At 42.9% G+C, this 72,089-nt stretch overlaps 3 protein-coding genes and 2 pseudogenes across 3 annotated transcripts; 2 read left to right on the forward strand and 3 right to left on the reverse strand.

The window, feature by feature from the left end:
- Window positions 1–2,228: 2,228 nt before the first annotated feature.
- Window positions 2,229–3,678, reverse strand: LOC136329096 (olfactory receptor 2A12-like). Its single transcript, XM_066265042.1, has 2 exons — window positions 3,619–3,678; window positions 2,229–3,184 (listed from the first exon to the last, which is right to left on the reverse strand). The coding sequence occupies exon 2, from the start codon at window positions 3,174–3,176 to the stop codon at window positions 2,229–2,231; it is 948 nt and encodes a 315-aa protein (XP_066121139.1). The 5' UTR covers window positions 3,177–3,184; window positions 3,619–3,678.
- Window positions 3,679–18,370: 14,692 nt separating this feature from the next.
- On the forward strand, window positions 18,371–22,512 carry LOC136329097 (glyceraldehyde-3-phosphate dehydrogenase-like; annotated as a pseudogene).
- A 5,638-nt stretch (window positions 22,513–28,150) lies between these two features.
- On the reverse strand, window positions 28,151–29,098 carry LOC136330047 (olfactory receptor 2A12-like). The gene has a single exon (XM_066266557.1). It carries the CDS (start codon window positions 29,096–29,098, stop codon window positions 28,151–28,153), a length of 948 nt encoding a protein of 315 aa, XP_066122654.1.
- A 16,026-nt stretch (window positions 29,099–45,124) lies between these two features.
- Window positions 45,125–53,128, forward strand: LOC136329098 (glyceraldehyde-3-phosphate dehydrogenase-like; annotated as a pseudogene).
- Window positions 53,129–59,339: 6,211 nt separating this feature from the next.
- Window positions 59,340–60,287, reverse strand: LOC136330048 (olfactory receptor 2A12-like). The gene has a single exon (XM_066266559.1). The coding sequence runs from the start codon at window positions 60,285–60,287 to the stop codon at window positions 59,340–59,342; it is 948 nt and encodes a 315-aa protein (XP_066122656.1).
- Between the last annotated feature and the right edge of the window lie 11,802 nt (window positions 60,288–72,089).

The following is a 72,089-nucleotide window of genomic DNA, read 5'->3' on the forward strand; positions in this document are numbered from 1 at the left end:
CCGCCACTACGAGTTGATGCTTCTCATCAATCTCCCTTTCTGCCTGTCTGTCTCTGTATCCATCTCTTTTTCACTCTTCTCTCTCTCTCAAAAAAGGGAGGGTATTATTTATTTTCATTCCTAGTCTGTGAGTTTCTGATATTCTTATCTCCAAAGACTTTTTCTCCCACCTCCTTTCTTATCACCTCAAGTCACACTCACCACGAAGTCTACCATTCTTAAGCTACATCATTCTTTTAATAAGGACCAAGTGTTCCCACTGAACTTAGTACAAACAATTATATCCTAGGGCTCCTCACACCTATACCTTGCCTACCCCTCAATGCTATCTTTATCTCCACTGCTCACTGTATTGTGATCACATGACATTTCTTCTATCTCTGCATGCAAAACACAGTCCTTTCTAGACTGGGAGCCTTTGTGGCTGGTGTCCCCTTGCCTGAAAAGTCCTTCTCCTGGTTATTTGCAAGGATGACTCCTACTCAGCCTCAGGTATCAGCCAAATCTTAATCTCTCACAAGGCTTTAGCTGTTAACTCTTAAGTAGGTTTTCCTTTTCCATATTACTTAATTGAAGAACTTTATTTTCTGATAGTTTTGTCCCTTTATTTTTTAGTAATTAATCTTAATTTTTATTTTGAGCTATTACTCCAATGATGGAAGAAACAATATTAATTTATTGGGGTTTCTTCCTCTGTCTCTTTAACTTGAACCTCTGAAGAGTTTACAAAGTGCTGAAGGGCACAGTGGTGAACAGGAGTCGGGTGGGTGTAACCTGGTCCTCTCTGTCTGCACCCACTGAGAAAACGGCACGCTTATGAGGTCAGCAGTCCCCACAGATTCCTGTGGCATATCATTTGTTTGTGGATTATACATTAACGACTGCATATGTCTCCATCTCTCTCTTGGTTTCCACAAGGTCTATTACTGCCTGTGGCCTAATAGACGCTCAAGAACTATTGGAACTGAATGGACCCATCCTCATGATCTCAGGGCCACAATGAAGCACAGAAGAAATGAGAGCTTTCTCCTGATAACTCTGAGGCTCTGTGTCAGGATTCTTAGAGAGCCTCATATGTCATTCAGATCCCTTGAAAGAATCAGAGTTACGGTCATGTGTGGTGCCCACTATGGTTCACAGATGGGCAGTGCACATGCAGCAACTCATTCTTCTGTGGTTCCCTTCTTCATTGCATGGTTCACAGAGGAGTCACAGTTTACTGCATTTGAGTTGCATGCACCGAACCTCAGGGATATAGAATTTTAGACACATTAAATTTAGGGTGTTCACATTATATACGAGTGAAGTAAGATCCAGATAAAGGAACTGAATGGTCCAAAGTCACAAGACAAGTTAGCAAGCTTGAGACTAAACCCCTGGGTGCTCGATGTTCTGTGTCCTTCCACAGCACAATGCAGAGGATACCGTGCTTGCACAATGAACCACATTGGATCCATGCACCAACTCAGCTCTGTGGGCTGCATTGGCTCCATATACCATTGGCTTTATAGTCAATGTTCTCTACAGATATTTATTGTTTATCTGTTTATTTGATTGCCTACATTACCTTGGTCCTCTTCTGTGTTTATAAACCATGTCACTCACAGCCCCCATGTTTAATGTTGGTTATACATGTATTTTATTGGTTTTAATGCCATTTTGGTGAATTATGTTATTATTCCCAGTAATTGCTTCTCTCACTGTGGAGGGTTTTACACTTGTCCCCATTGCCAAATAATTTACATTACTTTTCTGTGTGAAGAATATGCTATCTGCTTTTTTGCCAACAGACTTGATCATTTAACTTGCTTTGGCCAGTGAGCAGTGAATAAAAAGAGGTATTTCACATCTGGGCTGAAGTGTTAAGAGTCATCATATATTTCAACCTTTGTTTCTTCCTGGCATATGAACAGCATGTTCCAGATAGGGCTTCCTCCCTCTGGGTGAATCCGAGAATTCACTGGCAGAGGCAATAGTTCACTAATAACTCACATAAAACATGAACAGTAAATGAACATTTGTGAGCCTCTAAGATTAGAGAATTGACACTGTACCAAAATATAGCAAGTTGATCAAGACAGCCATGTTGGTTCCATGTACCACAGTTGTTCCACTGAAAAAATATTATGTTGGATAAAATGCACAGGGTTGGTTACATCTTTATAGATGTTATTTGTCTCTTTCCTCATCAATGGGCATTATACCCCAGGGCCATCCTGGTTTCCAGTTCACTGGGCCACACTGCTCCACCCCATCACTTTGAGAAAAGCCCCTTTGATGTCCTTGTTCCTCAGACTGTAGACCACAGGGTTGAGCAGGGCAGTGAAGACATTGTAAAAGAGAGAGATCTGCTTGTCTCGCTCTGGGGAATAGTTAGAGTTGGGCCTCATGTAGATATAGGAGGATGGCCCATAGAAGAATGAGACCACAGTGAGGTGGGAAGCACAGGTGGAGAAAGCCTTGCAGCGGCCCTTTGTGGACTTGATCTTGAGAATGGCTTGGGCAATACGGACATAGGAGGCAGAAATGAGAGAAAGTGGAGCAACAGCCAAGAAGACACTGATCACCAGGTCCACGATCTCAATGAGGTGGGTATCCACGCAAGCCAAGCTTCTTACCGAGAGGCCATCACAGACATAATGGTTGATCACGTTAGGCCCACAGTATGGCAGCTGCATGGTGAAGAATGTATGGATCAGAGAAAGGAAGAAACCACAGGCCCAGGTCCCAGCTGCCAGCCGTGTGCACAGGCCCCAGTTGAGAATGACTGTATAACGCAGTGGGTAACAGATGGCTATGTATCGGTCATAAGCCATGACTACAAATAAAATGCACTCAGTCAGGGCCAGGGCGCTAAACATGTACATCTGCAACCAACAGCCAGCAAAGGAGATGGTCTGAGAATGAGCGAGAAGATGCACCAACATCTGTGGCACAGTGGTGGTGACGTAGCCCATGTCCAGCAGGGAGAGGATACAGAGGAAGAAGTACATGGGAGTGTGAAGACGCTTGTCCAGGCAGATCAGGGTGACAATGAGCCCATTGCCCAGGACTGAGCTCAGGTAGAGCAGAAGGAAGACAATGAAGAGGATCCTGTTGGACGTGGGGTCACGGGAGAAGCCAAGCAGGATGAATTCAGACACCCAAGTTTGGTTCTCCACTGGAGGCATCCACATGGTGGGGACTACAAGAGAATTTCACTCATTTAAAAGTTATGGAAAGTGTGGTAGTCTAGGAAAAGTACCTGCCCTGGAGACAGATAGGCTAGGATTAAAATTCTGGCCCCGCTACTCATCTGCCTTCATGAGCAAGTCACTTAACACTTCTGAGCCTCAGTCTCCTCATCTGTAAAATACGACCAATCTCTCAGCATTTTCATAAAGAGTAGAGGCAGTGTATATAAACCATGTAGCCTTTAAACGATGAACAACAGTAAACTGCTCATATACTATCTCTCCAGTCTTACTTCACACCCTACAGTGCGCAAACAAGTCACTCTTAAGTCTCGCAATAATCATTTGACATCACATCAGTTACAGCCCCTAAACCTTTAGAGGTGGAAGTTCCTGTCTGCCGTAGAGACCCTTTGTCTGAAAGTGCTACAAGCACTCTCCTTACCCTATAAATTTCTTCTTTGCCAGTTGACAATGTGAAGCTTTGTCAAAAGATGGAGCTAGGTGAACACTGTGATTTAATAGCAGGAGGAAGTTACTTCAAACAGAAAACACTTAAGTTAAATATAAAATAAGAGGAAAGATGGTAAATGTGAACTTTAATATGTAGTTGATTACTTTAAATGCAAATAGTCTAAATATTTTAATAGAAAACACATTTTCAAACTGCTTTAAAAATCTTACGTACTGTTTATAAGAAACACACCTTATCATTTTGCAATATATAAATATATCTAATCTACATGTCGTACACCTTAAACTGACACAATGTGGTATCTCAGTAAAGGTGAGGAAAAAGAAAACACCTCAATATAAGGACATAAACACACTAGGAAGGATGAAGGGAAGAAACATGCCATGCCAATACTAATTAAAAGAAACGCTGTAATTTAATAAAACATTTGTCAAAATTGATCCGCTTCTGCGTCATAAATATAAGCAAAAAAAGATAAAGAATAGTCCCTGGCCAGTTGGCTCAGCAGTAGAGCACTGGCCGACATGTGGTTGTCCACGGTCCGATATCTGGTCAGGGCACACAGGAGAAGCGACCATCTGCTTCTCCACCCCCCTCTACCTCTCTCTCTCTCTTTCTCTCTCTTCTCCTGCAGCCATGGCTTGATTAGAGCAAGTTGGCCCTGGGCTCTGAGAATGGCTCCATGGCCTCACTACATGAACTAAAATAGCTCCATTGCTGAGCACAGAGCAACAGCCCCCGATGGGCAAACCATCACCAGATAGAGAGCTTGCCTGATGGGTTCCAGTCAGGGAGCATTCAGGAGTCTGTCTCTCTGCTTCTCCGCTTCTTACTTAAAAGATATAAACAAACAAAAAACAAATTTAATGAGTAGAAATTATTTCAACTATATTATCTAATTTCCATAAAATTGGCTAGAAATCAATTTAAAAATAGATGTAATGAAGAAGTACTCAACACTTTTGAAATTAACATACACTATTAAATAATGATTTGGACAAAAAAATCAAAATGAAAAGTAGTATATATGAACTTCATCATTCACTTATGATGAAGATAAAGCATTATCAGTGCTTAAAGAAAAATTTACTGTATATCCTTCCTTCATGATGGAAATCAATATTAGAATAGAAGAATAATTAAAGGTTAATTAGATAACCTCTCATCTCAAAAAGCTAGAATAATAACTACAAATCAAATAAAAAAAGAAGCTGACAGGATGAGAAAATAAAGATAAGAGCAGAAAATAATGAAATCAAAAACAAATTTGCAATGGAGAAAATGAACAAAGCCGAAAATTCATACTTTGAAATAATTAATGTATAAGTCCTTAGCAAAACTGATATAAAGTGAAATAAAACACAAAATATCAACATCAGGGGAGAAAACGGAACATTACTATATATCCTACAGTAATTTAAAAAGATAATTTTTAAAATTACAAACAACTTTATACCATAAACTTGGCAATTGCATGAAATAAACAAATGCCTTAAAAAACACTTAAATTACCAAAATTGACAAAGAAAGAATAAAGGGCACAAGTGTCTGCTGTCTTTCTAAATATTGAATCTATAAATGTTTTTTGAGTCTATAGTTTAAAACATTCCTAGCTTTAAAACTCCAGGGTCAAATAGCTTAACTGGTTAATCTTTTCAACATAAAAGAGAATAACACCAACTATAACAAACTTCCAAAGACTAGAAAAAGAGTAAAAATATTTTAGTTTATTTTATGAGACTAGTATAAATCAATACCAAAAAATAACAAATACATTACAAGAAAGAAAACTCGTTATCTAATCTGTCTTATGAGCATTGTTGCAAATCTCCCAAAACATATCTAGCAAATTTAATTTGGCAACATTAAAAAGATAATACATCACAATGAAGTTGTGTTTATCATAAGAATGCAAGCTTGCCTTAGCGATTAATAAGCTAACAGTGTAATTAATTCATCTTATTAATAGAATTAACCAAAGAAAAAGGATATGATTAACTTAATAGATACAGAAAAAACATTTGGTAAATATCAATAATCAATTAAAATTAGAAATAAACTGTGTATTAAACTAGAAATAGAATGGTTCTCATGAATGTGATAAATATTATCTTCAATAAAAGAAGGAAGAACCTAAAGTAAATGTACTGGATGGCGAAATAGTAACTAGCTCCCTGACATAGGAAGTGAAATATTTCTAATAACCATTACCCTGGTGATCGTAGCCACTGAAATAAGTCAAGAGATATAAACAAAAGACCAAAATATCAGAAAACAATCAATAAAACTGTCACTGTCTGCAGACCACATGATTGTGTAGGTAGCAAATCCAAAAGAAATCAGAGGCAAACTGAAATAAGCAAAATCACAAAAACTCACTGGATTTCTCTATACCAGCAACTAGAAAATAATTGACAAGACCATTTTTTAAAAATCAAACATGTAGTAATAAATCTAATAAGTATGTGTAGAAAAACATTTCTTAGAGAAATTAAGGGAGACCTAAGTAAGTGGAGGATGTTCCATGTTTAGGGGTTGGATAATTCAACATCAAAAAGATGTAAAGTTGATTTATAGATTCAGTGCAATCCTAGTAAAAACTCCAGCAGTTCTTCTTTTTCTACAGAAATTGACAACTTGGTTCTAAAATTACATGGATGACTTCTCAGAAATTAAGACTTACTGTAAAGCTACAATAATTAAGCAGGCATGAAATTAGCACAAGAATAAAAAAATTGATTAATTGATCAGAATAAAACCCAGAATAGAACCATGAATATACAGTCACCAGATTTATGACAAGTGGATCCCATGATGCAATGGGGAAAGGATGGCCTTGTCAACAAATTCTCTGGATCATGTGGATATTTACACAGAAAAATATGTTTTGACTCCTACCTCACATGATACACAAATATCAATTATAGATGTATTGTAGATTTAAATGGTAAAGGTAAAACATAATTTTCAGAATCAAATGTAGAAAAATATCACTTTTGAATAAACAGAGATTTCTTAAATAGGACACAAAAAGCACTTACAATATAAAAAAAAATGTTAAGCCAGATTACATTAAAAGGAAGAATTTAAGAGATGTATCAGAAGAAATAAAGAACTACAAATTAACAAATAGAAGGTACTCAATAGAATAATGGGCAAAAGATTTAAAAAGACACTTCACCAGAAAGATTATCTACACAGCCATTAATCAGGTGAGATAATACTCAACATCATTAGTCACCCAGGAATTGCAAACTAAGAGCTCCCTGTACACCACCACACACCCACCAGAATGGCTTAAATGAAAATTCCCTAGCGTGGGCAAGAGTGACAGAAATTCCTTCTGCTGCTAACAGGAAAGCAAATCTGCAGTCCCTCGAGATAACGTTTAGCGGTGTCCCCTACAGGTGACGTATGCTTACCACCTTTACAACAATTCTATTTCTCTCTCCCCACATACTTATATGCACACATGTTTGTTTAAGAAAAGTCATGAACAAAAGTTTTCAAAATACTAATCAAAGTAGGCAAAAATAGGGAATTACCCAAATATCAATCAACAGTTTAATAATAAAAACACTGCTGTGTGTTCATTTTAGAGGCTACCTTTGGTGTCGGCACAGACACAAAGGAGACTTCAAGCCATTATCAGTCCACACTGTCCCTGCCTCCACCGCTTCTCCTGACCAACCTACCACCTGTGTGTCCCTGGGTCCATCCCTCCCTCCGCCCTGGAGCAGAAGCCCATCATCTCTCCCCTTCATTCCTGCACCAGCCCCTCCCGGGTCTCCTGCCCCTGGACTCTTCTCCGTCAATGCATTCTCCATAAGGAGAATTGTTCAAAATGCAACAAGTGGTTCTTCAAAACACAGCACTGGTTCTGCCTGTCCCCTGCTTTATACCCTTGAAGGGGTCACAAGCCTCATCATTCTAGATTTAAAAGATGTAAAAAGACACTTCAACAAAGAGGCTATCTAAATTGACATGACAAGTGAAACAATGCTCAGTATCACAAGGGCCATGAGGACACGAATTCCTTTGAGAAGGATTACAAGGACATCATCTGAATACGGTAGAAGGAGAGGAATACAAGATACCATTCCAGCATGTCAGACCTGATGATGACTGTCTTTTTCATGTATACCAGCAAGATTTTCTCACCCTATGTCAGAGTTAAAGGCATTGAGAAGAGTCTCAAAGACTTTTCTAAATGATCAGCCCCTGCAGACTTCTTCAGCCTCAGCACCCAGCTCTCTCCCCAAAGCATGTCTCCCATGCAAACACATTCTCCAGACAAGTATGCCCAGTGTCCTGTATGTGCCATCTTTGCTACACCATCAGGCCTTTGCCTAGGTCTGTAGCAGAAAAGAGAACCACCTCCTGCATCCCCTCTGCCCAGAGGCGAATTATGATGGGTTGAGGCCCCGGGCGCAGAAGAAAACACTGGGCCTCTTACATTAAAAAAAGTGTAGGCCTGACCTGTGGTGGCGCAGTGGGATAAAGCGTCGACCTGGAACACTGAGGTCGCTGGTTCAAAACCTTGGGCTTGCCTGGTCAAGGCACATATGGGAGTCGATGCTTCCTGCTTCTCCCCCTTCTCTCTCTCTCACTCCTCTCTCTCTAAAAATCAATAAATAAAATTTTTTTTAAAAAGTGTAAAGTTGGGGTTTTGCGGGGCCTTTCAGAATTTGGGGCTCAGGGTGCACTTGTTGCACCCACCATTAAATCTGCCTCTGCCTCTGCCCTCACACACTCCATCCTATGTCTTACCCTTACTCCCACATCAGGACTCAGCGCAGGTGTCACCCCTGACCGACCCCACCTTCTCCCACCCCCTAACCTCAGTGAGATGCTCCTCTATTCCTAGCAGGCTCCTCCGCTTACTGGCAGGTTTCAATCGTAGTCATCCTAGAGGGTTCTGATATAAAGTTCCAGATCTAATATCTCAGGAAACCTTATCCCTTTTCTCTTAACTTAATTCCCACCAATTGAGTTAGAATATCTGTACTAAAGTATGGGTATATGGCTGAGTTTTTAACCTCTCTTTTTAATAATAATAATAGCTAATGTTTCATGAAACATTTCTATGTGCCAGGCATTGTGTTAGCTCATCCTCCTAAAGGTTAATAAAGGTACTAAGTACAGATAAAAACAGGCACAGAGAGTAAGTGATTGCTTCAAAATTACACGGCTGGGAGGTGGACCAGGGGTGTGACCCAGGTAGTCTGGCTTCTGAGCCAACTCTTAATCATTATCTTCACTGGCTTCCAGCACACAGGGCCCAAGTGGGGAGGGTGAAGAATGCCAACTTCCCCGTCGGCTCATCTGTTTGAGCTTCTTGGCATTTGGCACTAAATAATATAAATTCATGGCCTCTGGCATGCGGCCTTGGGACAACACAGTATCAGACCCACCTACAACTAGTGACAGCCACACACTGTTTCTCACGATAAGGTTTCCTCCATCTGCTCCCATCACTTGGATGTGAGACACCATCAGTGGCACTGAAAGCAGAGGAAATTGATGGAAAGAGACTTGGTAAATTATCACCATTCTGGAGTTAATCTTTGTCAAAACCTCCCTCTAAGCCAAGTTATTTCTATTTAACCAGGGACTTCTTTAGTAAAATAAATAAATAAATAAATAAATAAATAAATAGGTAGATAAATAAATAATTAAGTCTTTCAATAGTCTGTCTATCCTGCATTCTTCTTAATTTACCCCGGCCTCTCGAGAGCACAGGGAGAGGGACTAACCATAGTAACCCCGTCACTGTCGAGGCTTCTCCCACAGTGACCATCATTGTCCTGCCATAGAGAGCATTAAACTCAGGAAATTTGTATTAATTATTTCTCTGTTCCTAGCACCCAGAACATGTTTTGACACGGAGAAACAATTGACAAATATTTATTAAATGAATAAATGAAAGAAAGAAGCAGGTCTAGGAAGAAGGAAGGAACAGGAGGGACGGAGCATGAGCTGAGGAAAGAGCACAGGGAGTGAAGGAAAGGGCTGCAGGGGTATTGGGGGTGGACAGAGAGAGGACACACGGGACCTGGCTATTTCTGACCTCTGACCCCACAGATGACGGGATCCTGCCCACACACCAGCTCAGTGACCGTCTCACCCCTCAGGTATCCACAGAAACAAGTCACAACAATGTCACAGAAAGGCTGTCACTAGAGCTTAAGGAAAGGGGACTGAACAGGAAGCCCCAGGGTAACTGGCCACCCCCCAACCCCCCAGACAGTGTTCCAGTCTCCAGAAGAGTCTTACATTTCTGTGAGGTCAGAAGAGAGGCTCCTGTCTTCTGTCCATGATGCAGCTCCCTGGATGCAGCCAGGCCAGCCCGGGATCCTGAAGGCCTTGCCTGTTGGGTCCTGTAGCCAGACAGAGGGCACCTCCACCATCTCAACTCCTCTCAGTGGCCAAGTGGCTGAGGCTTTATGGTCCTTCCTCTTCATCAAGTTTTCTCAGGAGACCTGGGGAAGGGCCATCCCTGTCCCCTGACACCCCTGTCCTGTCTCTGGAGGTGATGCCAACATGAACTTACCTGAATGTTGTCAACAAGAACCCTACAAGGAACAGGCTCTTGGGGACGGAGCAGGAACAAACACCATCCAGGTGATGGAAAGGGTACTGGTCTCTTCTTTCCCTTTTCCAGCCTCGTAGGGGATGCAACCTGCCCAGTGGAAAGCATTTGGCACCTGCTCACTTGTTAGAAATGCTGAGAACCCATGACTTCATTCTGCATGGAAGAACTGCTCAGGACAAAAACTGTTGTCAAAAGAGAGTGAGAGAGGGAGTCAAGGGAGACTCAGCTCCTGAGTCCCAGGCCCCCAGAGCGTTTATGGACCAGAGCAGAAAGGTAACAGGATTACAGGGGAGGGAGATCAGATGATAAGAGGAATAACAAGCATAAAGGGAGGGCAATCTATAAACCTCTAAGCTAGTTTTCCTAAAGCCTGTCACATGCATTCCTTTCTGTTTGCACAAAGCTCGCTGCCTCACACAGCTTCTTGGTGCTTGCATCCTCCAAGAAACCTATTCATCACCATTCTCACTCAGGGCTTTTTAACTAAAGTTCCTAAATCCAGGTTATAGAGGGTCCAAGATTAGATGGGTGATTCCCTACATACCTGGTCCTGGCAAGCAGCATCTGGGAGGACATAGAATCAACCCCATGTTACATACAAGGAAGTTGAGGCCCCGTGCAATGAGGAAGCTACCCAAAGTTCACTTCTTCTAAGTGCAGAGCCAGGATTTGAATCAGGACCTATCAAGTTCTAATGCATGTTCTCTTAAACTTGCTGTAATTGTACCTCAGTTTTCACCTCTGTAAAATGATAAAGTAACCCTTAAGAACCCTAACCTGGAATTGCTGGGAGAGTTAAAAGAAATACTGTGTTGAAATCCTGGCACAATCCTGGCTGTACCCTTCGTGACTGAGAGTTCCTGTCCCTGCCTTCTGTCTGGGCTGTGGTTCCCCATCTATTCAGACAGAGAAGGTTGGGCTCTGAGGTCCCTCCTACTCAGCCACAGGTCACCAGAACCAATTGCTGACTTTTCAGAAATGTTGTGAGGTTAAACAAGATCATTATTAATGTTAAATTATATGAACTACAATGAAATAAATTACACTACAATCAAAGCTCAACAGACCCTAAAGCTATTGAAATAAACCAGGCTGGCCTGACCACTTAGTTCATCAGATAGTACATCATCTAGGGATGCTGAAGTCGCAGGTTCAATCCCTGGTCAGGACATATATGAGAAGCAACCAATGAGTGCACAACTAAATGGATCGACTGAGTGGGAGGAGTTGATGCTTCTCTCTCTATCTTTCACTCTCTCAAATCAATGGAGAAATTAAAAAAAAATAGGATTCCGCTTAAAAAAATAATGAAGCAGAAGGAAACCACACAGAGAAACACAAATACTGTATGATCTCATTCGTGGAATCTAAAAAGATCACACTCATAGAAACAGAGAGAAGGAGGGTGCAGGGGCTGAGGAGTGGGGGAAATGGGGAGATGTTGGGCAAAGGGTAGAAATGTTTGGTTACAAAATGAAGGAGTTCTGGGTCTAATGCACAGCATGGTGACCATAGTTACTGATACTTGAAAGTTGCTGTGAGAGTAGAGCTTTAATGTTCTCACCATCACAACAACAAAATGATAATCATGTGAGGGAAAGAATGCATTAACTCACCATATTGTGGCATACTTTTTACATACATGATGAATCAAATAGTCACATTGTACACCTTCCACAAAGGCACTGTTATATCAATTATATCTCAGTAATTTGAGTGAGGGTAGAAAAATCAAATTTTGAAATAAAAAAACCCAAAGATTAAAAACAAAAGCTCAAAGTTCTTAACTTCCTAATTATTCTACTACTAGAGTGTAGGTATCTATTATCTGTGTTCTAGAATCCCTGTACCTACTTCATTAGTATGGAAGCAATACTCCATAATCGTGAGCTTCTGTGCATCACTTCCCATCTGCGAGTTCAGTGACACCATGTTGTTAGTTTGAAATTGGGCATGGTGGATGGATTTACACCACAGAAATCGGCAAGCAGTGTTTATCAGACCTCCCACTTTTCTCTTCAGAGTGATTGTTGGACATTTTCCAGCACATCTCTGTTTCCATCCTGAGTCCTACGAATCTAGAAACTCCTGGACAACTCAATGCAAGAGACATTCACCTCCACTATTGGCAACACTTGGTGAAGCCCTGAATGAGCAGCCCTCGTCCACGAGAGTCATAGCCCAGCTGCTCAGTCCTTCCAGTCTGCCCTTGACAGAGGCTCCCAGACAGCCTGAAGTAACCCCAGATCTTTGTTCTTTTTTCCCGGGACCTCACAAACCTCCGCAGGGCCAGCCAAGTTTGAGGCCACCACTGCACACCAGGTAGCAGACCATCTCTGCCTTCTGTCTGTTCAGGGAGCAGAAACACCACCCAGGACCTACTGGCTCTCACCTTTAAGGACAAAGGCCAAGGACACACAGAGTCTATTTTTCACAGGCACCACTTAAGCCTGGGAAGCAGGGATTTCACACATGAGGAAAGAGTATCAGAAAGAGTAAGGGCCTCACCCAAGGTCAGTGACTGATAAGTGAGAAGCCCCAATTCAAACTAAGTGCATCGCTACCCCACGTGGTTTTGTCTTCTGAGGTTAGCTTCAGTGTCGATGTCTCTAAAATAAGGAAGACTCTTATTTCTCTCTCAGTGTATGAGGCAGATCTAGAGATGCCACATGGGGATGTGAGCCCGATGCTTAGCACAGAATAAGCTGTTGATGAAGGTCAGTATCCTCCTTTGTCTACTTCCTGATCTCCCCTCTCCCACTCTCCTCTCCTGAAATCATACCTGGCAGAAAGGGTACAGACTCCCTCCTTCTGGCTTCTGTGGAGTTTCATCCACTATGTGTCCCTGAACTTTTCCTAGGTAAGGAGCACCAGAAAGGTCCATCTGGTTCCTCATGGGAGGTAAGGAGGGAGGAATGTGATCCCAGGTCTCCCTCAGCCCTTCCTCACACTGAGCCACACTCTCAGAGGACCACCCTGTGGGCATTCTCCCCTGTACCTCACTACCCTTCCCCCCTCACATACACAGTTCCACCAGGCCAGACAGATAGGGCCCGAGGTCCAGGGGCAGGAGGGAGTTGGGGACCAGAACCTAAGACAGATGAAAATATGTCTCATCAATCATTTTCCTCATAACCATAATGGAATGAGAACCATGTCTTGCCCTGAGCCACAGCCCTGACTCTTCTCACATGTCACTGACCCTCACTCAGCCCTGAAGAGGTGGAGCAGGCAGGGATCCACCTCCCCACTGGATGCAGGAGAAAACTGTGGTCCTGGGAGGAACAGGGACTTGCCCACGTTCAGAAGCAATCTAGAATCACAGACAGAATGACATTCTACCACTTTGATTTTCTCAGTGACAGACTTACTTGAAGACTGTCAAGCATGGTTCTACCCTGCATTTCCAAAACACAAAATGTGACCAGGAACTGCTGAGGAATTTGGTCAAGAGCTTGCAAGTAGACAATGGTGGGCCAGCAGCAGATCTCTGGCACTTGCTCCTTAAAATGGGGCTGTGTCCACAGCACCATGTTCATCAGTGGTTAACTCTAACTAATGATGACCTCTAAACTCTAACTGAAATCCCCTCTACTGTCCAGAGGCCAGGTCGTGATAAATAAAGATTTGAGGCCCGTCCTGAGGGTAAATGAGGGAGATGTGGAGTCTCTGGCTGCTAAATCTGAGCCAGGTTGGCCCACAGGCCTCAAGGAGAAGAAGGGGGGCTCAGGAGAAGGAAATGCCAGGGTGGCCCGCAGTTCTAACATGCCCAAACTCTCTAATTGGCCCCAGGCTGAGAACACCTCTGTGATGGATCCTGTGGGAACTAGCTCTCATTTGCTATGACAGTGCCCAGAAAGTTCTCTGCATCTCTGTCTGGGGAGTGAGCACAAGGAATAGCAAGAGGTGGTGATGACACTAATGATCAAGATCATCTTAACATTAACACTCCTTTGGGACAGCTCACAGAACTTTACGGTGCACAGAGCACTTTCACATGTGTTTTCATCCATGGTCTTTCCTGCACTCTGAGGAGGCAGGTATCATGGTCCCCATTTTATAGATAATGATAGATATTTACTGAGCTCTTGTCATGGATCAATTCCTGAGGGATCATTGATACTGGTTTGTTCATTTCTCTGCTCTCAGAGTCAGAAGGGGTCTTCAGGGTCAACATGTGACCCAACAGAAGGCCTTCCAGCTGGCTATGGAGGGCCCTGTAGCAGGAGCAGGGCACTGGGACACTTCTTCTTACAAACTACTTGTACCTTCAGGACACCCAGAGTCTAATTCCATACACACACTTCCATCTGATGATGGAATGCAACTGTCAGGCCAAGTCCACGACTTGGTAAGTCAGAAAACATCAGGTTCATGACGGGAGTTCAGGTCACATGGTAACATGGTGATTCCTGATTAAGCGTTCAATCTCTGCTAAGGCCCAATAGAGAGAAAGTCAAAGGCTGCTTTCCCAAAGGGGAGCAGTTATCCTCAGTGGATGCAAGGCTGTGCTCCGAAGCCGTAGGTGTGCTGGGATTTACAACACGGGACGTCAGGCTCCGGACAGCACCTGTGTCCGCTGCTCACACTCCACGTGTCCTCAGATCTGCTGGGTCACATGGTCCAAATGGAAGAGCAACAGGCATGGCCGCTTGGACCCACTACAGAACCTTCTCTTGTTCTGACGGACCTTCACTCACACGAGCGGCTTTGCAGGTCACTAAGTAAACGCAGCAGGGTGGCACACCCACATGAGGAATGTGGTGCCTCCAAATCTCAAGCAGGCCAACCAGGCATCGTGCCTCTCTTTGTTGGTGGCAGGAGAAGCCAAATGCAACAACCTGTCCTTCACCTCAAAAAGGGGATCTCACACATCCCACAGCACTGGACCCAGTGCCTGAGGATGTGTCCATTTGCTCAGGCATTGAAACCAATGCAAACACAGCTGCAATGGAAGTGCCTACTTTGTTAAATCTGTGATAATCCAGTGTCATTCCCCAAGGCCACCTGTTTCTGCATAGGCCTCACAGGTGAGTGAAATGGGATGTAGTGAAATCATCGCCCCTTCAAGTCCTCGATGGTGGCACTAAGCTGCAATCCTGACAGGAATGTAGTAGTGTTTCTGCTTTATGATTCTTATAGTTCAGGGCCATTCTAATGACTTCTATTTTGCCTTTCCTTGAACACCTCTAAGAATGTTGTCACCCAAACCACAGCCCAACCTCGTATGTTCTTCCCTGGATGGTCCAGGGACATTTCTTTCTTGATCGGCAGCAGGGGAAGGAAAGGGAATCTTTGATAATGAATCAGTCCTGCTGGATTGCAGTGAATGTCTTCACCTTGAAATTCAGTCTCCAGTGACCTTTAAATGAAGGGGATATTGGGGGGAAAGCATTTAGGAGCTCTGAAAGTATCCCTCCCAAGTCCTTCCACCCCCCACCACCACCTTGCTTCCACCCTCTTCAAAGAAAGGGTCATCCTGAGAACCCAGGAGTCCTATTTCTGGATATTTGGCTATAATCTAAAATTGCTTCCCTTTCTTACCTTTTGCAGCTGAAACAAAGTCTGAAATTTTCAACCGCAGCCACCAGGTGTCCTTTTATGACTTTTACTTCACCAAGGTGAGTGAGTGAGACAAAGAAATCCCAGGATCGTGATGGAGGGGTGCTGTGTTCAGCTTACCTCCCAGGGGCTGCCCGTTACCTACCAGGACCCTCTCTTCCCACTGGCAAAGCCTCTACCTCCCTGGAGTCAAATCTCACCGCTGGCCTGGCCAGAGCCCCTTTCTACATACTGGGCCCTCCATCTGGCGCTTCCTCCTCCCACAGGCTAACCTGCTGAAGGAAGGGAGGCTGAGCCCAGGGGCAGTAGAGATGGTCAGGGATAGGCAAAGAGGATGCTGAGCTCTGTAAGTCATTCCTAGAGTCCCTGTGATCTGACCTCACCTTCTCCAAAAGCGATTAGTAAAGCTGATCCAGATCAGGACTGAAGTCTGCCCCTCCCCCAACACTCAGAGCAGAAAGGGAACTTTGACTACTGAGCACTGACTGTGTGTCAGGCATGGTCCTAAGCACTTTCCAAGAATTATCACATTTCATCTTATGACCACCTGGAGGGTAGGGACAACTATTCACCTAGAAGGTGGTGCTACTATTCAGAACCACTGTACCAGTGAGACTTCTGAGGCCCAGAGAAATTATGTAACAGCCAAATTCCCACAACTAGGCCAAGGGCTGGAGCCAGATTCCAAACTCAGGTCTGTAGGAGTCTCTTGGGATGCAGAATTGCATGGTGGCTGAATCCACTGTAAAAAACTCCCTCTCTTTCTGGGTGTCAGTGTTCCAAACTATAGAATTCAATGATAATCTTTCCCCCACAAAGATCAGGTAAGATGATATACTGAAAGTATGTATATGAAGCTGGTTCCCCCCTTTCAGACCAGGAACACTGTGGGCAATGGGCAACCTGGCCTCATGTACCACCCTTACCTGTTCCCTCTCCTCACTCCTGCAGCTTTACCAAATTCGTGGGTGGCTTCAACCAGTTCCTCAATGCCCTCAGGGCCAGCTTGAGCCGGGCACCATCCATCTGGGCTTCCAGGTGGAGGTGGTAGTGAAGGCTGGGCCTGAGGTCCAGATGTCCTACTGGGTGGGCAAGTCCATCTCCGTACTGCACAACCTCACAGTGGACTTTCTTATCATGTCCACTCAGACAAGGCCACTCACCTCATTACCCTTATGCCCCCATTCCCCACAGACACAGTAGACATGCTCTGGTTGGGTGGTCCTGGTCTGTAACCAGCTCTTCTGGAAGGGGGATGGCATCTGGGGCGGGGTCTGCATCACTGACTGGCTGTCATGCAAGTCTCCTCCCCCAGCCACAGGCTTCCCACTGGCGAGGGCGCCCTGCTGGCCTCCTACACTCTGGATGGTGATTCCTTCTTCCTTTCCAGGAAGCACAGCCGGGTGGTGGATATCGTCCCGGAGGACCTGGCAGCTGTACACCAGATAATGAAACTAACTCTGAAAGGTAGAGATGGACGGTAGCTCTCTGAGTCTAATCAGGAGAGAAAAACCACTCAGTACTTTATAGAGGTGAAGTTTAATATAATTAAGTGTTAACTACAATAAGACAGTAACCATCAGATAAAAAGAAACTAGATGTGGTACCCAAAGACCATACATGGTGCCATAGCCAAGATAGGGTGACCTGGGAGAGGTTCAGATCTCACTGGAGAAGGTGCAGCTCATGTACGGGATTACAGAAGAGTTCACTGGTTTAGCAGAGCCAGATTTGGTCTGGAGTGACACACTGTAGGCCACCTTCCATAGTCAGGCAGGTGGCTGCCCGGGGGCGGTGGGGAAGGGGGGGTCTGGTTTCCATGATGAGAGGACAGTCAGACTGAGATTGCAAGGTCATTGTGCATTCTGGGCCACCTGAGCCCCAGACTGGAAAATGCAGACAATCTCCTTTGACCTGCAATGTCCCCACAGTACCTACCCCCTGAGAAAGCTGAACGTCATGCTCACATTAAAGGAGAAACACTTAAGGCAACTGTGTTATTACTGAGCATATATTCAAAGCTGCATTGAGAACTGAGGTAATAAATGAATAACTGATATTGTCTAGCCTTTTGTCTGCTCAGCACTCTTCTGTATCCCCTATGAACATGCACACTCACTTACAACAAACAGGACAACTCTATATTTCTACACTGTAAGACACATCTCTCCTTACAATCGAAGATCATGAAGTTCATTAACTATTCCTCAAATTCACCGAATCCATCTCACTGAATATTCTGTTACCTTACAGCATTATAATGTGATCTTCCAATAACAATGCATTAAATAATTTTAAAATGGTGATAAGAAACAAGAATAGAATGATTTTGTATGAATAAACATGTGTATCACAAGCACAGAGTTCCTCTGTCTCCCTCTTTGTTATCTCAGCTTCAGCACCATAATCAGCAGCTGCCCCTCCCAGCAGCCTCATCCTGAGACTCTCCCTGGGACACCACCGCCCCTGCAGCTCTCTGGAAGGGTGATTCTTGGCTCTCTGCTCCTCCTGTTTGACAGACAGCCACTTCTTCCTGTGCAGTACCAGCCACAACCCCGAGAAACAATGCTAGAGGTTAGAGTGAATGGATTTGGCCATATTTAGCTCCTGGTCACCAAGGCTGCTTTTAACTCTGGCAAAGTAGATATTGCCACCATCAATGATCCCTTCATTGACCTCAAATACATGGTCTACATGTTCAGTATGATTCTATTTGTGGCAACTTCAAAGGCACAGTCAAGGTTGAGAAGAGGGAGCTTGTCATCAAAGGAAAGTCCATCGCTGTCTTCCAGGACAGAGGTCCCACCAACATCAAGTGGGGTGGTGCTGGTGCTGATTATGCTGAGGAGTCCCCTGTGTCTTCACTACCTTGGGGAAGGCTGGGGTGACTTGAAGAGTGGAGCCAGGAAGGTCATCATTGTAAGGTCGGTTGGCAATTAAGGAAGGCCACATGAGGAACCAGGTCCGGAAACTTTGACTGGAACCACCCACACCCATGTCTGCCAAAAGAAACCACCCAGGAGCACTTGGAAGAAGAACGACTGTCTGTCAGACAATGAAATTTCACCATGTCATATCAACCTGCCACCACCACACCAATGCTATAAATTACCCCCGGGTGAGGGAAGCTGTGTGACTCCTCTGGCCCGTTTTGTGGACCAGAGAACCTCACCTGGGATGCACTCTAATTAAAGCTTTTGCTAGTCCCCATTTGGTGGCTACACCCTTTTTTCTTCCTCGGTGGAAAATACCTTATATTTTGTGCTGAAACCAGGGAGGAGTTTGAAGGCCATGGGGGTCGCTCCTCTCCCCATCCCTTCCAAGGAGCGAGGCAGTTGGTTGCAGGTGGCAGATTGGATTGCGTTCCTGCCAGGAGGGGCTGTTGTTTTGCTAATGGCTGATTGAAAAATGAAAGGGGCAGGCTCCTCTCACAGCTCCCAGCACATGTTCCCCTTCTGGCACCTGAAATCCCAGACACCCTGATCAATTCCCTTATATTGACCTAATAGTGTAAAGCACTGTGGCCAAGAAGAGGGTTAGCATCTTTTTGCCAGCTGGGTAGTTACAAAATAATGAGTGCATTATTACCATTCCTTATTTTTCTCAGTAAATCAGTGGTTCATAGAGGATGTAGTTTACAATCTTCTTATTGTAAATTGTACTAAAATTGTACTAATGAAAAGGCATATATAATTGTATAGCCTGCCAAATTCAAAGACTTCCTTTTTGTACCAAGGATCCCTTGTTGTGTAAAAAGTATTTTCCATGTTAGAAATGTATTTGTTATTTCAAGAATCCATTGTTAATTTTCCTTTTTATTTGCTATTTCATAGCCCTGTGATGTTGAAATCTTGGTTTAAATATTAGAAAATAACTTAAATCCTTTTTTTCCCAAATAACCTATAGAATTAGAAAACTCAGAATTCGCTTTATCGGGAAAGTCTCAAGCCCTAACAGGACTATTAGAATCTGTATTGTACATATGCTGCCACACTTAAGTCAATAGAGACCACCACTAGAAAATGTTTCTGGTTGCCTAACTTAAGTGAGATTCTAACACCCAAGCAAGTAAGGAAATTGTGCACACTTTCCACCAATTTTTGTTAGCCAGAATCAAAGCAGATTCAACTTAGCCTTTGCATAGCAATCAGCTCTAGAAATTAGAAAGGAGATGTATTGTAAGATAGCATCATCAGCTGCTAAGAATGGATAAATAAATAAAACTAAGCATTTTGGAAGGATCATTGCTCCTCCCTCAATCACGTAATTCTGGCCCCTAATATTGCTGGTCAGTCAAAGACGGCTAAGATTCCTGAAAGCAGGGACAACCTAAGACAGGCACAGCTGAAGAGGGGCCATCAGGAGAAGGCTTAAGGACTAACAAAGGTGAGGCTCAAACCCTCACCCCAACAATGCAGGAGTGTACTCCCCTGAAATAGTGGCCTTCATCCACTGTCCAGGGCACCAAAACAGGGGGGCTCCACCCCCGCTTCCCCACTCATCAACTGAGGGGCACTTATCAGGCCAAGATTGGCAAATCGACTTCACTTTTATAACCCCTCACCAAAAAACTCCATTATCTCTTAACTTTTGTTGATATCTTTTCAGGGTGGATAGAAGCCTTTCCCACCTCTTGAGAGACAGCAGGCACCATTGCCTCCATTCTCATTGAAAACATCATCCCACAGTTTGGACTGCTGACTACCATCCAGTCAGACAACAGCCCGGCCTTCACTGCCCAAATAATCCAGCAGGTTGCCACCTCTCTCAACATTACCTGAAGACTCCACATACCCTATCATCCTCAATCATTGGGATAGGTGGAAAGGGCCCATGGCATCCTGAAGGGTCAACTAAACTTTCCATCGAAACCGGACTCTTCTGGCCAAACCTCCTCCCCCTGGCACTCACCAGAATCAGAGCAACCCAGCGAAACCCCACTAGACTCAGCCCCTTTGAGCAGGTTTATGGTAGATCATTCCTAATCAATCACAACTTACCTGTCAACCCCCCTCCTCTTGCCACATACTTCCCCTTTCTGTCTTTACTTTACCATCTTCTCAGAGAATATGCGGACCGGAACCTTCCTCCCATAAGGAGTCCAGATGAAGCGCACCCAGCGGTCCCCCTCCAGCCAGGAGACAGGGTTCTTCTGAGGGAACTCCAGCCCGGCTTCCTACAGCCCAGGTGGATGGGACCCCATACGGACCGCTGGCAGTCAGAACCACTGGGCCCCACCCGTCTTTGGCTCACCAAATGTTTGGGCCCTGCAGATCCTCCTGTTACTCCATTCTTCCCACCGGGACCCTGCCGCCAGAGTGAATTAAAGCAGGAGCAATGCTGTTACTGTATCAATGAGACTGGCCTAATGGAAGAAAACATCAATGTCCTCAACTGTCTGCAAGAGAAACTGCACAAGGACCTCTTTTCCTACAACCTGCTTAACTCATGGTGGCAGTCACCCGTCCTCACCTGGGCTGCCCCTATCCTAGGTCCTCTTATGACTATCAGCATATTACTCATGTTTGCTCCTCTTTTTCTTAGATTCTTACAGGGCCGCACCCGCAAGGTTTCTCGAGTCACAGTCAACCAGATGCTGCTGCACCCATATATGTGACTCCCCTCAGAGCCACCACTTTCCGACCTCCCTTCCCCACGATGCCCCTAACCAGCAGGAAGTAGCCAGACAAACAGCGGCTCCCCTATCTAACATAACAGGTCGGAATGTGAGGTCGGTTGGCAATGGGGGAAGGTCACATGAGGAACCAGGTCCAGGGACTTTGGCTAGAACCACCCACACCCATGCTTGCCAACAGAAACTACCCAGGAGCACTTTGAAGAAGAAATACTGTCAGACAAAGAAATTTTGCCATGTCATATCAACTCACCATCACCATACCAATGCTATAAGTTACCCTGCGCAGGGGAGGCTGCGCGACTTCTCTGGCCCTTGTTTTGTGGACCAGAGAACCTCGCCCGGGATGTGCTCTAAATAAAACTTTTGCTAGTCCACACTTGGTGGTATGCCCTTCTTCTTCCTCAGCGGAAAATACCTTATAATCATCTCTGCCCCTTCTCAGATGCCTCCATGTTTGTGATGGATGTGAACTTTGACAAGGTTGAAAACTCCTTAAAGATTGTCATCAATGCTTTCTGTACCACAAACTGTTTGGTCTCTATGACCAAGGTCATCCATGACAACTTGGCATCCCATAAGGACTCACGACCATGGTCCATGCCATCACTGCCACCCAGAAGACTGTGGCCAACCCCTCCGGAAAGCTGTGGCATGATGGCCAAGGTGCTGCCCAGAACATCATCCCTGCTTCTTCTGGTGCTGCCAAGGCTCTGAGCAAGGTCATACATAACCTGAATGGGAAGTTCGCTGACATAGCCTTTCCTGTCCCCACCTTCAGTGTGTTGGTTGTGGATTTGACCTGCCTCCTGGAGAAAGCTACTAAATACAATAACATTAAAGAGGTACTAAAACAATCATCAGAGGGCTCCCTCAGGGCATTCTGGGATACAGAGATGATCAGGTTTTCTCTTGCAACTTTACCAGTGACACCCACTCCTCCACCTTCGATGTTGGGGCTGGCATTGCCCTCAATGACCACTTTGTCAAGCTCATTTTGTGATAGAACAATGAATTTGGCTAAAGCAACAAGGTGGTAATCCTTGTGGCCCACATGACCTCTAAGAAATAAGAGCCCCCTAGACCACCACTATGAGTAAGAGGAAAAGAGGCTCTCAGCTGCTGGGGAATCCTTACCTCAAATTGATCCTCCAACCCACTGAGAATCTCCTGACCATCACAGTTTCCATCACAGACCCCCTAAAGAAGGGGAGTGGCTTAAGGGTCCCTATATTTTATGAACCATCAATAAATTTACTGTACCCAGTCAATAAATAAATAAATATAAATAAAATGAGCGAGTGATCATCTGTTTTCTTGTTTTGTCTTTATTATTTTAACAATTCTTTATTTTAATTAAAATTGATGTATTAATTTCAGGTGTACAACCCAGTGACCAGACATTTATATAACTGATTAAGTAATCACTCCAATAAATCTAGCACCATAATAGTTTTTACAATGTTATTGATTGTACTTTTTAGGCTGTATTTTTATTCCCATGACTATTTTGCAGTTACAAGCTTGTACTTCTTAAGAACCTCCACCCTTTTCACCCATTCTCCCAAATCCCTCCCATCTAGCAGTTGTCAAAATGTTCTATGTATCTATGGTCTGTTTCTGTTCAGCTTGTTCATTTATTTTCTTCCTTAGGTTTACATATAAACAAAATTATCTGACATTTGTCTTTCTTTGTCTGACTTATTTCACTCAGCACAATACACTCTAGGTCCATCCATGTTGCTGAAAATGGCAAGATTTCATTCTTTAAAGGGTGAATCTCTATTCTCATTCCTGGCCTATGAGTTGCTGACATTCTCACCCTAATGACCTTTTCTCCAACCTCATATCACACTCATAGTGGAGTCAACCATTCCTAAAGCTGGATCACTCTCTAAATAAGAACGAAGTATAAACACTGCACATAGTATAGTATAAACACATATTGTATAGGGCTCTATAGGACGACTCTTTGCCAACCTCTCCATGCTATCTCTATCTCCCCTGCTCACTGTATTATGACCACATGACCTTTCTTTCATCTCTGCATGCAATATACAGTCCTTTCTAGACTAGGAAGCTTGGTGGCTCGTGTCCCTTGTCTGAAATGCCTTCCTCCTGGTTATTTGCAGGGGTGACTCCTTCTCATCCTCAGCCTTCACAATCCCTCACAAGGCTTTACCTGTCAACTCTTGTCCAGTAGGTTTCCCTTTTCCATTGCTTTTTATTGCAAAACCTGTTTATTTCTGAGAGTTTTGCCCCTTTATTTTTCAATAATTATACTTATTTCTATTTTGAGCTTTCATTCTACTAGTGGAAGAAACAATATTACGCTCCTTGGGATTTCTCTCTGTCTCTCTGACTTGAACCTCTGCAGAGCTTGCAAAGTGCTGCAGGGCACAGTGGTGAACAGGAATTGGGTGGGTGTAACCTGGTCCTCTGCATCTGGCATACACTGAGAGAATGGCACTCCTATGAGGTCATTGGTCCCCACAGATTACTGTGTCATCTTCTTTGGTTATAAATTATACTTTCATGACTGTATATGTTATCCATGGTCTATTTCTCTTAGTTTCCACAGGGTCTGATACTGTCTGGGCCATAATGGATGCTCGAGAACTATTGGAACTGAATAAACTCATCGCCAGGATCTCAGGGCCACCAGTGAGGCCTGGAAGAAAGCAGGATGTTCCCACTAACCCTGAGGCTTCGTGTCAGGATTCTTAGAGAGCCTCATAAGTCATTCAGATCCCTTGAAAGAGTCAGAATCACAGTCATGTGTGCTGCCCACTATGGTTCACAGATGGGCAGTGCACATGCAGCAACTCATTCTTCTGTGGTTCCCTTCTTCATCATATAGTTCACAAAGGAGTCACAGTTACTGCATTTGAGTTGCATGCACTGAACTTTCTAGGATATAGAATTTTACACATCAAATTAGGGTGTTCATATTATAGATGAGTGAAGTAAGATCCAGATAAAGGAACTGAATTGTCCAAAGTCACAAGACAAATTAGCAAGCTTGAGACTAGAACCCTGGTCCCTTGATGTTCTGTGTCCTTCCACGGCACAATGCAGAGGATACCGCGTTTGCTCCATGAACCACATTGGCTCCACCCACTAAGTCAGCTCTATGAGTTGCACTGGCTCCATATACCATTGGCTTTATAGTCTATGTTTTCCACAGATATTTATTGTTCATACGTCACTTTGATTGCTTACCTTACTTTTGCCTTTTACTGTGTCCAAGTCCCATGTCACTCACAGTTCTCATGTTTCATGTTAGTTATACATGTATTGTATTGGTTCCAGTGCCGTTGTGATGGGTTATGTTACATTCCTCATTACTTGCTGCCCTCACTGTAGAGGGTTATACTTTCATCTCCATTGCAAAATGACTTACTTTGAATTGTTGTAGGAAGAAAATGTTTCCTACCCTTTTCCCATCAAGCTTGATTGTTTAACTTCCTTTGGCCGGTGAAATGTGAGCAGAGAGATGTGTTTTATATCTGAACTGAAGCTCTAAAGGTCATCATGCATATCAGCCTTTCTTCCCTTTTCTCTGTCATAAGAATGGCATATTCTAGCCCTGGCCGGATGGCTCTGTTGGTTAGAGCATCATCTAGAAGCACAGAGGTCGCCAGTTTGATTGCAGTCAGGGCACATACAGGAACAGATTGATGTTCCTGTCTTTCTCTCTACTTCCTCTCTCACTGAAATCAATAAATAAGAATTAAAAAAGAAAAAAGAATGGCATATTCCAGAGAGGGCCTCCTTTAGGTTGTATAAAAGATTTCAAGAGCAGGAGGCTGTATTCCACCTACACCTGGCATGAAACATGAACAGTAAATGAACTTTTCGAAGTCCTGTTATTATGGAGTTGTCACTGTACCACAATGTAGCAAGTTGACCAGGACAGCCATGTTGGTTCCATGTACCACGTTTGTTCCACTGATCAAGTACTCTGTTGGTTCAATTGCATAATGTTGGTTGCATACATTACACTGGGGAACAACTTTTTTTTTTCATTTTCTGTTGCATGAAGTTTTAAAACTGTTTCTATATATTTCTGCCTCACTGATTCCAAATCTGAAATTCTTTGTTTTGGGGGGTTTTTGTGCATGCTCTTGTTATTATGCAGATTTAATTTCTTTTTGTTACAGTTAATGGCATGCATTGGTTTTTATATTGGAGTTTAAGGGCAATGACTCTTAGATTGAACATAACCACAAGGCAATTAATGTTTTAAAAACTTCTCTTTTACATAACTGTAGTTGTTTTTAAATGTAAAAAATTATTATCTGATAAAAACACCCTCTTATTTTGTTTTAAGATTAAATCATGGCTTCTTTGAGTAGGCATAAATGTAAGAATAGTCCTGACACCTTCTGTTCTATATGTGGCTGTTACACACTTCAACGTCAAAGGCGCAGTATTTCATCATTTGTTACACGTGCATATATTGCCTATTTTCAAGTTCCCCTTGGTGATCATATTGTGTGTCACAATTGTGAGGAAATGCTTCATGACTGGACAAAAGGAAAACACAAAGGAATGCCTTTTGGTATTCCCATGGTGTGGCGTGAACCTAAGGACCACATCAGTGACTGTTATTTCTGTCTGATCCATACCAAGGGCATCGGCAAGAAAAAACGGCATACAATCGCATATTCTAATTTCTTCAGTAATACGACCTATTCCACGCTCTGAGACACTCCTGGCTCCAGTTTTCAATGGTTTTATTTCTTCTAAGGACAAAGATAGTGAACATGGTGATCAAGTGTATTTTGATAAGATCCATGAAAAAATGGTTGTAGAATCTGAAGGGTCTTCTTCTGATGCCAAGCAGTTCATTAACCCCTCAGCAGTTTAGCCAACCCGAATTGAATGACTTAGTAAGAATGACATAAAAATTGTCCTCGACTTTCTGAAGTATGAGGAGCATAACTGGATCATTTGTGTGAATCTTAAAATGGTAAATTTCCTGCTAGGACAACAGAATGTTTCGCGAAGTATCCTTTCTTTCTTGTTTGTGGGACAGCCAAGGTTGGGAGAAACACTGGACACAGAAGGAGTGGCCAAAACCTGAAGCTCTGGAAGTAGGGATGAAAAATATTGTGAATGAAACTGTAGTTAATGGAGACAGGATCATTTTCCCCCACTTCACATCAAACCTGGCTTAATGAAGCAATTTGTTCAGGCTTTGAATAGAGAAAGTGAATGTTTTCAAAATATTATTGCTGCTTTTTCTGCTTTGTCTTTCAAGAATATAAAAGCAGGTGTATTCAATGAACCTCAAATTCGAACCATCATACGTGACGAAGAATTTGCCAGGAAGATGAATAAGGAGGATAAAGCAGCATGGCAGTCTTTTGTGGCAGTTACAAAGAACTTCCTTGGCAACAAAAAAGCAGAAAAGTATGAACTTCTGGTTCAAAGGATGCTGTTGGCTTTCCGTGACATTAGATGCAACATGAAAGTTAAAATTCACTTCCTCGCCTGACCAGGCGGTGGCGCAGTGGATAGATCATCAAACTGGGATGCAGAAGGACCCAGGTTCGAGACCCCGAGGTCGCCAGCTTGAGTGTGGGCTCATCTGGTTTGAGCAAGACTCACCAGCCCAAAGTCGCTGGCTCGAGCAAGGGGTCACTCAGTCTGCTGTAGCCCCGGTGGTCAAGGCACATATGAGAAATCAATCAATAAACAACCAAGGAATCACAATGAAGAATTGATGCTTCTCATCTCTCTTTCTTCCTGTCTGTCTGTCCCTATCTGTCCCTCTCTCTGACTCTGCAAAAAAAAAAAAAAAGATTCACTTCCTTGAACAGTCACCTTGATAAGTTTCCCATAATCTTGGAGATGTTAATGATGGCAGACTACTACTGGAGCATCAAATGAGATTGTCCTTAACAAGTACACAAATGCAAGAGCTACAAACACAAATTTTTACCTGAATAGAATTTAAATAAGTTTTGCACAAATTTTATGATTAAAACAAGTGTTTTAATATGTTCTATTTCAAAATTGTAGACAAATTCTAATGCAATCATATCTTTTAGTGTATAAGTATATTTACTGCATTATACAAATTATTATATTTTCAAAAAGATGATACCCAAGAAGACATTCTACTTCATTATGTTACTAAATGTTGAAAATTTTACGCCTGCCCAGGCAGTGACGCAGTGGATAGAGCTTTGGATTGGGATGTGGAGGACCCAGGTTCAAGACCCCAAGGTCGCCAGCTTGAGCACAGGTTCATCTGGTTTGAGCAAAGCTCACCAGCTTGTCCCAAGGTCTATGGCTTGAGCAAGGGGTCACTCATTCTGCTGTAGCCCCCGGTCAAGGCACATAAGAGAAAGCAATCAATGAACAACTAAGGTATTGCAATGAAAAACTGATAATTGATGCTTCTCATCTCTCTCCGTTCCTGTCAGTCTGTCCCTATCTATCCCTCTCTGACTCTCTCTGTCTCTGGAAACAATAAGAAAAAAGAAAATTTTATAATAAGATGAAAACATAAAATCTTGAATTGCAAAAAAACTATAGCTTACAGAGAAAAACTAATGTCAGATTTGAGATCAGCACACTCAAATTAGGTAAGAAGAAGTCTTTTTTGGATGCAACAAAATTTTTGTTCCCCACTGTTATAGATGTTGTCCTTTTTCTCATCAATTCACATTATACCTCAAGCCTTTCCTGTTCCCAGTTCACCAAGTCACCCTACTCCACCTCATCACTTTGAGAAAAGCCCCTTGGATGTCCTTGTTTCTCAGACTGTAGACCACAGGATTGAGCAGGGCAGTGAAGACATTGTAAAAGAGTGAGATCTGCTTGTCTCGCTCAGGGGAATAGTTAGAGTTGGGCCTCATGTAGATATAGGAGGCTGGAGCATAGAAGAACGAGGCCACAGTGAGGTGGGAAGCACAGGTGGAGAAAGCCTTGCAGCGGCCCTTTGTGGACTTGATCTTGAGAATGGCCTGGGTAATACGAACATAGGAGGCCAAAATGATGGAAATTGGGGCAACAACCATGAACACACTGATCACCAGGTCCATAATCTCAATGAGGTGGGTATCCATGCAGGCCAAGCTTCTTACCGAGGGGCCTTCACAGAAGTAGTGGTTGATCACGTTAGGTCCACAGTATGGCAGCCGCATGGTGAAGAATGTATGGATCAGAGAGAAAAAGAAACCACAGGCCCAGGTCCCAGCTGCCAGCCGTGTGCACAGGCCCCAGTTGAGGATGACTGTATAACGTAGTGGGTAACAGATGGCTACGTATCGGTCATAAGCCATGACTACAAATAAAATGCACTCAGTCAAGCCCAAGGCACTAAACACATACATCTGCAGCAAACAGCCAGCAAAGGAGATGGTCTGAGAATGAGCGAGAAGATGCACCAACATCTGGGGCACAGTGGTGGTGACATTGCCCGTGTCCAGCAGGGAGAGGATACAGAGGAAGAAGTACATGGGAGTGTGAAGACGCTTGTCCAGGCAGATCAGGGTGACAATGAGCCCATTGCCCAGGACTGAGCTCAGGTAGAGCAGAAGGAAGACAATGAAGAGGATCCTGTTGGACGTGGGGTCACGGGAGAAGCCAAGCAGGATGAATTCAGACACCCAAGTTTGGTTCTCCACTGGAGGCATCCACATGGTGGGGACTACAAGAGAATTTCACTCATTTAAAAGTTATCGAAAGTGTGGTAGTCTAGGAAAAGTACCTGCCCTGGAGACAGATAGGCTAGGATTTAAATCCTGGCCCTCTATTCATCTGTTGTCTTGAGCAAGTCACTTAACACTTCTGAGCCTCAGTCTCCTCGTCTGTAAAATGTGACTAATACTAATATTAATTTATCAGTACTTTGAAAGGAGTAGAGGCACTGTATATGACATATAAAACACAATACCTTAAAACAATAACATTAACTGCTCATAGGCAATTTTCTCTGTCTTACTTCACTTTCTCCAATGGACAACCTGGTCATTCACATGTGTAGCAACAATTGGTTTACATCGCGTCAGTCCCAGCCCCTAAACTTTTAAAGATGAAATTCCTCTCTGCTTAGGCTATCTGAACAAGCTACAAGCCTCTCCCCAATCAATGACCATTTCTTCTTTGCCAAACGTCAATATCAGCTTTGTCAATAGAGGGCACTAGAAGGACACTGTGACGTGATAGGTGGAAGAAGTTACTTCAAATATAAAACAGGTAAGTCAAATGAAAGTGGGAAGATAGTAAATATAAACTGTAGTGTGTAGATGAGTGGTCCCCAACTGTTTTTGGGCCACAGACCAGTTTAATGTCAGAAAATATTTTCACAGACCGGCCTTTAGGGTGGGACAGATAAATGCACAAAATAAAATTATGCGACTGGCGTAAAAACTGTGGTATTTTAAAATATAATTGTCGAACTTACGAGACAAACATCAAGAGTGAGTCTTAGACAGATGTAACAGAGGGAATCTGGTCATTTAAAAAAAATTAAATATAGTTCAGTCTTAAATATAAATAAAACGGAAATAATGTAAGTTATTTATTCTTTCTCTGCGGATCGGTACCAAATGGCCCATGGATCGGTACCGGTCCATGGCCCGGGGGCTGGGGACCACTGGTGTAGATGATTACTTTAAATGCAAATGGACTAAATATTTTAATAAAAGGCACATTTTCACACTGCTTTAAAAAATCCTGCATATTGCTTACAAGAAATACGTCAATTATTTTGCAATATGTAAATATATCAAATCCACACGTTGTGTTACTTATATCTCAATAAAACTGAAGGAAAAAATAAACACACCTTAATATAAGGACATAAGCACACTGGAAATAAAAAATTCAAGAAATATGACATGCAAATGCTAAGTGAAAGAAACATGTAGTTTTATAAAACATTTGTCAAAATTGATCACATTTTGAATCATAAAGTAAGCTCAAAAAAATCTAAGGAATGGAAATCACTTAGACTATATTCTCTGTTACCATAATTTGGCTAGAAATCAATTTCAAAATAAATATAACAAGGAAGAACCCAACCCTTTGAAATTAATACACAGTGCTAAATAATGTATTAGACCAAAAAAATCAAAATTAAAATTAGTGTATACTTAACAAAATAGTGATAAAAATAAAATATTATCAGTGTTTAAAGGGGACCTTATTTTTTTCCTTCATGATGGAAATACATATTAGAATAAAGGAAAGGCTAAAATTTAATTAACTGACCTCCCATCTCACAAAGCTAGAAAAAAAACCACAAGTCAAATTCAGAAATAAATTGATAGGATGAGATAATAAAAATAAGAGCAAAAAATAATGAAATCATCAACAAAATAACAGTAGAGAAAATGAACAAAGCCAAAATTTCATTCTTTGAAATAAGTACTATATAAACTCTGCCCTGAACGGATAGCTCAGTTGTTTAGCATCGTCCAGAAGCACATAGGTTGGCAGTTCGATTCCCAATTAGGACATACACAGGAACATCTCAGTGTTCCTATTTCACTTTCTCTCTCTCACCCTTCCTCTCTCACTAAAATAAATCAATAAAAACCTTTTAAATTAAATTACCCTGTCTGTATAAAAAATAGATAAGTAGATAGATAAATAGATAAAGTCCTTAGCAAGACTGATAAAGAAAAAGAAATAAAACACAAATTACTAACATTTGGAATGAAAAGGGAAAATAACTATAGATCTAAGTCATTTAACAATAATTTTAAAAATTACAAACAACTCTATATAAAATTGACAATTAAATGAAATAAACATGTTTTAAAAACACACAAATTACCAGTACTCACACAAGAAATAAAAGTCAAGAGTCCACTGTCTTTAGAAAACATTATATTTTAAACTTTCCTACAAAGAATAATCCAGATCCAGATAGCTTTATTGGTGAATTCTTTCAACATTTAAGAGAATAATACCAATCATAAAAACCCTTTCAAATCATAGAAAAAGTGTTAAAATTTTCCAATTCATTTTATGAGGCCAGCATAAACTCAATACAAAAAAATAACAGTCATTACAAGAAGGAAAACTTATAAACCAATCTCCCTCATAAGCATTGTTGCAAAACTCTTAAAAATTTTATTAGCAAATTGAATTGAGCAACATAAAAAAGATAATACATCACAATGAAGTTGTGTTTATTGTATGAATGCAAGCTTGGCTTAGCATTTAATAAGCTAACAGTGTAATTCATCTTATTAATAGAATTAACCAAAGGAAAAAGATATGATTAACTCAATAGGTATAGAAAGAACATTTGGTAAATATCAATAATGAATTAAAATTAGAAATAAACACTTTATTAAACTAGGAATAGAAGGAAATCTTCTTAATGTGATAAATATTATCTCCAATAAAAGAAGAAGCAAACTACAGTAAATGCACAGAATAGCAAAATAGTAACTTGCTCCCTGACACTGAAGTTAAACAAAAATGTTCAATAGCAGCATTTCTACTAACCACTAAACTGGGGATTGTAGCCAGTGAAATAAGTTAAGAGAAAGAAATAAAATGCCAAAGGATTGGATAACAAGAAATAAAACTGTCATTATCTGCAGACCACATGATTATGTAGGTAGCAAATCCAAAAGAAATCAAAGGCAAACTGAAATAAGCAAATTTACAAAAACTCATTGGATTTCTCTATACCAGCGACTAGAAAGTAATTTACAAAAACATTTTTAAAAATCAAATATGAATTAATAAATCTAATGAATATGTGTAAAAAACATTATTTAGAGAAATTAAGGGAGACCTAAGTAAGTAGAGGATGTTCTATGTTTATGGGTTGGACCATTCAACATTATAAAGATGTGAAGTTGATTTATAGAGTTAGTGAAATTGCAGTAAAAATCCCAGCAGTTGTTTCATTTTACAAAAATTGACAAGCAATTTATAAAGTTTTTAAAGAAAACTTACCAGAAATTAAGACTTACTATTAGGCTAAAATACTTCAACAAGTATGAGATTTGCACAATACACAAGAATAAACAAATAAATTAATTGAACTTAATAAAGCCCAGAGTTCATCCATGAATATACAGTCATCAGATTTATGACAAGTTGATCCCATGGTGCAGTGGGGAAAGGATGGTCTTGTCAACAAATTCTCTGGATCATGTGGATATTTACACAGAAAACTATGTTTTGACTCCGCCTCGCATGATACACAAAAATCAATTTCAGATATATTGTAGATTTAAATGGTAAACGTAAAACAATATATTTTTTAGAATCAAATCCATAAAATATCATGTCGAAGTAGGCACAGATTTGTATTTATTTGTTTGTTTGTTTATTTATTTATTTATTTATTTATTTGCATGAAAGAGAGAGAGACAGAGGGACAGACAGGCAGAAAGGGAGAGAGATGAGAAGCACCAACTCCTTAGTTGCAGCACCTTAGTTGATCATTGATTGCTTTCTCATACATGCCTTGACCTGGGGTTCTAGCTGAGCCAGTGACCCTTGCTCAAACCACAGATGTTGGTGTCAGGCAGAGACCTTGGGCTTCAAACCAGCGAGAGTGGGATCATGTCTATGATCCCACACTCAGCTGGTGACTCCTCACAGGCTAGTGAGTCTGCGCTCAAGCTAGATGATCCCCCATTCAAGCTGGTAACCTCGGAGTTTCAAACCTGAATCCTCATCAGCCCAGATCGATGCTCTATCCACTGTACCACCGCCTGGTCAGGCTAGGTAGAGATTTCTTAAACAGGACAAAAAAAAAAACACTTACCATAGAGAAAAAAATGATAAGTTAGATTACAATAAAATGAAGAATTTAAAAGACCTGTATCAGAATAAAGAACAACAAATTAACAAAAAGAAGGTACACAACAGAAAAATAGGCAAAAGATTTAAAAAGACACTTCACTAAATCTATCTACATAGCCATTAATCAGGTGAGACAATACTCAACATTATTAGTCACTCAGGAACTGCAAACTGAAGTGTAACACCACCACACACCCACCAGAATGGCTGAAATGAAGAATCCCTAGAGTGGACAAGAGTGAAACTTCTTCAAACTAATGGGAGAGCATATTTGTACACTCTTTCCAGACAATGTTTAGTGGTATCTCATAAAGGTGATATATGCATACCACCTACTCACTCCCTAACCTCAGTGAGATGCTCCTCTATTTCTAACAGGCTCCTCCGCTTACTGGCAAGTTTCAATTCTAGTCGTCCTAGGGTTCTAATATAAAGTTTGAGATCTACTATCTCAGGAAATGCTTCATCTTTTCTTAATTTAATTCCTTACCAATTGAGTTGCAATATCTATACTAAAGTATGAATGAGTTTATAACCTCTCTTTTAAAAAAAATAATGGCTAACGATTAATGAGTACTGTAATTTTTATGTGTCAGATATTGTAACGCTAAATTTATTTTATCCTCATAAAAGTTAATTGAGGTAAGTACAGATGAAAACAGACTCAGAGAGTAAGTGATTGCTTCCAAATTACACACTGTGAGGTGGACCAGGGGTGTGACCCAGGCAGTCTGGCTTCAGAGACAACTCTTAATCACCATCTTCGCTGGCTTCCAGCACACAGGGCCTAAGTGGGGAGGGTGAAGAATGCCAACCTCCCTGTCTGCACATACATTTGAGTTCCATGAGATTTGGCACTAAATACTATAAATTCATGGCCTCTGGCATGGGGCCCCGGGACAACACAGTATCAGACCCTCCTGCTACTAAAGTGACAGCCACACACTGTTTCTCACGATCGGATCCTCCATCTGCTCCCATCACCTGGATGTGAGACACCATCGGTGGCTCTGGGAGCAGAGGAAACTGATGGACAGAGACTGGGGAAATTATCACCATTCTGGAGTTAGTAAATCTTTGTCAAAACCTCCCTCTGGGCCAAGTTATTTCTACCTGAGCAGGGACTTCTTTAGTAAAATAAATAAATAATTAAGTCTTTCAAGAGTCTGTCTATTCTGCATTCTTCTTAATTTACCCCGGCCTCTCGAGAGCACAGGGAGAGGGTTTAACCATAGTAACCCCGTCACTGTCGAAGCTTCTCCCACAGTGACCATCATTGTCCTGCCATAGAGAGCATTAAACTCAGGAAATTGTATTAATCATTTCTTTGTTCCTAGCACCCAGAACATGGTTTGACACGGAGAAACAATTGACAACTATTTATTAAATGAATAAATGAAAGAACGAAGCAGGTCTAGGAAGAAGGAAGGAACAGGAGGGACTGAGAATGAGTTGAGGAAAGAGCACAGGGAGTGAAGGAAAGGGCTGCAGGGATCTTGGGGGTGGACAGAGAGAGGACACATGGGACCTGCCTATTTCTGACCTCTGACCCCACAGATGACCGGATCCTGCCCACACACCAGCTCAGTGACCATCTCACCCCTCAGGTAAACACAAAAACAAGTCACAAGAATGTCACAGAAAGGCTGTCACTAGAGCTTAAGGGAAAGGGTTTGAACAGGAAGCCCCAGGGCAACTGACCCCGCAAGCCAGTATTCTAAGCAACCCAGTCTCCAGAAAAGTTCGACATTTCTGAGAGCTCAGAAGAGGAGGCACCTGCCTTCTGTCCATGATGCAGCTCCCTGCACGCGGCCAGGCCAGCCCGGGATCCTGAAGACCTTGCCTGTTAGATGCTGGGTCCAGACAGAGGGAGCCTCCGCCATCTCAACTCCTCCCTGTGGTCAAGCTGCTGAGGCTTTATGGTCCTGCCCTCTCACCAGGCTTTCCTGGGAGAACTGGGGCAGGGCCATCTCTGTCCCCTGACACCATTGTCCTGTCCCTGGAGGTGATGCCAACATGGACTTCTCTGAATGTTGTCAACAAGAACCCTACAAGGAACAGGCCCTTAGGGATGCTGCAGGAACAAACACCATCCAGGTGGTGGAAAGGGTGGTGGCCTGTTTATTCCCTTCTCCAGTTTTGTGGGGGATGCAACCCGCCTGGGGGAGAAGGCTCAGCACCTGGTCACCTTATAGAAATAATGAGAACTGAAGGCCTCATTAAGATTCCTCTCTTGGCCCTGGCCGGTTGGCTCAGTAGTAGAGCGTCGGCCTGGCGTGCGGAAGTCCTGGGTTCGATTCCCGGCCAGGGCACACAGGAGAAGCGCCCATCTGCTTCTCCACCCCTCCCCCTCTCCTTCCTCTCTGTCTCTCTCTTCCCCTCCCACAGCCGAGGCTCCATTGGAGCAAAAGATGGCCCGGGCGCTGGGGATGGCTCCTTGGCCTCCGCCCCAGGCGCTAGAGTGGCTCTGGTCGCAACAGAGCGACGCCCTGGAGGGGCAGAGCATCGCCCCCTGGTGGTGGACAGAGTGTCGCCCCCTGGTGGGCGTGCCGAGTGGATCCCGGTTGGGCGCATGCGGGAGCCTGTCTGACTGCCTCCCTGTTTCCAGCTTCAGGGAAAAAAAAAAAAAGATTCCTCTCTTATCTCCCAAACCCCTGTGGCACGAGTTGTCAATTTGAGTCACAGCTCCATTTTCTACTGGGCAAGTCAAAGTCCTCCATTCTCCATCAATACAATACCTTGGGCAAAGCAGCTTAGTCTCTCTGAGATAATTAAGAGTTCGCCATGGAGCACTTACCTGATACCAGGTCTTGGACCAGGTCCTGGCAAGCTGCATCTAGACGGGGCCTAGTATCAGCCCTATGTTACATATAAGGAAGTTGAGGCCCATTGCTGTGCAGTGAGGAACTTGCCCAAGTCTCACATAGTCTAAGGGCAGAGTCAGGATTTGAATCAGGACCTACCATGTTCTAATGCGTGTTCTTGTAAGCTTGCTGTTATTCTGCCTCAGTTCTCCCCTCTGTAAAAGGATAATAGTAATCTCTTAAGAACCCTAACCTGGGATTGCTGGGAGAGCTAAAAGAGTTACTGTGTTGAAATCCCTGGCACAATCCTGGCTGCACCCTTCATGACAGAGTTCCTGTCCCTGTTCTGTCTGGGCCGTGGTTCCCCATCTATTCAGAAAGAGAAGGTTGGGCTCTGAGGTCCCTCCTACTCAGCCACAGGTAACAGGAACGAATTGTTGACTTTTCAGAAATGTTGTGAGGTTAAACAAGATCATTATTAAAATTAAATTAAATAAAGTACAATAAAATAAATTACATAACAATCAAAGATCAATGGAAGCTGAGGCATTATGCTAATTGATATATTCCAGTCAGACTCTTGCCAAGTGGATCAATGAATAAGGGTCAACCAAGCAGGTTGAGGTTACACATTTGATCCTTGGTTAAAGCACACATGAGAAGTAACTAATGAGTACTCAACTAACTGGAACAATGAGTTGATGGTTCTTTCTCTATAGCTTTCTCTCTCTCTGTTTTTCTCTCTCAATAAAATTATTTTTTAAAGTAACACTCGCCAGACCAGGTGGTGGTGCCATGTATAGAGCGTTGCCCTGGGACACTTAGGATCCAGATTCAAAACCCCAAGGTCGCCAACTTGTGCATGGGCTCACCAGCTAGGGCATGAGATCATAGACATGATCCCATGGTTGCTGGCTTGAAGCCCAATGTCACTGGCTTAGGCCCACGGTCACTGGCTTGAGCAAGGGTCATGGGCTAAGCTGGAGATACCTCCAGTCAAGGCACATATGAGAAGCAAATATAAATAAGTACAGTGCTGCAACTATTTGTTGATGCTTCTCAGCTCTCTCCCTTTCTGTCTCTCTCTTGCTAAAAAAATAAATAAATATAAAAAATAAATAAACAAAAGTAAGAAAGACTTTTTAAAAAGAAAAAAGAAAGAAGAAAAGATAAGTCAGACGGGGAAAGACAAATACTGTATGATCTTATATATGTAACCTAAAATCATCACACTCATAGAAACAGAGAGAAGGAGGGTGCAGGGGCTGAGGAGTGGGGAAATGGGGAGATGTTGGGCAAAGGGTAGAAATGTTTGGTTACAAGATGAAGGAGTTCTGGGTCTAATGCACAGCATGGTGACCATAGTTACTGATACTTGAAAGTTGCTGTGAGAGTAGAGCTTTAATGTTCTCACTATCACAACAACAAAGTGATAATCATGTGAGGAAAAGAATGCATTAACTCACCTTATTGAAGTATGAGCTATGTAGTACATATGGATCAATCATCACATTGTATACCTTCAACTTAGGCAATGTTATATCAATTATATCTCAGTAATTGGCGGGTGGAGAAAAATCAGTTCTAAAATAAAAAAACTTATAGATAAAAAACAAAAGCTCAACGCTCTTCACATCTCAATTATTGAACTACTAAAGTGTAGGTATCTGTTATCCATGTTCTAGAAGTCACTTGCCTCTACTGAATAAGTATGAAGAAAGTATTCCATAATCGTGAGCTTCTGTGCATCTCTTCCCATCTCTGAGTTCAGTGACACCATATTGTTAGCTTGAAATTGGCCATGGTGGATGGATTTACATCACAGAAATCAACAAGCAATCTGACTCACAGCATCACATTCTTTGAGGAGTGATTGTCGGACATTTACCAGCACACTTCTGCTTCATTCTGAGTCCTAAGAACATAGACATCTTGAGACAACCCAATGCAGGAGACGTCTTGCTCCGGTATTGGTGGGACTTGGTGAAGCCCTGAATGAGCAGCCCTGGTCCAGGAGAGGCACAGCCCAGAAGCTCAGTTCTCCCTGTCTGGTCCCAACAGAGGCTCTCAGTCAGCCTGAGTGGTCCCTTTTCCTTGGGACCTCACAAACCTCAGCAGGGCCAGCCAAAGTTGAGGCCACCACTGCACACCAGGTAGCAGACCATCTCTGCCTTCTGTCTGTTCAGGGAGCAGAAACACCACCCAGGACCTACTGGCTCTCACCTTTAGGGACAAAGGCCAAGAATACACAGAGTCTATTTTTCACAGGCACCACTTAAGCCTTGGGAAGCAGGGATTTTACAGATGAGGAAAGAGTATCAGAAAGATTAAGGGCCTTACCCAAGGTCAGTGACTGATAAGTGAGAAACCCCGATTCAAACTAAGTGCATCGCTATCCCGCGTGGTTTTGTCTTCTGAGGTTAGCTTCAGTGTCGATGTCTCTAAAATAAGGAAGACTCTTATTTCTTTCTCAGTGTATGAGGCAGATCTAGAGATGCCACACGGGGATGTGAGCCCGATGCTTAGCACAGAATAAGCTGTTGATGAAGGTCAGTGTCCTCCTTTGTCTAATTCCTGATCTCCCCTCTCCCACTCTCCTCTCCTGAAATCACTCCTGGCAGAAAGGGTACAGACTCCCTCCTTGTGGCTTCTGTGGAGTTTCATCCACTATGAGTCCCTGAACTTTTCCTAGATAAGGAGCACCAGAAGGTCCATCTGGTTTGTCGTGGGAGGATAAGAGGGAGGAATGTGATCCCAGGTCTCCCTCAGCTCTTCCTCACACTCAGCCACACTCTCAGAGGACCACCCTGTGGGCATTCTCCCCTGTATCTCACTACCCTTCCCCCCTCACATACACACTTCCACCAGGCCAGTCAGATGGGGTCCACTTGTCCAAGGGCACGAAGGAGTTGGGGCTCAAAACTCAAGAACGATGAAAACATTACTCATCAATCATTTTCCTCATAACTATAATGGAATGAGAACCATGTCTTGCCCTGAGCCACGGCCCTGAGTATTCTCACATGTCCCTGACCCTCACTCAGCCATGAAGAGGTAGAGCAGGCAGGGATCCACCTCCCCATTGGATGCAGGAGGAAATTGTGGTCCTGGGAGGAACAGGGACTTGCCCACATTCAGAAACAATCTAGAATCATAGACAGAATGACACTCTAGCCACTTTGATTTTCTCAGTGACAGACTTACTTGAAGACTGCCAAGCATGGTTCTAACCTCCATTTCCAAAACACAAAATGTGACCAGGAACTGCTGAGGGATTTGACCAAGAACATGCAGCTAGACAATGGTGGGCCAGCACCAGTCCCCTGGCCCTTGTTTCTTAAGCTGGCTGTGTCCACAGCACCATGTACGTCAGTGGTTAACTCTAAAGTAACTGCAGCCCATGAAATCCCCCCTGCTGTCTGAGCTGTGGTCATGATAAACGGGGTTGGATCAGCCCAGAGCAGGGTGGGAGGAGGGGTGTGGATGAGGGAGATGTCTGGACTCTGGATGCTAAATTCTTAGCCAGGTTAGCTCAAAGGTCTCCAGGAGAAGAGGGTGGGCTCAGGAGAAGAGGAAGCCAGGGTGCTTGAAGCTCTGACAAGCCCGGACTCTCTAATTGGCCCCAGGCTGAGAACACTCTGCAATGGATCCTGTGGGAACTAGCTCTCATTTGCTATGACAGTGCCCAGAAAGTTCTCTGCACATCTGTCTGGGGAGTGAGCACAAGGGAATAGCAAGAGGTGGTGATGACACTAATGATCAAGATCATCTTAACGCTCCTTTGGGACAGCTCACAGAACTTTACGGTGCACAGCGCACTGTCACATGTGTTTTCTCCCAGGCCACCCCAGCACTCCGGGGACGAAGGTGTTATGGTCTCCTTTCTATAGATGATGACAGATATTTACTGAGCACTTGTCATGGACCAGGTCCTGAGGGATCATTGATACTGGTTTGTTCACTTCTCTGCTCTCAGAGTCAGAAGGGGTCATCAGGGTCAACATGTGACCCAACATGAGGCCATCCATGCCAGCTATGGAGGGCCCTGTGGCAGGAGCAGGGTACTGGGGACACTTCCTCTTACAAACTACTTGTACCTTCAGGACACCCAGAGTCTAATTCCATACACACACTTTCATCTGATGATGGAATGCAACTGTCAGGCCAAGATCATGACTTGGTAAGTCAGAAAACATCAGGTTCATGACGGGAGTTCAGGTCACATGGTAAGTTGGTGATTCCTGATTATACGTTCAGTCTCTGTTAAGACCCAATAGAGAGAAAGTCAAAGGCTGCTTCCCCAAAGGGGAGAAGTTATCCTCAGTAAATGGCAAGGCTGTGCTCCAAAGCCGTAGACATGCTGGGATTCACCGACATGGGACGTCAGGCTCTGGACAACACCTGTGTCTGCTGCTCACACTCCACGTGTCCTCAGATCTGCTGGGTCACATGGTCCAAATGCAAGAGCAACAGGCATGGCAGCTTGGACCCACTACAGAACCTTCTCTTGTTCTGACGGACCTTCACTCACAGCGGCTTTTCAGGTCACTCAGTAAACGTAGCAGGGTGGCACACCCACATGAGGAATGTGGTGCCTCCAAATCCCAAGCAGGCCAACCAGGCATCGTGCCTCTCTTTGTTGGTGGCAGGAGAAGCCAAATGCAACAACCTATCTTTCACCTCAGAAGGGGGATCTCACACGTCCCACAGCACTGGACCCCAGAAATTTACTGAAGAAGTTCCTGGGTTTTTATTGGGTACTTTCCATCCTCTGACATGCAACTCTCTTACATTATGCCTCCCACTATGGCTCTTCCTGTTTGCCAAGTCCAAGCAGCATGATGTCATCAATGTGATGGACCAGTGTGATGTCTGGTGAACATGAAAGGAAACCAAGAGCGCTGAGGACTGACTCCTGACCCAGGCAGGAGTGTGGATGAACCCCTGAGGGAGAATAGTGAGTGACAGGTGTATTAGTGGCCTTGGCAGCTGAAGGCAAACTATGCCTGGGTTTACTAAGAGACATTAAGAACAAATACCTCTGCCAGATGGATATTCGACTCCGAGGATGTGTCCATTTGCTCAGGCATTGAAATCAATGCAAACACAGCTGCAATTGAAGTGCCTACTTTGTTAAATCTGTGATAATCCAGTGTCATTCCCCAAGGCCACCTGTTTCTGCATAGGCCTCACAGGTGAGTGAAATGGGATGTGGTGGAATCATCGCCCCTTCAAGTCCTCAATGGTGGCACTAAACTGCAATCCTGACAGGAATGTGGCAGTGTTTCTAGTTTAAGATTCTTATAGTTCAGGGCCATTCTACTGACTTCTATTTTGCCTTCCCATGAACACCTCTAAGAATGTTGCCACCCAAACCACAGCCCAACCTCATATGTTCTTCCCGAATGGTCCAGGGACATTTTTTTCTTGATCAGCAGCAGGGGAAGGAAAGGGAATCTTTGATAATGAATCCGTCCCGCTGGATTGCAGTGAATGTCTTCACCTTGAAATTCAGTCTCCAGTGACCTTTAAATGAAGGGGATATTGGGGGGAAAGCACTTAGGAGCTCTGGAAGCACCCCTCCCCAGGTCATTCCACCCCCCACCACCACCTTGCTTCCACCCTCTTCAAAGAAAGGGTCATCCTGAGAACCCAGGAGTCTTATTTCTGGATATTTGGCTTTAATCTAAAATTGCTTCCCTTTCTTACCTTTTGCAGTTGAAACAAAGTCTGAAATTTTCTTTCTTTCTTTTTTTTTTAATAGATTCATTTTTTTTTTAATTTTTTTTTTTCTGAAGCTGGAAACAGGGAGAGACAGTCAGACAGACTCCCGCATGCGCCTGACCGGGATCCACCCGGCAAGCCCACCAGGGGCGACGGTCTGCCCACCAGGGGGCGATGCTCTGCCCCTCCGGGGTGTCGCTCTGCCGTGACCAGAGCCACTCTAGCGCCTGGGACAGAGGCCAAGGAGCCATCCCCAGTGCCTGGGCCATCTTTGCTCCAATGGAGCCTTGGCTGCGAGAGGGGAAGAGAGAGACAGAGAGGAAGGAGGGGGTGGGGGTGGAGAAGCAAATGGGCGCTTCTCCTATGTGCCCTGGCCGGGAATCAAACCCGGGTCCCCCTCACGCCAGGCCGATGCTCTACTGCTGAGCCAACCGGCCAGGGCAAGTCTGAAATTTTCAACCGCAGTCACCTGATGTCCTTTTATGACTTTTACTTCACCAAGGTGAGTGAGTGGACAAAGAAATCTCAGGATCGTAATAGAGGGGTGCTGTGCTCAGCTTACCTCCCAGGGGCTGACCCTTACATACCAGGACCCTCTCTTCCCACTGTCAAATCCTCTACCTCCCTGGAGTCCAGTCCCACCCCTGGCCTGGCCAGAGCCCCTTTCTACATACTGGGCCCTCCGTCTGGCGCTTCCTCCTCCCACAGGCTAACCTGCTGAAGGAAGGGAGGCTGAGCCCAGGGGCAGTAGAGAAGGTCAGGGATAGACTAATGAGGATATTGAACTCTGTAAGTCAGTGGCCCCAATCTTTTTTAGGCCACTGACCGGTTTAATGTCAGAAAATATTTTTACAGACCAGCCTTTAGGGTGGGATGGATAAATGCACAAAATAAAATTATGAGATCGCCGTAAAAACTGTGGTTTTTAAAAATATAATTGTTGAACTTACGAGACAAGCATCAAGAATGAGTCTTAGACAATTGTAACAGGGAATCTGGTCATTTTTAAAAATAAAATATCGTTCAGACTTAAATATAAATAAAACGGAAATAAGGTAAGTTATTTATTCTTTCCCTTCGGACCAGTACCAAATGGCCCACGGACCGGTACAAGTTCGCAGCCCGGGGGTTGGGGATCACTGCTGTAAGTCATTCCTAGAGTCCCAGAGATCTGACCTCACCTTCTCCAAAAGCGATGAGTAAGGCTGATCTGGATCAGGACTGAAGTCTGCCCCTCCCCCAACACTCAGAGCAGAAAGGGAACTTTGACTACTGAGCACTGACTGTGTGTCAGGCATGGTCCTAAGCACTTTCCAAGAATTATCAGGTTTCATCTTATGACCACCTGGAAGGTAGGGACAACTATTCACCTAGAAGGTGGTGCTACTATTCAGAACCACTGTACCAGTGAGACTTCTGAGGCCCAGAGAAATTATGTAACAGCCAAATTCCCACAACTGGACCAAGGGCTGGAGCCAGATTCCAAACCCAGGTCTGTAGGAGTCTCTTGGGATGCGGAATTGCATGGAGGCTGAATCCACCGTGAAAAATTCTCTTTCTGGGTGTTAATGTTCCAAAATATAGAATTCAATGATAATCTTTCCCCCACAGAGATCAGTTAAGATGATATACTGAAAGTATGTATATGAAGCTGGTTCCCCCTCTCTCAGACCAGGAATACTGTGGGCAACTGGCCACCTGGCCTCATGTTCCACCCTTACCCGTTCCCTCTCCTCACTCCTGCAGCTTTACCAAATTCACGGGTGGCTTCAACCAGCTCCCCAAAGCCCTCAGGTGCAGCTTAAGCCCGGCACCATCCATCTGGGCTTCCAGGTGGAGGCAGTAGTGAAGGCTGGGCCTGAGATCCGGATGTCCTACTGGGTGGTCAAGTCCAACTCGGCACTGCACAACCTCAAGGTAAATTTTCTCATCATGTCCACTCAGACAAGGCCACACGCCTCATTACTTTTATGCCCCCATTGCCCCCAGACACAGTAGACATGCTCTGGTTGGGTGGTCCTGGTCTCTAACCAGCTCTTCTGGAATGGGGGCGGCATCTGGGGCGGGGTCTGCATCACTGATCGGCTGTCATGCAAGTCTCCTCCCCCAGCCACAGGCTTCCCACTGGCGAGGGCGCCCTGCTGGCCTCCTACACTCTGGATGGTGATTCCTTCTTCCTTTCCAGGAAGCACAGCCGGGTGGTGGATATCGTCCCGGAGGACCTGGCAGCTGTACACCAGATAATGAAACTAACTCTGAAAGGTAGAGATGGACGGTAGCTCTCTGAGTCTAATCAGGAGAGAAAAACCACTCAGTACTTTATAGAGGTGAAGTTTAATATACTTAAGTGTTAACTACAATAAGACAGTAACCATCAGATAAAAAGAAACTAGATGTGGTACCCAAAGACCATACATGGTGCCATAGCCAAGATAGGGTGACCTGGGAGAGGTTCAGATCTCACTGGAGAAGGTGCAGTTCATGTACAGTATTACAGAATAGTTCACTGGTTTAGCAGAGCCAGATTTGGTCTGGAGTGGCACACTGTAGGCCATCTTCCATAGTCAGGCAGGTGGCTGCCCGGGGGTGGTGGGGAAGAGGGGGGTCTGGTTTCCATGATGAGAGGACAGTCAGACTGAGATTGCAAGGTCATTGTGCATTCTGGGCCACCTGAGCCCCAGACTGGAAAATGCAGACAATCTCCTTTGTCCTGAGATGTTCCTCCAGTGCCCACTGAGAAAGCTGAACGTCATGCTCACATTAAAGGAGAAACACTTAAGGCAACTGTGTTATTACTGAGCATATATTGAAAGCTGCATTGAGAACTGAAGTAATAAATGAATAACTGATACAGTCTAGCCTATTGTCTGCTCAGCTTCCTTCTGTATCCCCCATGAACATGCACACTCCCTTACAACAAACAGGACAACTCTATATGTCTACCCTGTAAGACACATCTCTCCTTACAAGCGAAGATCATGGAGTTCATAAACTACTCCTCAAATTCACCGAATCCATCTCTCTGAATATTCTGTTACATTACAGCATTATAATGTGATCTTCCAACAACACACGCATTAAATAATTTTAAAACGGTGATAAGAAACAAGAATAGAATGATTTTGTACAAATAAACATGTGTATCACAAGCACAGAGTTCCTCTGTCTCCCTCTTTGTCTTCTGAGCCTCAGCACCATAATCAGCAGCTGCCCCTCCCAGCAGCCTCATCCTTGGAGACTCTCCCTGGGATACCACAGCCCCTGCAGCTCTCTGGAAGGGTGATTCTTGGTTCTCTGCTCCTCCTGTTTGACAGACAGCCACTTCTTCCTGTGCAATACCAGCCACAACCCCGAGAAACAATGGTGAAGGCCAGAGTGAATGGATTTGGCCATATTGAGCTACTAGTCACCAAGGCTGCTTTTAACTCTGGCAAAGTGGATATTGCCAACATCAGTGATCCCTTCATTGACCTCACATGCATGGCCTACATGTTCAGTATCATTCTATTCGTGACAACTTTGAAGGCACAGTCAAGGCTGAGAAGAGGGAGCTTGTCATCAACGGAACGTCCATCGCTGTCTTCCAGGACAGAGGTCCCACCAACATCAAGTGGGGTGGTGCTGGTGCTGATTATGCTGAGGAGTCCCCTGATGTCTTCACCACCTTGGGGAAGGCTGGGGTGACTTGAAGAGTGGAGCCAGGAAGGTCATCATTGTAAGGTCGGTTGGCAATTAAGGAAGGCCACATGAGGAACCAGGTCTGGAAACTTTGACTGGAACCACCCACACCCATGCCTGCCAAAAGAAACCACCCAGGAGCACTTGGAAGAAGAACGACTGTCTGTCAGACAATGAAATTTCGCCATGTCATATCAACCTGCCACTACCACACCAATGCTATAAATTATCCCCAGGTGAGGGAAGCTGTGTGACTCCTCTGGCCTGTTTTGTGGACCAGAGAACCTCACCTGGGATGCACTCTAATTAAAGCTTTTGCTAGTCTACACTTGGTGGCTACACCCTTTTTTCTTCATCAGTGGAAAATACCTTACATTTTGTGCCAAAACCCAGGAGGGTCTTGAAGGCCATGGGGGCCACTCCTCTCCCTTCCCTTCCAAGGAAGAACAGGACCTCTGACCTCCCACATACTTTGGCACACAGTTCAGTAAGTACCCTGCCTCCAGCTTCCTGTCAGTTCATTCTGACTCTCAGACTCCCTATCCATAATCAGAGCTGCATCAGGGACTTCCTATGCATCCCGAGCGTGTGTGTGCTTGTGGAGAAGTCTTGGACACTTCCACTCTACCTGACCATCTGGTGGCCAGAGATTGAGTTGCGGGATGCCAATTCTCATCTCTGATTACTCCGAGGCTGAGTTTAGCCATAGGGGGCATAGGTATCTAAATCTGGCTCAAAAACACCCCTGAGGTGCCTTATGTGAATATCTCAAACATTGATCCCTCCCTAAAAAAGAAGAAACTGATCTTCTTCTCCAATGTGGCCAGGCCACAATACCCACTGGATAATCGAACCAGGTGGCCTCCTGAAGGGACTTTCAATTTTAACACTCTTACCAATTTATAGAACTATTGCTAGAGAACTGGGAAATGGTCGGAGATCCCTTACATTCAGGGATTCTAGTATTTGCACTCCTGTCTTAATCTCTGTGCCACCTGCTCTACGGCTCAGGTCCTTTTAGCCATAGAAACCTCAGCTAAACCCTCCACTCCTGATCTTTCCTCCTTCTCCGACCCCCTTGAAAAACTCTCTTCTTTTCCTTCTTTTCCTTCCCCTTGCGTGGTGCCATTACTGCACATCCCATCTAAATCTCTTCATAAAACGTTTTCTGTATCCTGTCTTGATTTCTCTACATAAACCCAAGGATGCTACTTTACAACATTTTGGGGGCTCATCCGGAATGCCAGTGTTCCGCGTCACCGGCTAGAGACACCCAAATGGGCTGTCTTTCCAGAGGGTTGCCTGACCCCGCTGGGATCTCAAGGAGAGGCACCACCTGAGATGTTCCAGGGCTCCCGTTTCCCTGTGAGGTTCGGAAAATTCTTCAGCACATACCTCTGGTTCCAAAATTTGACAATTCGGCAGAAATCGAGGAGTATATAATTCTGACCTCCGGAGGTAGGTGAGGTAGATCTCATGCTTTGTTAAATTCTGTTTGGGTTTAGTCAATTTGGAACTATTGAGTGGGGGCATTTGGTGGTGCTCTCAGGAAAGGCCTGAGTAGGGACTGAGTTAATCAGTCCTGCCTCGGACTTCCAAGGACACGTTTGTATTTATCAAGATCTCTTTCTTCTCAGAAATCAGAGGCATTTTTATACACCAACAATGAACAGTCAAAAAGAGAAATTAAGGAAACAATCCCCTTCACTATTACAACCAAAAAAATAAAGTACGTAGGAGTACATTTAACCAAGGAGACTAAAGACTTGTACTCAGAAAATTATAAAACATTGATAAAAGAAATCAAAGAAGATACAAACAAGTGGAAGCATACACCATGCTCATGGCTAGGAAGAATAAACATCATTAAAATGTCTATATTACCCAAAGTAATTAATAAATTCAATGCAATACCAATTAAAATACCGATGACATACTTTAAAGATATAGATCACATATGCCATAAATTTATATGGAACCAAAAGAGAACATGAATAGCCTCAGCAATCTTAAAAAAGAAGAATAAAGGGGAAGTATCACACTTCCTGATATCAAGCTATACTACAGCCTGGTATTGGCATAAGAACAGGCACATAGATCAATGGAACAGAATGGAGAACCCAGAAATAAACCCACAGCTCTATAGACAACTGATATGTGACAAAGGAGGTAAGGAAATACAATAGAGTAAAGACAGCCTTTTCAACAAATGGTGTTGGGGAAATTAGACAGCAACCTGCAAAAAAATGAAACTAGACCACCAACTTACAATGTTCACAAAAATAAACTCAAAATGGACAAAAGACTTAAATGTAAGGCATAAAACCATAAGCATCTTAGAAGAAAACATAGGTAGTAAGCTCTCCGACATCTCTTGCAGCGATATATTTGCTGATTTATCTCCACAGGCAAGGGAAATAAAAGACAGGATAAATAAATGGGACTATATCAAACTAAAAAGCTTTTGCACAGCCAAAGACAATAAAAACAGAATAAAAAGACAAACTACACAATGGGAGAACATATTTGACAGTACGTCTGATAAAGGGTTAATAACCAAAATTTATAAAGAACTTGTAAATCTCAACACCAGAAAGACAAACAATCCAATCAAATAATGAGAAAAAGAAATGAATAGACACTTCTCCAAAGAGAATATACAGATGGCCAATAGGCATATGAAAAAATGCTCAACATCACTAATCATTTGAGAAATGCAAATTAAAATCACAATGGCGCTCATCAACAAAACAACACAGAATAAGTGCTGGCGAGGATGTGGAGAAAAGGGAACCCTCCTGCACTGCTGGTGGGAATGCAGACTGGTGCAGCCTCTGTGGAAAACAGTATGGAGATTCCTCAAATTGAAATAAAAAAATTGAAAATCAAACTGCCTTTTGACCCAGCCATCCCACTTTTAGGAATATACCCCAAGGATACCATAGAATGGTTCCAGAAGGAGAAATGCACCCCATGTTTATAGAAGCATGTTCACAATAGCGAAGATCTGGGAACAGCCCAAGTGTCCGTCAGAGGACGAGTGGATTAAAAAGCTTTGGTACATATATACTATGGAATACTACTCAGCCATAAGAAATGATGACATCAGATCATTTACAATAACATGGATGGACCTTCATAACATTATACAGAGTGAAATAAGTAAATTAGAAAAAACTAAGAACTATATGAACCCATGCATACATGGGACATAAAAATTAGACTCAGAGACATGGACAAGAATGTGATGGTAACAGGGAAGGGGTGGGCAGAGACGAGGAAGGGGAGGGAGGGAGTGGGAGGAGGGGAGGGGCACAAAGAAAACCAGATAGAAGGTGACGGAGGATGATTTGACTTTGAGTGAGGGGTATGCAGCATGAGAGAGAGAAAAATAAGATCTCATTCTTTGTTTTTAATGTTTCTGTCTAAAACCCCTGAGTTATTGGTGTGTGAGTGAGGATCTCTGGTGTCTGAGCCTAAGTTCCAGGGACATGGCTGGGCGAGCACCTGAGAGGCCCCAGATGGAGAACCACTTCCTTTGGCTGTTGAACTGTGTTCCTAAAAGTCAAGTGTAGAGGCAAATAGTAAATGATCTGTTTTGTAAGTTCTCTTTGTTTGTCAGGAAAATCTCTGGTGAAATTTTAAATGAAATAAGTAAAGTGCACTCATTTAAATTTCTTAATTTGTATAATTGTATGTGAAGTCTTTGTTTAATGTCTAAATGTGTCTGTTTTAAGGCCTTAATTAAGTTCTTGCATGCAAAAATTGGACATTTCTGGCTTAAAACCAGAGGGCAAAAGCCAAAGAAAGTTCTGAGGTTATGAACCTTGAGGAGTGACAGGGCTGAGGCGGGTGTTGGATCCCCTCCAAGTTTCTCCTACCCTTCCCCAGTTTCTTCGTGTGGTGTGGTTGTTGTCTTACATGGGAGGTATGAGGTTCATGGGGGAGAGCCACTCCTTTAACCATATGGCGGAAAATTGTAACAGCGGGTTCTCAGGGAATTGCGGGGTTGCTGTGTCCCCAAGAAAATTGAAAACCTCATATGTTCTAGAGTAGCCCACTGTTGAGAAGGTCAATTTATGAAAGTTGTATTTTTTTTTATTTGCTGCTTTTGTTGTGACAAATGGCACTAGGCAGCTGCTGGGAGCAAGACAGTTGGTTGCAGGAGGTGGACTGGATTGCGTTTCTGCTTGGGAAGGACCATTGTTTTGCTAATGGTGGCACGAAAAATGGTGGAAAAAATAAAAGAGGCTGGTTCCTCTCACAGCTCCCAGCACCTGCTCCCCCTCTGTCATCTGAAATCCCAGACGCCCTGATCGATTCCCTTATATTGACTTAATAGTGTAAAGCACTGTGGGTCAAGAACAGGATTAGCATCTTTTTGCCAGCTGGGTAGTTATGAAATAGTGAGTGCATGTTTATCATTCCTTATTTTTCTCAGTAAATCAGTGGTTCATTGAGGAGATAGTAGTTTACAATCCTCTTATTGTAAATTGTACTAAAATTGTACTAATGATAAGACATATAGAGTTATAAAGTCTGCTAAATCCAAGGACTTCCTTTTTGTACCAAGGACCCCTTGTTGTGTAAAAAGTATTTTCCATGTTAAAAATGTATCTGTTATTTCAAGAACCTTTTGTCAATTTTCCTTTTTTTTTTCTTTTTTTCTTTTTCTTTTTTTTCAGTTTTCCTTTTTATTTGCTATTTCATAGCCCTGTGATGTTGAAATCTTGGTCTAAATATTAGTAAAAAATTTAAATCCTTTTTACCCAAATAACTTATAGAATTAGAAAACTCAGAATTCCCTTTATCAGGAAAGCCTCAAGTCCTAACAGGACTGTTCGAATCTGTATTCTACATATGCTGCCACACTTAAGGCAATGGAGACCACCCCAAGAAAATGTTTCTGGTTTCCTAACTTAAGTGAGATTCTAACACAAAAGCAAGTAAGGAAATTGTGCACACTTTCCACCAATTTTGTTAGTCAGAATCAAAGAAGATATGGAGACAGTCAACTTAGCCTTTGCATAGCAATCAGCTCTAGAATTAGGGAAAAAAATATATTTTAAGATAGCATCATCAGCTGCTAAGAATGGATAAATGAATAAAACTAAGCATTTCTGAAGGGACATTGCTCCTCCCTCAATCACGTAACTCTGGCCCCTAATATTGCTGGTTAGTCAAAGATGGCTAAGATTCCTGAAAGCAGGGACAACCTAAGACAGGCACAGCTGAAGAGGGGCCATCAGGAGAAGGCTTAAGAACTAACAAAGGTGAGGTTCAAACCCTCACCCCAACAATGCAGGAATCTACTCCCCTGAAATAGTGGCCTTCATACACTGTCCACGGAACCAAACAGGGGGGCTCCACCCCCGCTTCCCCACTCATCAACTGAAGGGCACTTATCAGGCCAAGATTGGCAAATCGACTTCATATTATACCCCCTCACAAAAAACTCCGTTATCTCTTAACTTTGCTTGATATCTTTCCAGGGTGGATAGAAGCCTTTCCCACCTCTTGAGAAATGGCAGAGACCATTGCCTCCATTCTCGTTGAAAACATCATCCCACGGTTTGGACTGCCAAATATCATTCAGTCAGAAAATAACCCGGCTTTCACTGCCCAAATAGTTCAGCAAGTTGCCACCTCTCTCAACATTACCTGGAGACTCCACATACCCAATCACCCTCAATTGTTCGGAAGGTGGAAAGGGTCCATGGCATCCTGAAGGGTCAACTAACTAAACTTCCTATCAAGATCAGACTCTCCTGGCCAAACCTCGTCCCCCTGGCACTCACCAGAATCAGAGCAACCCCACGAAACCCCACTAGATTCAGCCCCTTTGAGCTGGTTTATGGTAGAACACTTTTAATCAATCACAACTTACCTGTCAACCCCCACCTCTTGCCACCTACCTCCCCTTTCTATCTTTACCCCACTATCTTTTCAGAGAATGTGCGGACCAGACCCTTCCTCCCATAGGGAGTCCAGATGAAGCGCACCCAGCAGTCCCCCTCCAGCCAGGAGACAGGGTTCTTCTGAGGGAACTCCAGCCCGGCTTCCTTCAGCGTAGGTGGATGGGACCCTATATGGACCGCTGGCAGTCAGAGCCACTGGGCCCCACCCATCTTTGGCTCACCAAATGTTTGGGCCCTGCAGATCCTTCTGTTACTCCTGTCCCTCCCACCGGGAACCTGCCGCCAGAGAGAATTAAAGCAGAGAGCAATACTGTTACTATATCAATGAGACTGTCCTGATGGAAGAAAACATCAATGTCCTCAACCATCTGCAAGAGAAACTGCACAAGGATCTCTCTTCTTACAACCCGCTTAACTCCTGATGGCAGTCACCCATCCTCACCTGGGCTGCCCCTATCCTAAGTCCTCTTCTAATTATCAACATATTGCTCATGTTTACTCCTCTTTTTCTTAGATTCTTACAGGGCCGCATCAGCGAGGTTTCTCGAGTCACAGTCAACCAGATGCTCCTACACCCATATATGTGACTCCCCTCAAAGCCACCACTTTCCGACCTCCCTTCCCCACGATGCCCCTAACCAGCAGGAAGTAGCCAAGCAAACAGCGGCGCCCCTATCTAACATAACAGGTCGGAATGTGAGGTTGGTTGGCAATGGGAGAAGGTCACATGAGGAACCAGGTCCAGGGACTTTGGCTAGAACCACCCACACCCATGCTTGCCAACAGAAACGACCCAGGAGCACTTTGAAGAACTACTGTCAGACAAAGAAATTTTGCCATGTCATATCAACCCACCATCACCATACCAATGCTATAAGTTACCGCGGGCGGAGGAGGCTGCGCGACTTCTCTGGCCCCTGTTTTGTGGACCAGAGAACCTCGCCCGGGATGTGCTCTAAATAAAGCTTTTGCTAGTCCACACTTGGTGGCTACAACCTTCTTTCTTCCCCAGCAGAAAATACCTTACAATCAACTCTGCCTCTTCTGAAGATGCCTCCATGTTTGTGATGGATGTGAACTTTGACAAGGTTGAAAACTCCTTAAAGATTGTCATCAATGCTTTCTGTACCACAAACTGTTTGGTCTCTATGACCAAGGTCATTCATGACAACTTTGGCATCCCATAAGGACTCACGACCACGGTCCATGCCATCACTGCCACCCAGAAGACTGTGGACAACCCCTCTGGAAAGCTGTGGCATGATGGCCAAGGTGTTGCCCAGAACATCATCCCTGCTTCTTCTGGTGCTGCCAAGGCTCTGAGCAAGGTCATACATAACCTGAATGGGAAGCTACTGACATGGCCTTTCCTGTCCCCACCTTCAGTGTGTTGGTTGTGGATTTGACCTGCCTCCTGGAGAAAGCTACTAAATACAATAACATTAAAGAGGTACTAAAACAATCATCAGAGGGCTCCCTCAAGGGCATTCTGGGATACAGAGATGATCAGGTTTTCTCTTGCAACTTTAGCAGTGACACCCACTCCTCCACCTTCGATGTTGGGGCTGCATTGCCCTCAATAAACGCTTTGTCAAACTCATTTTGTGATAGAACAATGAATTTGGCTAAAGCAACAAGGTGATAAACCTTGTGGTCCACATGACTTCTAAGAAATTAGTACCCCCTGGACCACCACTTTGAGTAAGAGGAAAAAAGGCTCTCAGCTGCTGGGGAATCCTTGCCCCAAATTGATCCTCCAACCCACTGAGAATCTCCTGACCATCACAGTTTCCATCACAGACCCCTAAAGAAGGGGAAGGGGCTTAGGGATCCCTATATTGTTATGCACCATCAATAAATTTACTGTACCCAGCCAATAAATAAATAAATATAAATAAAATGAACAAGTGACCACCTGTTTTCTTGTTTTGTCTTTATTTTTTTAAAATTATTTACTTTTTAATTTTAATTGGTGTATTAATTTCAGGTGTACAACCCAGTGACCAGACATTTATATAACTTATTAAGTGATCACTCCAATAAATTCAGCACCCATCTAGCACCATAATAGTTTTTACAATATTATTGATTGTATTTTTCTTTTTATTTTTTATTTATTCATTTTTTAGAGAGGAGAGGGAGAGATAGAGAAAGAGAGAGAGAGAGGGGAGACAGAGAGAGAGAGGAGAAACAGAGAGAGAAGGGGGGAGGAGCTGGAAGCATCAACTCCCATATGTGCATTGACCAGGCAAGCCCAGGGTTTCGAACCGGCGACCTCAGCATTTCCAGGTCAACGCTTTATCCATGGCGCCACCACAGATCAGGCTGATTGTATTTTTTATGCTGTATTTTACATTCCTGTGACTATTTTGCAGCTACAAGCTTGTACTTCTTAAGAACCTCCACCCTTTTCACCCATACTCCCAAACCCCTCCCGTCTAGCCGTTGTCAAAATGTTCTATGTATCTATGAGTCTGTTTCTGTTCAGCTTGTTCATTTTTTTTCTTCCTTAGGTTCCACATACAAACAAAATTATCTGACATTTGTCTTTCTTTGTCTGACTTATTTCACTCAGCACAATACACTCTAGGTCCATCCATGTTGCTGAAAATGGCAAGATTTTATTCTTTAAAGGATGATTCTCTATTCTCATTCCTGGCCTGTGAGTTGCTGACATTCTCACCCAATGACCTTTTCTCCAACCTCATATCACACTCATAGTGGAGTCGACCATTCCTAAAGCTGGATCACTCTCTAAATAAGAACGAAGTATAAACACTGCACGTACTATAGTATAAACACATATTGTATAGGGCTCTATAGGAAGACTCTTTGCCAACCTCTCCATGCTATCTCTATCTCCCCTGCTCACTGTATTATGACCACATGACCTTTCTTTCATCTCTGCATGCAATATACAGTCCTTTCTAGACTTGGAGGCTTGGTGGCTGATGTCCCCTTGCCTGAAATGCCCTTCTCCTGGTTATTTGCAGGGGTGACTCCTTCTCATCCTCAGGTATCAACTAACAATCTCTCACAAGGCTTTACCTGTCAACTCTTGTCCAGTAGGTTTCTCTTTTCTGTTGCTCTTTATTGCAAAACCTGTTTATTTCTGAGAGTTTTGCCACTTTATTTTTTAATAATTATACTTATTACTATTTTGAGCTTTCATTCTACTAGTGGAAGAAACAATATTACGCTCCTTGGGATTTCTCTCTGTCTCTCTGACTTGAACCTCTGCAGAGCTTGCAAAGTGCTGCAGGGCACAGTGGTAAACAGGAATTGGGTGGGTGTAACCTGGTCCTCTGCATCTGGCATACACTGAGAGAATGGCACTCCTATGAGGTCATTGGTCCCCACAGATTACTGTGACATCTTCTTTGGTTATACATTATACTTTCATGACTGTATATGTTATCCATGGTCTATTTCTCTTGGTTTCCACAGGGTCTGATACTGTCTGGGCCATAATGGATGCTCGAGAACTATTGGACCTGAATAAACTCATCGCCAGGATCTCAGGGCCACCAGTGAGGCCTGGAAGAAAGCAGGATGTTCCCACTAACCCTGAGGCTCTATGTCAGGATTCTTAGAGAGCCTCATAAGTCATTCAGATCCCTTGAAAGAGTCAGAGTCACAGTCATGTGTGTGCCCACTATGGTTCACAGATGGGCAGTGCACATGCAGCAACTCATTCTTCTGTGGTTCCCTTCTTCATTGTATGGTTCACAGAGGAGTCACAGTTTACTACATTTCAGTTGCATGCACTGAACTTTCTAGGGTATAGAATTTTACACATCAAATTTAGGGTGCTCATATTATAGATGAGTGAAGTAAGATCCAGATAAAGGAACTGAATTTTCCAAAGTCACAAGACAAGTTATCAAACTTGAGACTAGAACCCTGGTCACTTGATGTTCTGTGTCCTTCCACAGCACAATGCAGAGGATAACACGTTTGCTCCATGATCCACATTGGCTCCACCACAAAGTCAGCTCTGTGAGTTGCATTTGCTCCATATACCATTGGCTTTATAGTCTATGTTCTCCATAAATATTTATTGTTCATATGTCACTTTGATTGCTTACATTACTTTTGCCTTTTACTGTGTCCATGTCCCATGTCACTCACAGTTCTCATGTTTCATGTTGGTTATACAGTGTGTCCGTAAAGTCATGGTACACTTTTGGCCGGTCATAGGAAAGCAACAAAAGATGATAGAAATGTGAAATCTTCACCAAATAAAAGGAAAACCCTCCCAGTTTCTGTAGGATGATGTGGCAGCATGTGCCCATGCGCAGATGATGACGTAACACCGTGTATACAGAGAAGCAGCCCACGGCCATGCCCAGTCGAGATGTGGACGGTACAGAGGAAAGTTCAGTGTGTTCTGTGGCTCGCTAATTTCGAATTCGTGACCAAAGTGCAATGTGAATAACGGCGCGTTTATATCGAAGCGTCACCACATAGGAATAACATTACTCGATGGGATAAGCAGTTGAAAGAAACCGGCAGTTTGGTGGAGAAACCCCATTCTGGTAGGCTATCAGTCTTACTTTTGGGGTTATGTGAAGCAACATGTGTACATTGAAGGTATCAATGACATTAATCACTTAAAACACAGAATCAGAGCGTCGGCCTGGCGTGCGGGGGGGCCAGGGCACATAGGAGAAGCGCCCATTAGCTTCTCCACACCCCCCCCTCCTTCCTCTCTGTCTCTCTCTTCCCCTCCCGCAGCCAAGGCTCCATTGGAGCAAAGATGGCCCGGGCACTGGGGATGGCTCCTTGGCCTCTGCCCCAGGCGCTAGAGTGGCTCTGGTTGCGACAGAGTGACGCCCCGGAGGGGCAGAGCATCGCCCCCTGGTGCGCAGAGCATCGCTCCTGATGGGCGTGCTGGGTGGATCCCCGGTCGGGCACATGTGGGAGTCTGCCTGACTGTCTCTCCCCGTTTCCAGCTTCAGAAAAATACAAAAAAAAAAAACCAAACAAAAAAAACAACACAGAATCACAGACATTATTCACTCTGTTACAGCAGACAGCCTTACCCATGTGTGGCAAGAACTTCACTATCATTTGGATCTGTGTAGGGCAACAAATGGAGCCCACATCGAACTGCACCGAATAGGTATGAAACTGGGAGAGTTTTCCTTTTATTTGCTGCAGATTTCACATTTCTATCGTCTTTTGTTGCTTTCCTGTGACCGGTCAAAAGTGCACCATGACTTTACGGACACACTGTACATGTATTCTATTGGTTCCAGTGCCGTTGTGATGGGTTATGTTACTGTCCCCATTACTTGTTGCCCTCACTGTAGAGGGTTATACTTTCATCTCCACTGCAAAATGACTTACTTTGCTTTGCTTTAGGAAGAAAATGTTTCGTACCCTTTTCCCATCAAGCTTGATCGTTTAACTTCCTTTCGCCAGTGAAATGTAAGCAGAGAGATGTGTTTTATATCTGAACTGAAGCTTTAAAGGTCATCATGAATATCAACCTTTCTTCCCTTCTCTCTGTCATAAGAATGGCATATTCTAGCCTGGCCAGATGGCTTTGTTGGTTAGAACATCATCTAGAAGCACAGAAGTCACCAGTTTGATTCCGGTCAGGGCACATACAGGAACAGATTGATGTTCCTGTCTTTCTCTCTACTTCCTCTCTCACTTAAATCAATAAATAAAAATTAAAGAAGAAAAAGAATGGCATATTCCAGAGAGGGCCTCCTTTAGGTTGTATAAAAGAATTCAAGAGCAGGAGTTTGTATTCCACCTACACCTGGCATGAAACATGAACAGTAAATGAACTTTTCTAAGTCCTGTTATTATGGAGTTGTCACTGTACCACAGTGTAGTAAGTTGACCAGGACAGCCATGTTGGTTCTATGTACCACGTTTGTTCCACTGATCAAGTACTCTGTCAGTTCAGTTGCATAATGTTAGTTGCATACTTTACACTGGAGAACAATTTATTTTTCATTTTCTGTTGCATGAGGTTTTAAAACTGTTTTTATATATTTCTGCCTCTCTGATTCCAAAACTGATATCCATTTTTTTTGTGCATGCTCTAGTTTTTATGCAATTTTAATTTCTTTTTGTTACAGTTAATGGCATGCATTGGTTTTTATATTGGAGTTAAAGGGCAACAACTCTTGGATTGAACATAGCCACAAGTCAATTAATGTTTTAAAACATCACTTTTACATAATTGTAGTTGTTTTTAAATGTAAAAAATTATTATCTGATAAAAACACACTCTTATTTTGTTTTAACATTGAATCATGGCTTCTTTGAGTAGGCATAAATGTAAAAATAGTCCTGACAACTTCTGTTCTATATGTGGCTGTTACACACTTCAACGTCAAAGGCACAATATTTCATCATTTGTGACATGTGCATATATTGCCTATTTTCAAGTTCCCCTTGGCAATCATATTGTGTGTCACAATTGTGAGGAAATGCTTTGTGACTGGACAAAAGGAAAACGCAAAGGAATGCCTTTTGGTATTCCCATGGTTTGGCGTGAACCTAAGGACCACAGCAGTGACTGTTATTTCTGTCTGATCCAAAGGGCATCAGCAAGAAAAAAATGGCATATGATCACACATCCTAATATTCCTCAACAATACAGCCTATCCCACACTCTGAGACACTCCCAGTTCCAGTTTTCAATGGTTTTATTTCTTCTAAGGATGAAGAAAGTGAACATGGTGATCAAGTGTATTTTGATAAGATACATGAGGAAATGGTTGTAGAATCTGAAGGGTCTTCTTCTGATGCCAAGCAGTCATTAACACCTCAGCAGTTTAGCCAACTCGAATTGAACGACTTATTAAGAATAACATAAAAATTGTCCTCGATTTTCTGAAGTATGAGAAGCATAACTGGAATATTTGTGTAGATCTTAAAATGGTAAATTTCCTGCTAAAACAACAGAGAGGTTTCATGAAGTATCCTTGCTTTCTGTGTTTGTGAGATAGCTGAGCTCGGGAGAAACACTGGACACAGAAGGACTGGCCAAAACGTGAAGCACTGAAAGTAGGGATGCAAAATATTGTGAATGAATGTGTTGTTAATCAAGACAGGATCATTTTCACCCCACTTCACATCAAACCTGGCTTAATAAAGTAGTTTGTTCAGGCTTTGTATAGAGAAAATGAATGCTTTCAAAATATTATTTCTGCTTTTCCTGCCTTGTCTTTTGAGAAGATAAAAGCAGGTGTATTCAATGGACCTCAAATTCAAACCCTCACACGTGATGAAGAATTTTCCAGGAAGATGAATAAGGAGGAGAAAGGAGCATGGCAGTCTTTTGTGGCAGTTACAAAGAACTTCCTTGGCAACAAGAAAGCAGAAAACTATGAACTTCTGGTTCAAAGGATGCTGTTGGCTTTCCACGACATTGGATGTAACAACGTGAGTGTTAAGATTCACTTCCTGAATAGTCACCTTGGGATAAGTTTCCCAAAAATCTTGGAGCTGTTAGTGATGGCAGACTACTGCTGGAGCATCAAATAAGATTGTCCTCAACAAGTACACAAATGCAAGAGCTACAAACGCAAATTTTAGCCTAAATAGAATTTAAATAACTTTTGCACAAATTTTATGATTAAAATAAGTGTTTTAATATGTTCTATTTCAAAACTGTAAACAAATTCTAATGTAATCATATCTTTTAGTATATTATTGTATTTACTGCATTATATAAATTACTATATTTTAACAAAGATGATACCCAAGAAGACATTCTACCTCATTATGTTAAACTAAATGTTGAAAATTTTACAAGATGAAAACCTAAAATCTTGAATTGCAAAAAAACTGTAGCTTACAGAGAAAAACTAGTATCAGCTTTGAGATCAGCACACTCGAATTAGGTAAGAACAAGTGTTTTTGAGGATGCAACAAAAATTTTGTTCCCCAGTGTTATAGATGTTGTCCTTTTGAAGTCTAGGGAAGGACTTCAAGCCTTTCCTGGTCCCAATTCACCAGGTCACCCTACTCCACCTCATCACTTTGAGAAAAGCCCCTTGGATGTCCTTGTTTCTCAGACTGTAGACCACAGGATTGAGCAGGGCAGTGAAGACATTGTAAAAGAGTGAGATCTGCTTGTCTCGCTCAGGGGAATAGTTAGAGTTGACCCGTATGTAGATATAGGAGGCTGGGCCATAGAAGAATGAGACCACAGTGAGGTGGGAAGCACAGGTGGAGAAAGCTTTGCAGCGGCCCTTTGTGGACTTGATCTTGAGAATGGCCTGGGCAATACGGACGTAGGAGGCCAAAATGATGGAAATTGGAGCAACAACCATGAACACACTGATCACCAGGTCCACAATCTCAATGAGGTGGGTATCCATGCAAGCCAAGCTTCGTACCGAGGGGCCTTCACAGAAGTAGTGGTTGATCACGTTAGGTCCACAGTATGGCAGCCGCATGGTGAAGAATGTATGGATCAGAGAAAGGAAGAAACCACAGGCCCAGGTCCCAGCTGCCAGCCGTGAGCACAGGCCCCAGTTGAGGATGACTGTATAACGTAGTGGGTAACAGATGGCTACGTATCGGTCATAAGCCATGACTACAAAGAAAATGCACTCAGTCAAGCCCAAGGCACTAAACACATACATCTGCAGCCAACAGCCAGCAAAGGAGATGGTCTTAGAATGAGCGAGAAGATGCACCAACATCTGGGGCACAGTGGTGGTGACGTAGCCTGTGTCCAGCAGGGAGAGGATACAGAGGAAGAAGTACATGGGAGTGTGAAGACGCATGTCCAGGCAGATCAGGGTGACAATGAGCCCATTGCCCAGGACTGAGCTCAGGTAGAGCAGAAGGAAGACAATGAAGAGGATCCTGTTGGACGTGGGATCACGGGAGAAGCCAAGCAGGATGAATTCAGACACCCAAGTTTGGTTCTCCACTGGAGGCATCCACATGGTGGGGATTATAAAAGAATCACATTCATTTAAATGTCATTGAAACTGTGGTAGTTTAGCAAAAGTATCTGCCCTGGAGACAGAGAGGCTAGGATTTAAATCCTGACCCTCTATTCATCTGCTGTCTTGAGCAAGTCACTTAACACTTCTGAGCTTCAGTCTCCTCATCTGTAAAATGTGACTAATACTAATATTAATTTATCAGGATTTTGAAAGGAGTAGAGGCACTGTATATGACATATAAAACACAATACCTTAAAACAATAACATTAACTGCTCATAGGCAATTTTCCCTTTCTTACTTCACTTTCTACAGTGGACATCCTGGTCATTCACATGTCTAGCAACAATTGGTTTACATCCGTCAGTCCCAGCCCCTAAACTTTTAAAGCTGAAGTTCCTGTCTGCCTTAGGCTGTCTGAACAAGCTACAAGCCTCTCTCCAATCAATGATCATTTCTTCTTTGCCAAATGTCAATATCAGCTTTGTCAATAGAGGGCGCTAGAAGGACACTCTGACGTGATAGCTGGAAGAAGTTACTTCAAATATAAAACAGGTAAGTCAAATGAAAGTAAGTGGGAAGATAGTAAATATGAACTTTAGTATGTAGATGATTACTTTAAATGCAAATGGACTAAATATTTTAATAAAAGGCATATTTTCACGCTGCTTTAAAAAACCCTGCATATTGCTTACAAGAAATATGTCAATTATTCCGCAATATGTAAATATATCAAATCCACACATTGTGTTACTTATATCTCAACAAAACTGAAGGAAAAAATAAACACTCCTTAATATAAGGACATAAGCACACTAGAAAGAAAAAATGCAAGAAATATGCCATGCAAATACTAAGTAAAAGGAACATGTTGTAATTTCATAAAACATTTGTCAAAATTGATCATATTAATCATCATAAATGTAAGCTCAAAAAAATCCAAGGAATGGAAATCACTTAGACTATATTCTTTGATTACCATAATATGGCTAGAAATCTATTACAAAATAAATAATAATGAGGAAGAACCCAACACCTTTGAAATTAATACACAGTGCTAAATAATGTATTTGACCAAAAAAAAATCAAAATGAAAATTAGTGTATACTTAACTAAATAGTGATAAAAATAAAATATTATCAGTGTTTAAGGGAGATCTTATTTTTTCCTTCATGATGGAAATACATATTAGAATAAAAGAAAGGCTAAAAATTAATTAGCTGACCTCCCATCTCACAAAGCTAGAAAAAGAACAAGTCAAATTCAAAAATAAATTGATAGGATGTGATAATAAAAATAAGAGCAAAAAATAATGAAATGATCAACATACTTACAGTAGAGAAAATGAACAAAGCCAAAATTTTATTCTTTGAAATAAGTACTATATAAGCCCTGCCCTGAACAGATAACTCAGTTGTTTAGAGCAGTGATCCCCAACCCCCGGACCGCGGACTGATACCAGTCCATGGGTCATTTGGTACCGGTCCGCAGAGAAAAAATAAATAACTTACATTATTTCCGTTTCATTTATATTTAAGTTGAAACGATGTTTTCTTTTTAAAAAATGACCAGATTTCCTCTGTTACATTCGTCTAAGACTCACTCTTGACTCTTGTCTCGGTCACGTGATAAATTTATCCGTCCCACCCTAAAGGCTGGACCATGAAAATATCTTCTGACATTAAATCGGTCCGGTCCGTGGCCCAAAAAAGATTCCAGACCACTGGTTTAGAGCATTGGCCAGAAGCACATAGGTTGCCAGTTCGATCCCCAATTAGGACATATACAGGAACAGCTCAGTGTTCCTGTTTCTCTCTCTCTCTCTCACCCTTCCTCTCTCACTAAAATAAATCAATAAAAAACTTTTAAATTAAATTACCCTGTCTGGATAAAAAAATAGATAAATAGATAGATAGATAGATAGATAAAGTCCTTAGCAAGACAGATAAGGAAAAAGAAATAAAACACAAATTACCAACATTAGGAATGAAAAGGGAAAATTACTATAGATCTAAAAGTCATTTAAACAATAATTTAAAAAATTACAAACAACTTTGTATATAAATTTGATGATTAAATAAACAAATATGTTTTAAAAAACACAGAAATTACCAGTACTCACACAAGAAATAAAAGTCAATAGTCCACTGTCTTTAAAAAAAATTATATTTTAAACTTTCCTACAAAGAATAATCCAGATCCAGATAGCTTTATTGATGACTTCTTTCAACATTTAAGAGAATAATACCAATCATAAAAAACCCTTTCAAACCATAGAAAAAGTGTTAAAATTTTCCAATTCAATTTATGAGGCCAGCATAAACTCAAAACTAAAAAATAACAAAGTCATTACAAGAAGGAAAACTTATAAACCAATCTCTCTCATGAGCATTGTTGCAAAACTCTTAAAAATTTTATTAGCAAATTGAATTGAGCAACATAAAAAAGATAATACATCACAATGAAGTTGTGTTTATTATAAGAATGCAAGCTTGGTTTAGCATTTAATAAGCTAACAGTGTAATTCATCTTATTAATAGAATTAACCAAAGGAAAAGGATATGATTAACTTAATAGGTACAGAAAGAACATTTGGTAAATATCAATAATGAATTAAAATTAGAAATAAATACTTTATTAAACTAGGAATAGAAGGGAACCTTCTTAATGTGATAAATATTATCTCCAATAAAAGAAGAAACAGCCTATACAGTAAATGCACTGAATAGCAAAATAGTAACTTGCTCCCTGACACTGAAGTTAAACAAAAATGTTCAATAGCAGCATTTCTACTAACCATTAAACTGGTGATTGTAGCCAGTGAAATAAGTCAAGAGAAAGAAATAAAATGCCAAAGGATTGGATAACAAGAAATAAAACTGTCATTATCTGCAGACCACATGATTATGTAGGTAGCAAATCCAAAAGAAATCAAAGGCAAACTGAAATAAGCAAATTTACAAAAACTCATTGGATTTCTCTATACCAGCGACTAGAAAGTAATTTACAAAAGCACTTTTAAAATCAAATATGAATTAATAAATCTAATGAATATGTGTAGGAAAACAGTATTTAGAGAAATTGAGGGAGACCTAAGTAAGTAGAGGATGTTCTATGTTCATGGGTTGGACCATTCAACATTATAAAGATGTGAAGTTGATTTATAGATTCAGTGAAATTGCAGTAAAAATCCCAGCAGTTGTTTTTTTTTAACAGAAATTGACAACCAACTTATAAAGTTTTTATGAAAAACTTACCAGAAATTAAGACTTACTATTAGGCTATAATAATTCAACGAGTATGAGATTAGCACAAGACACAAGAATAAACAAATAAATTAATTGAACTTAATAAAGCCCAGAATTCATCCATGAATATACAATCACCAGATTTATGACAAGTTGATCCCATGAAGCAACGGGAAAAGGATGGTCTTGTCAACAAATTCTCTGGATTACGTGGATATTTACACAGAAAACTATGTTTTCACTCCTACCTCGCATGACACACAAAAATCAATTTTAGATATATTGTAGATTTAAATGGTAAACGTAAAACCATACATTTTTTAGAATCAAATCCATAAAATATCATGTCGGAGTAAGCACAGACTTGTATTTATTTGTTTATCTATTTATTTGCATGAAAGAGAGAGAGAGACAGAGAGAGACAGAGGGACAGACAGGCGGAAAGGGAGAGAGATGAGAAGCACCAACTTCTTAGTTGCAGCACCTTCGTTGATCATTGATTGCTTTCTCATACGTGCCTTGACCGGGGGTTCCAGCTGAGCCAGTGACCCTTGCTCAAGCCACAGACGTTGGTGTCTAGCCATAGACCTAGGGCTTCAAACCAGTGACCATGGGGTCATGTCTATGATCCCACACTCAAGCTGGTGACCCAAAACAGGCTGGTGAGCCTGCGCTCAAGCTAGATGATCCCCCGTTCAAGCTGGTAACCTCGGAGTTTCAAACCTGAATCCTCATCAGCCCAGATCGATGCTCTATCCACTGTACCACCACCTGGTCAGGCTAGGTAGAGATTTCTTAAACAGGACAGAAAAAACACTTACCATAGAGAAAAAATGATAAGTTAGATTACATTAAAATGAAGAATTTAAAAGACCTGTATCAGAATAAAGAACAACAAATTAACAAAAAGAAGGTACACAACAGAAAAATAGGCAAAAGATTTAAAAAGACACTTCACTAAATAGGTTTATCCACATAGCCATTAATCAGGTGAATCAGGTGAAACAATACTCAACATTATTAGTCACTCAAGAATTGCAAACTATAGTGTAACATGACCACACACCCACCAGAATGGCTTAAATGAAAAATCCCTAGTGTGGGCAAGAGTGACTGAAACTTCCTCAAACTAATGGGAGAGCATATTGTACACTCTCTCCAGACAATGTTTAGCGGTATCTCATAAAGGTGATATAAGCATACCACCTACCCAGCAATTCAATTCCTCTCAACCCACGTACTTATACACATGCACTTATGTTCAAGAAAGACATGTACAAAAAAATTTTAAAACTCTAGTCAAAATAGCAAAAAATAAGGAACTACCCAAGTTTCAATTAACAGCATACTAGATAAAAACAATGTAGTGTGTTCACATAGAGGCTACCTTTATGGGGACCCAGACATGAAGGACATTTTAAGCCATTCTCAGTCTTCACTGTCCCTGCCCCCACCGCTTCTCCTGACCAACCTACCACCTGCGTGTCCCTGGGTCCATCCCTCCCTCCGCCCTGGAGCAGAAGCCCATCATCTCTCCCCTTCACTCCTGCACCAGCCCCTCCCGGGTCTCCTGCCCCTGGACTCTTCTCCTTCAATGCATTCTCCATAAGAATTGTTCAAAATACAAGTGGTTCTTCAAAACACAACACTGGTTCTGCCTGTCCCCTGCTTTACACCCTTGAAGGGGTCCCAAAGCCCCTCACTCTAGATTTAAAAACACACTTCAGCAGAGAGGCTATCTAAATAAACATGACAAGTGAAACAATGCTCAGCATCACTAGGGCTGTGAGGAAATGTCTGCCATTGAGAAGGATTATGGGGAGGTCGGTCGGGATTCTGTAAAAGCAGAGGATGTGCAAGAAAGAGAGGAATACTAGTTACCGTTCCAGCATGTCAGACCTGATGATGTTTATCTTCTTCAACTATACCTGTAACATTTCCCCCTCATGTGTCAAAATAAAAGCATTCGGAAGGAAAAAAAACATAGACAGATGCACAGACCCCTTTGTAAATGATGAGACTTCTTCAGTCTCAGCACCCAGCTCTCTCCTATCTCGTGTCTCCCATACAAATGCACTCTCCAGACAAGTATGCCCACTGTCCTGTATGTGCCATCTCTGTGACACCTTCAGGACCTAGTCTAGGCCTTCAGCATGAAAGAGAACCACCACCTGCATCCCCTCTGCCCTCACACACTCCATCCCACATTCAACACTTCCTCCCACATCAGGACTCAGCTCAGGTGTCACCCCAGACCGACCCCACCTTCTCCCACTCCCTAACCTCAGTGAGATGCTCCTCTATTTCTAACAGACTCCTCCGCTTACTGGCAGGTTTCAACCCTAGTCGTCCTAGAGAGTTTTGATTAAAGTGAAGATCTAATATCTTAGGAAATAATTCATCTTTTCTTAATTTAATTCCTTACCAATTGAGTTGGAATATCTATACTAAAGTATGAATGACCTTATAACCTCCCTTTTAATAATAATAATGGCTAACAATTAATGAGTACCGTAATTTTATTGTGTCAGACATTGTAACGCTAAATTTATTTTATCCTCATAAAAGTTAATTGAGGTAAGTACAGATGAAAACAGGCACAGAGAGTAAGTGATTGCTTCCATATTACACGGCTGGGAGGTGGACCAGGGGTGTGACCCAGGCAGTCTGGCTTCTGAGCCAACTCTTAATCACCATCTTCGCTGGCTTCCAGCACACAGGGCCTAAGTGGGGAGGGTGAAGAATGCCAACTCCCCTGTCTGCTCATCTGTTTGAGTTCCTTGAGATTTGGCACTAAATACTATAAATTCATGGCCTCTGACATGGGGCCCCAGGACAACACAGTATCAGACCCTCCTGCTACTAAAGTGACGCCACACACTGTTTCTCACAATCAGTTTCCTCCATCTGCTCCCATCACCTGGATGTGAGACACCATCGGTGGCACTGGGAGCAGAGGAAACTGATGGACAGAGACTGGGGAAATTATCACCATTCTGGAGTTAGTAAATCTTTGTCAAAGCCTCCCTCTGGGCCAAGTTATTTCTACCTGACCAGGGACTTCTTTAGTTAAATAAATAAATAATTAAGTCTTTCAAGAGTCTGTCTATCCTGCATTCTTCTTAATTTACCCCGGCCTCTTGAGAGCACAGGGAGAGGGTCTAATCATAGTAATCCCCGTCACTGTCGAAGCTTCTCCCATAGTGACCATCGTGTCCTGACATAGAGAGCATTAAACTCAGAAAATTGTATTAATCATTTCTCTGTTCCTAGCACCCAGAACATAATTTGACACAAAGAAACAATTGACAACTATTTATTAAATGAATAAATGAAAGAACGAAGCAGATCTAGGAAGAAGGAAGGAACAGGAGGGACTGAGCATGAGGTGAGGAAAGAGCACAGGGAGTGAAGGAAAGGGCTGCAGGGGTCTTGGGGGTGGACAGAGAGAGGACACACGGGACCTGCCTATTTCTGACCTCTGACCCCACAGATGACCGGATCCTGCCCACACACCAGCTCAGTGACCATCTCACCCCTCAGGTAAACACAAAAACAAGTCACAAGAATGTCACAGAAAGGCTGTCACTAGAGCTTAAGGGAAAGGGATTGAACAGGAAGCCCCAGGGGAACTGACCCCGCAAGCCAGTATTTCAGGCAACCCAGTCTCCAGAAGAGTTCGACATTTCTGAGAGCTCAGAAGAGGAGGCACCTGCCTTCTGTCCATGATGCAGCTCCCTGCACGCGGCCAGGCCAGCCCGGGATCCTGAAGACCTTGCCTGTTAGATGCTGGGTCCAGACAGAGGGAGGCTCCGCCATCTCAACTCCTCCCAGTGGCCAAGCTGCTGAGGTTTTATGGTCCTGCCCTCTCACCAGGCTTTCCTGGGAGAACTGGGGAAGGGCCATCTCTGTCCCCTGACACCATTGTCCTGTCCCTGGAGGTGATGCCAACATGGACTTCTCTGAATGTTGTCAACAAGAACCCTACAAGGAACAGGCCCTTAGGGATGCTGCAGGAACAAACACCATCCAGGTGGTGGAAGGGGTGGTGGCCTGTTTTATTCCCTTCTCCGGTTTTGTGGAGGATTCAACCCGCCTGGGGGAGAAGGCTTGGCACCTGGTCACCTTGTAAAACTGCTGAGAACTGAAGGCCTCATTAAGATTCCTCTTTTACCTCCCAAACCCCTTTGGCACCAGTTGTCAATTTGAGTCACAGCTCCATTTTCTACTGGGCAAGTCAAAGTCCTCCATTCTCCATCAATACAATACCTTGGACAAAGTAGCTTAGTCTCTCTGAGATAATTAAGAGTTGACCATGGCGCACCTCCCATTCTTTGCCCTGGTCATGGACCAGGTCCTGGCAAGCTGCACCTAGACAAGGCATAGTATCAGCCCTATGTTACATACAAGGAAGTTGAGGCCCATTGCAGTGCAATGAGGAACTTGCCCAAGTCTCACATGGTCTAAGGGCAGAATCAGAATTTGAATCAGGACCTATCAAGTTCTAATGCGTGTTCTTGTAAGCTTGCTGTTATTCTGCCTCAGTTCTCCCCTCTGTAAAATGATAATAGTAATCTCTTAAGAACCCTAACCTGGAATTGCTGGTTGAATTAAAAGAAATAATGTGTTGAAATTCCTGACACAATCCTGGCTGCACCCTTCATGACTGAGAGTTCCTGTCCCTGTTCTGTCTGGGCCGTGGTTCCCCATCTATTCAGAAAGAGAAGGTTGGACTCTGAGGTCCCTCCTACTCAGCCACAGGTAACCGGAACGAATTGTTGACTTTTCAGAAATGTTGTGAGATTAAACAAAATCATTATTAAAGTTAAATTAAATAAACTACAATTAAATGAATTACATTACAATCAAAGATCAATGGAGCCTGAGGCATTATGCTAATTGAAATATTCCAGACAGACTCTGGCCAAGTGGATCAATGAATAAGGGTCAACCAAGCAGATTGAGATCACACATTGGATCCTTGGTTAAAGCACACATGAGAAGCAACTAATGAGTACTCAACTTACTGGAACAATGAGTTGATGCTTCTTTTTTTTTTTTTTTTTCAAGGACAGGGATTCAGAAAGAGGGATAGATAGGGACAGACAGAGAGGGAACGGAGAGAGATGAGAAGCATCAATCATCAGTTTTTTGCTGCAACACCTTAGTTGTTCATTGATTGCTTTCTCATATGTGCCTTGACCGCGGGCCTTAAGCAAACCGAGTAACCCCTTGCTTGAGCCAGCAACCTTGGACTCAAGCTGGTGAGTTTTTTGCTCAAGCCAGATGAGCCCGTGCTCAATCTGGCGACCTCGGGGTCTCAAACCTGGGTCTTACGCATCCCAGTCCGACGCTCTATCCACTGCGCCACCGCCTGGTCAGGCGAGTTGATGCTTCTTTCTCTATAGCTTTCTTTCTCTCTGCTTTTCTCTCTCAATGAAATTAGTTTTTAAAGTAACACTCGCCTGACCAGGTGGTGGTGCCGTGTATAGAGCGTTGCCCTGGGACACTTAAGATCCAGGTTCAAAACCCTAAGGTCGCCAACTTGAGCATGGGCTTACCAGTGAGGGCATGGGATCATAGACATGACCCCATGTTTGCTAGCTTTAAGCCCAACATCACTAGTTTAGGCCCAAGGTCACTGGCTTGAGCAAGGGGTAATGGGCTAAGCTGGAAATCCCTCGAGTCAAGGCACATAAACGAAGCAAATATGAACACTGCAACTATTAGTTGATGCTTCTCACCTGTCTACATTTCTGTCTCTCTCTTGCTAAAAATAAATAAATAAATATGAAAAATAAATAAATAAAAGAAAGACTCTTCTTTTTAAAAAGAAGAAAGAAAGAAGAAAAGAGAAGTCAGACGGGGAAAGACAAATACTGTATGATCTTATACATGTAACCTAAAATCATCACACTCATAGAAACAGAGAGAAGGAGGGTGCAGGGGCTGAGCAGTGGGGGAAATGGGGAGATGTTGGTCAAAGGGTAGAAATGTTTGGTTACAAGATGAATGAGTTCTGGGTTTAATGTACGGCACCGTGACCATAGTTACTGATACTTGAAAGTTGCTGTGAGAGTAGAGCTTTAATGTTCTCACCATCACAACAACAATGTGATAATCATGTGAGGGAAAGAATGCATTAACTCACCATATTGAGGTATGAGCTATATAGTACATATGGATCAATCATCACATTGTATACCTTCAATTTAGGCAATGTTATATCAATTATATCTCAGTAATTGGCGGGGGAGAAAAATCAGTTCTGAAATATAGAAACTTATAGATTAAAATCAAAAGCTTAATGCTCTTCACATCTCAATTATTCAACTACTAAAGTGTAGGTATCTGTTATCCATGTTCTAGAAGTCACTTGCCTCTACTGAATAAGTATGGAGAAAGTATTCCATAATCGTGAGCTTCTGTGCATCTCTTCCCATCTCTGAGTTCAGTGACACCATGTTGTTAGCTTGATATTGGCCATGGTGGATGGATTTACATCACAGAAATCAACAAGCAATCTGACTCAGAGCATCGCATTCTTTGAGGAGTGATTGTCGGACATTTACCAGCACACCTCTGCTTCATTCTGAGTCCTAAGAACATAAACATCTTAAGGCAACCCAATGCAGGAGACATCTTGCTCCGGTATTGGAAGGACTTGGTGAAGCCCTGAATGAGCAGCCCTGGACCAGGAGAGGCACAGCCCAGCAGCTCAGTTGTTCCTGCCTGGTCCCAACAGAGGATCCAAGACAGCCTGAGTGGTCCTTTTTCCTCGGGACCTCACAATCCTTAGCAGGGCCGGCCAAGGTTGAGGCCACCACTGAACACCAGGTAGCAGACCATCTCTGCCATCTGTCTGCTCAGGGAGCAGAAACATCACCCAGGACCTACTGGCTCTCACCTTTAGGGACAAAGGCCAAGGACACACAGAGTCTATTTTTCATAGGAACCACTACAGCCTGGGAGGCAGGGATTTCACACATGAGGAAAGAGTATCAGAAAGAGCAAGGGCCTCACCCAAGGTCAGTGACTGATAAGTGAGACTCTGATTCAAACAAAGTGCATCACTACCCCTTGTGGTTTTGTCTTCTGAGGTTAGCTTCAGTGTCGATGTCTCTAAAATAAGGAAGACTCTTATTTCTCTCTCAGTGTATGAGGCAGATCTAGAGATGCTACACGGGGATGTGAGCCCGATGCTTAGCACAGAATAAGCTGTTGATGAAGGTCAGTGTCCTCCTTTGTCTACTTCCTGATCTCCAATCTCCCACTCTCCTCTCCTGAAATCACACCTGGCAGAAAGGGTACAGACTCCCTTCTTGTGGCTTCTGTGGAGCTCCATCCACTATGTGTCCCTGAACTTTTCTTATATAAGGAGCACCAGAAAGTTCGATTTGGTTCATCTTGGGGGGCTAGGAGGGAGGCATGTGATCCCAGGTCTCCCTCAGCTCTTCCTCACACTCAGCCACACTCTCAGAGGACCGCCCTGTGGGTGTTCTCCCCTGTATCGCACTACCCTTCCCCCCACACACACACACTTCCACCAGGCCAGTCAGATGGGGTCCACTTGTTCAAGGGCACGAAGGAGTTGGGGCTCAGAACTCAAGAACGATGAAAACATTACTCATCAATCATTTTCCTCATAACTATAATGGAATGAGAACCATGTCTTGCCCTGAGCCACCGCCCTGACTCTTCTCACATGTCACTGACCCTCACTCAGCCCTGAAGAGGTAGAGCAGGCAGGGATCCACCTCCCCATTGGATGCAGGAGGAAACTGCGGTCCTGGGAGGAACAGGGACTTGTCCACGTTCAGAAGCAATCTAGAATCACAGACAGAATTGCCGGGGTCCAGCCCCGGCGGTGATCCAGGGGTCCCACAGGAGGAGACGGCGTCGGTGAAAACGTAGTGAGAGAGTCGAATTCTTTTCTTTCTCTTTATTCTCCGGTTAGCATTTACTGCCAGGCATCTCTACCAAATGCTAGTATAGCTCCCTTTTTATACACGCACACCGAGTTACAATCACATGGTGTTAATTATTACTTTTGTTTCACTATGTTTTCATGTTTCCGGATAACAGTTAATTTACATCTAGAGTCACAATCAGGTAGCAAATTATTCAAAATACAAGATAACTTGAATAGGGATAACAACATCAGTAAAAACTTTTAGAGTATTAGTTCTAAAAGGCTTGCCTCTAAAGAAATTAACATAACATCAAGAATAGCTTTCACCCAAAGATATGCAGAGTGCACTTGCAAGATAGCCCAGCAGCAACACAAGACATTCCATGGATTTCCCTACATGTTTAAATCTCATGAAAACATCTCATTGAGAAAGCCTAGCAATTGCCTTTAGTCAAAAGACAATTCTCTTAGTAAAACATTCTTTTCTTGCTGACTACGCTCTCATTCTAGGCCACACAATGGGCCATCCTACTATACCTTATCTAAGATACTATTGTCTAATCAAATATTACTTATTTATTATATTTAAACACTAGTCAAGTTCTGACTCTATTCTTCTCAGAATATACCACTATTTGCAA

Source organism: Saccopteryx bilineata, chromosome 3 (assembly GCF_036850765.1).
Source record: "Saccopteryx bilineata isolate mSacBil1 chromosome 3, mSacBil1_pri_phased_curated, whole genome shotgun sequence".
In the NCBI taxonomy this organism is placed as follows: Eukaryota; Metazoa; Chordata; class Mammalia; order Chiroptera; family Emballonuridae; genus Saccopteryx; species Saccopteryx bilineata.

What these genes read in the sequence shown, in the direction of transcription:
- LOC136330047 (XM_066266557.1), bottom strand. Translation starts at nt 29,098, where the DNA reads ATGTGGATGCCTCCAGTGGAGAACCAAACTTGGGTGTCTGAATTCATC.
- LOC136329096 (XM_066265042.1), bottom strand. Translation starts at nt 3,176, where the DNA reads ATGTGGATGCCTCCAGTGGAGAACCAAACTTGGGTGTCTGAATTCATC.
- LOC136330048 (XM_066266559.1), bottom strand. Translation starts at nt 60,287, where the DNA reads ATGTGGATGCCTCCAGTGGAGAACCAAACTTGGGTGTCTGAATTCATC.